Genomic DNA, 70434 nt, shown 5'->3' on the forward strand with positions numbered 1-70434 from the left:
TATTTTTTTTATTTTTTAAAAATTATTTTTAATATTAACATATCAAAACGATCCAAAACATATTAAATTTTAGTAAAAAAAATTTTAATTTTTTATAAATACAGACTACACCTTGATTTAAATCCAATCCTGACATATATCTTCTATGCTAAGTAAGTAATACAAGCAACAGAGCATATTTTTTATTTTTTTATGCTACAAATAAAAGTTGAGTGAGTTAATATTTTTGAATCAAAAAAAAATATTAAAAATAAAAAAAAATTATTTTGAAAAGAAAACAATCAACAAGAGTATTACAGGTTTTTTCAAAAATGAAGGACTAAATTATAATTGTATTGCAAATACAGGGAGCAAATAATATTTTACTAACTAGAATCAACCAACTCAGCTTTCCCTCAACTTGTTAGACACAAGTTAATCTAATTTGAACGAACAATTAAGCACCTGCTGTTACGTAAAATCATAATAATCACCATCTCTCTCTCTCCCCCCCCTTTTCTAAATGCGCAGAAGCAAGAACCATCACAACCAGGAACAGGGCCTCTTCGATCTCTTTCTTTAACACTCTCCAAGAAACAAGAGAACCCACCAAAAATGCGGGGTTTATGGCCCCCTTTCCTCGTCATTATAATAGTATCATTCATGTTTGTGTCGGCGGTTTACTGTGCTAGTCTTCTCCATCTGGAGAGGGCTTTTCCTTTAAACAACCACGGTCTTGAACTCCATCAACTCAGAGCTCGAGACCGACTCAGACACGCCCGTCTTTTACAAGGCTTTGTTGGCGGCGTTGTCGACTTCTCTGTTCAAGGTTCCTCCGATCCTTACCTCGTCGGGTAATTTTTTCGCCACCCCTCTTTCCTAGTTCTAAGGTTCCTTTCTATGATTGAATTGCATTCTTGGAGGTAAAAACTCTCATTTCAGTACTATTTAATGAACTCACAGTGATGAGTTTTGTTTAGAGTGGTAAATTTGTATTTATGCATTTCTCGCTCACAGGCACACACTTAAAATGAGATTGTGGTGGATATTGCTTGTGATTCTTTCTAAAAGTGGAAGAAAAGGAAACGAAATGGGATTTCTGTGCATGTTGGTTTAATTATATTTAGTAAAGATTGATTCTTTGCTTTTGTTTGTATACGAAAAGATTGATTTTTGTTGTTATTTATATTGTGTGCTTAAATTATTATACTATTGGCTAATTTTGCTGTTCTTTCCTTTTGGGTTTCCATTGCAATCAGGGTCACGGGAACTTCAGAGACCTTGTAATATATCCGTCTTGGTTCTCTTCATTTTTGTGTGCTGTTCCACATTCTCTTTAGGATAGAATTTGATAACTAGTAATTTTTTAGTACTTGATGATTATAAGCCTTGATATTCTTTGATTCTTGTCTTTTTTCTTTTGCTTAGACTTTATTTTACAAAAGTGAAATTGGGCTCTCCTCCTAGAGAATTCAATGTGCAGATTGATACTGGAAGTGATGTCTTGTGGGTCTGCTGCAATTCCTGCAACAACTGCCCGCGTACTAGTGGCCTTGGAGTAAACTCTCTTTCCTTGCCTTGTCATTAGTCTTTCTATACATTTGCAGAATTGGAAAACTTAAAACGAAGGTTCAACTTCCTGTGGTATGATGTTTGTGTTTTGCAGATTCAGCTCACTTTCTTTGATTCCAGCAGCTCATCAACTGCTGGGCAGGTCCGCTGTTCAGACCCGATCTGCACTTCAGCAGTTCAAACCACAGCAACCCAATGCTCTTCTCAGACTGATCAGTGCAGTTATACATTCCAATACGGAGATGGAAGTGGGACATCAGGCTATTATGTCTCCGATACACTTTATTTTGATGCTATTTTGGGGCAGTCACTGATCGATAACTCCTCAGCTCTCATTGTCTTTGGGTAGGTTTTCTAATGCTGTTGAACAAGAATGGGGCGTGTTCAGTTTTTTGATTGACAATGATTATTTGTTTAGAGAGAAGGGATAGGTGGAAGACTAAAAAATGAAGCTTAATATTTCCATTTATTGTTCCTGTCAAATTTATAATATGCAGTCAGTGGATCCACATAAGAGTATGGTAGTTTGCTGCAACGATGACTACATGATCATAACCAGATCACCCTAACGGCATGACCTTCTTATGGTAACCATTCCAATGCTTAAAGCAAGGGGCATGTTCTCCCAAAACACTCAACTAATACTGTAAAATAGTTTTGTTGTTGCTGAACTGTTTAAATGAGTTATCACCATTTGATTATGCTGTAGTTAACCAACAAACTTAATTGATACCAAGGAATAAAAGACTGCAAGTCCCCCTTCTGACAAAATATGAATTGTGTGCATCCTTTACTCTTCATCTATCTCTTACTCTCCTATTTGAATTAGTTTCTTTTGTTCCAGGATTGATCTTTGTTTTTGTATGCTACTTATTTCTCTAGATGGTGGTGTTCAAAACAGGTGCAGTGCCTACCAGTCCGGGGACCTGACTAAGACTGATAAAGCAGTTGATGGGATTTTTGGATTTGGCCAGGGAGAACTCTCTGTTATATCACAATTATCGACCCGAGGGATAACACCCAGAGTATTCTCGCATTGCTTGAAAGGAGATGGCAGTGGAGGTGGTATACTGGTTCTTGGTGAGATTCTGGAGCCAGGCATCGTTTATAGTCCACTTGTCCCGTCACAGTATGTCATTTTTCCTTGGATCTTTCCTAAACAACCCAACTTCTTTAGCCTGTCATCCTTGCTTTGTATAAACTGCAACAACTGAAATCTTATTGCCTGAGAAATGTCAAGGCAATGGGCCAGACTTATATATTGCACACATATCCTTAAGAAAAAAGAAAATTTGTTTACTCGCATCTTATTGGTCAGTGATAAGACATTTTCTTCTTCAGCAGTCACTTGTACATTTCTTTTACTTTTGGTTAGGATACAGTGTATCACTGGTGTTTAGGAGTAGACAAGCACTTCACAGGCATATTCTGTTTGTTGCATATTTTGGAGAGTGGTACCAAGCCAGATTTGCTTTTACGATTTCTCATGTTGGTAGGAATCTTTCTTGGTATTTAAAGCGGTTACAGAAATTGGATATTCTCAATACAAACAAGTCCTGTGGAAGATTTCTAAGCAGATCTGGAGAAGATTTGGATTTTGAATATTGTAAATAATGGAAACCAATTCCATTACATTACTTATCTTTTCCTATTTTATGAAACTTTAACTGCTGAAGAACCTTTCAAACACTTGCAAGTTATTACATCTTATCGCCAAATCTGCTTACCATCATGAACCCTCCTCTTGTGAAATGTTGTTGCTCTGTTGCACAACCATTTGTTTTTTTATTTATTTTTAGCATTCACCATGCAGGCCTGTTGCTACCTGACATATCCTTTGTTTGATTTTGAGCAACACTAATTTTCTGTGAGTTTGCTTTTCAAAAATTGCAGGCCTCATTATAATTTAAATCTACAAAGCATTGCTGTTAATGGGCAATTGTTACCAATTGATCCGGCAGCATTTGCAACATCGAATAGCCAAGGAACAATTGTTGACTCTGGAACAACTTTGGCGTACCTAGTGGCGGAAGCTTATGATCCTTTTGTTAGTGCTGTGAGTAATTTTCCACTTGCTATGCATGTTTCTTTTGAAGCAAAAGTTCCTGTTATAATAAATGATATTTGCAGCTGAGAGAAATGAGCTTTGATTTATTGTTTCTTAACAATCTTGAGCAAATCTGCCTCTGATCATTTCGTATTTTTCATTTAAAATGAATTGGTTAACTAGGAATCCTTACATATAATTGACATATAGATAGCTACTTTATATAGAAGACCCTTGTTGCATAAGTTCATCATGAGACGTTTTATGAGAAGGCTTTGGGTGTGTCAGCCAAACATGTCTCTAAAGTAACTATATCTTCTATGTCATTCATTTTTCCGGGTCCCTTATCTTACAAATACAGAGTGGACAAAATCATCTAGTGTAAACTGCTTTTTTTTTACCCACATGCAATCTCTCGTAACTAGTAAGCTTTTTCTAAAAGAATTATTTTGAGTTCTCCCAATTATGGGATTTTCAAGAGCTGGTTTCGAGCTGTTTAATAGTGATATTGTAAATGGAAGTGAAGTTATTGAATTGGAATGTAGCAAAGTGTTGAATTATAATGATTAAAATATCAAATTGACCTTCAGCATGCTTAAGTTTATTCATTTGATGAATGTCCAGGTGAATGCCATTGTCTCGCCATCTGTTACTCCTATGACATCTAAAGGAAACCAGTGTTATCTTGTCTCCACCAGGTTCTTTCTTCTATTTATTTTCCAATGATGTTTTTGCAGTTATGTTACACCACATAAAGGTTTTCTTTCCAGATTTTTTCCCCTTTCTTCTTCCACAAGAACTTAATTGGAATTTTTGTTTTTCTACTATGCAGTGTATCTCAGATGTTCCCCCTGGCCAGTTTTAACTTTGCTGGGGGTGCATCCATGGTGTTAAAACCAGAAGACTATCTTATACCTTTTGGTTCCAGTGTAAGTTGCTGCTCTTCAGTTTGGCTAAGTTATTCATTTTCCCATCAGTATTGAACTGGACATGTTTCTTCAGAATATGCCATTGTCACTGAATGAGTTGTAACAGGCACCGCCTCTCTCTCTTTTTTCTGTAGGAGGGTGGTTCTGCGATGTGGTGCATTGGTTTTCAGAAAGTTCAAGGAGTAACTATCCTAGGAGGTTAGACCATGGACTTCAGCTTCTTTAATAGAACACCCACAACATAACAGGGGCCAACATAAGATTTTATTGCATGGCATATTGTCTCAAGTGCAGTATTGGTGACATTTCTTACTTTTGCTTTTGGTGGTTCATTGCATCATTATTTTTTCTTAATGCATTTTACGTTGACATAGACTGGCTGACCACTTACTGGGTTGGGGTTGGGCCAAATTGGGCACTTTCTAATGAAATTATAGTTCTATAACAAGCCCCATCAACTTACAAATCTCGTGTCTCAATGCCTTTATCCATGTCTCTTACCTTTCAAAACGTGTGAGTTTAATTATCTTGTTGATTGCTTTGGCATGCAGATCTTGTTCTGAAAGATAAGATTTTTGTATATGATTTAGTAAGACAGCGGATTGGTTGGGCTAACTATGACTGTAAGTTCAATAAACTATGACTGTTCAGTGAACAACTATTATAACCCTCCCCCCACCTCTGATGCTTTTCAATTCTCTCTGCCAGGCTCCTTATCTGTAAATGTTTCGGTTACTTCTAGCAAGGACTTCATCAATGCAGGACAGCTGAGTGTGAGCAGCTCGTCAAGGGACATCATGCTCTTTGAGCTGCTACCTCTGACCGTTATGGTTTTCTTAATGCACATATTATTGTTGGAGTTCCAATTTTTGTAATCTAAGCCTCAAATTAAGTTTCATTCTTTGTTCAGTCTTCATTGTGCGTTGGCTTGGCTGGTTTTTATTTATGATGACCGGCAAGGCAGCATTGTGATGTTTATTTGGACTGCAGAGGGTAGCGGTCCCTTACCTTGTTACATAATTCTTCTCGAGTTCTGGTGATTGGAGCATCTTCTATACTTCTGGCGGGGAACTCTTTTTCTTGTAAAGAATCCTCCATATTAAGCAGTGCAAGAATTGTAAACTATCTCCACATTGGAAGTGTTGTATCAGTGTAATTGTTACCATTGGAACTAGAATATACAACCTTTTTTTTCCTTTTTCCCAAATTAACTGTAGTTGCCGTTTTTGAGATGTTGAAATTTTCATTTTCTTTAATAGCAATTGCTAGTAGTAGTAATGCTCGCATTTGTGAATTTTTTCCCCTCCGTGCACGGAGTTTCCTCCCAATGCCTGTGTTCCATACAGTCCATTCACATTCGTCATCATTCAGATCAAATATTCCCACACTTCAATCAATACCCAAACAATAGTCATGATCCCCCTTGTATAAAACAGGACTAGAAAAAGACATTTCGAAACGTGACTCAGACTCACCCTCAACTTCTCAAATTTTCTCCACGTTTATATCAAAAGATGACATTGCAACAACTATCAATTTGAGGTGGGGTTCCCATTGTCTAAAACATTATAATAAAAATTAAATCTGGTCCCCAATTTTTTAAAAAAACTCAATTTGATCCCAAAGTTTACAATTTTCACATTTTATAAACTAAAATAGATGGACATTTCATTGTACTGCGCACATTGTTTATCGAGACACGAAACATTATGAATTGCATTATTTAAAAGTTCATTTTAATAGCTAAAGTATTCACAAAAGTTCAATTTAATTCTTAAAGTTTTTTTTATCCTTATAATTTTAGTTGTTTACCTTTTAATACAAAAACTTTATTTTCTTCACTTTTCAGTTTTTAGATGTTGAGAGAGGAGAAAGAAGTAGCTAAAAAAACAGAGAGGAGAGAAAGATTCTGATTGGTCACAAAAAATTACTAATTTTGGTGTTAATGGTTTTATCTTGGAGAAAAAATTCAATAAAAATAGTTTTACTTCTTAACGATGTTAAAAAAAAATTAGGTTAATAAAGTATACATGCACACTAATTAGAAGGTGTTTTCTTATTGAAAATTGAGTTAGTGAGATTAGTTTAATAGTGGTTGTGGGTTGATAAAGTGCATTCAAACATCTTTTAATTCAAGTATTAAAAGCAAAATAAAAGGTATGGGTGTCAGTCAAAGTTAAAAAATCTATAAATATAATATTGTACTTTATCTTTGTTTTTAAGAAGTTTTATAAATAGATAAATAAATAAATTCATCTTTTGGGATATGGTGGTACTTGAGCTGAATTAAGCTGAGTTGCATGATGTTAAAAAATGCTTTGACTAGATAAATTTATGGTTGAGTTTCCTCCTAGTTCTAAAAATTCATTTAAATACAAAAACAAATAAATCATAAATATTTTTAATTAATAATCAATTCTTTTCATTCAATATATCATTTTATGTGTATTTTATAATTAATTTACATACATGATATAATTAAATATTTTTCAAATATCCTTTGCAAATATATTTTATGTTAATGAACATTTCATTACATTACTCAAACTTTTCATAAAAAATGAGCTTTAAAATCCAACTTAAACAAATATTTTATTGGCACAAACTTGAGTCGAAGTCAAATAGTTTGACTGGTTTTAAATATTTATTACCTTATTTTTCTTATTATAATTTTCTATCCCTAAAATTTCACACATTTTATTTTAATACATGTACAGTTCAAGTGAAATGACATGATCCTCTTGTCTAAAATGTTAAACCTAAACTTATTCAAAGTCCACAAACTTAGAAAAACAAACTAAGAAATATCTCAATGAAAAAAGTTAAACCTAAACTTTAGAATGGTTGAAGAAACATGGAATATAAAATACTAGAAAAATAGAGGAAAAGAAGGCAAAAAAGAAAAAAATTGTTTGGTATACAAAACAACTCCTCTTCAACCTCTTTTTATATTGATTTTTAGAACAAAAAATAATACAAAAATAATTTTATAATTAATCACTACCATTTTTTTCTTAATTATCTACCATGAGAAAAATAAAATCTAACAAGTTTTTGTCTTAAAAACAAGTTGTTTTCTATTTAAAAATAAAATTGTTCGTATATAAGAAAGTCACTGTTAAGACTTTTTAATTATGAGTTGATAAATAAAATTTCTTTATAGATCTAAAATGCAAAATATAAAGTTTAGTTTAACTAGATGGATTTACATAAAATTTTAATTGCAATTATTTAGGTTAAAATTAATTAATTAATTGCAATAGATAGTTTAATATGATCATTAACAACTTGATAACATATAAATAGCCTTAAGGTTTTAAACTTACATATAAAAAAACAATGTAAAATTAATTACAGTAATTACTATAATTAATTTATGTTGTTTTTCCTTAATTATCTTGCATAAAAAATAATTAAAACTTGCAATTTCTTTGCCTTTAAAACTAGATTTTTTTCTTTTTAAAAATAAATGATCCAGATAGAGAAATGTTACTATTCAAGATGTTCAATCATAAGATAAAACATAATAATTCTTTATAGGTCTAAAAATCATTTTACTGTAAATCCAAACCCAAATTTAACTCAACCCAACCTAAGCTTAGGTCCATGCCATGTCAAGCACTCACGTGTAGTTTATGCCAAAAACATATTCAATATAAGGTATTTTTTTTTAAAAAGCTTTGGTGTTACACGAGCTTAATTTCAACTCTTTAACTTCTTATTATTTAAGCTCTCTAAAATCTTTAGTAATTAATTGAAATATAATAATAATATTGTAAATAAGTTGATATTTTTTTATTAATTTTTTTTACATAAGTTAATGAAGATATAAAGTATCAACTCATAAACTCCTAAAAGTAAACTGTATTTTTTTAAAAAATAAAGATAAAGATAAAAAGTAGGTAAACTACAAGAGTTTATTTTAATTATCACTATTTTTTTTTTATTTTTAGAGTTCTTAACCTAATAAAAATCATAAGCAATTAGTATTAAAACAATCTAAATGATTTGAAATAAAGATAAAAAAAGGTTTCCTTTCAGTTAAAACTCCATTATCCAATTAATAATATCTCAAATATAATTTTATTTATTTAATCGTAATTAATTTTTTAAAATGTAAGAATTGTTTTTGAAAAAACAATCATAAAGAGCTCTAATATCACAATCTTATTTGAAAACAAATTCAAAACTAAATAATATTTAATATTATAATTGAATTTTTTTATCTTTAAAATCGAGCTAACAGAAAAGTTTCTCTTTTTTTTCTGTTTTTTAATAATTTTTTTCTCATATCTTAAACTTAAAAAGTAAAACATGAATAAGATAAAATTTTGGATAAAAAAACTAAAATCTTAAAAACTAAAAGGATTATAAAGAAATTTAAAGGAAAATAGGTGGATAAAAGTGAAAACTGTTCACTTGGTTTCTTTCTCTGTGTTTGATGCTTTCATCCACTGTTTTATAATTGTATTTTCCTATAACAAAGTGTAAAATACTTGTCATAAAAATTGCCATAAAAAAAGATGCAATAAAAAAAATTAAGATTTGACACTGCTCAAACACGCAAATTATAAAAAAAAACCAATAAGTACCGCAACCAAGACGGTCATGAACACAATTTAAAACGACATCGAATTCGTAAATCCCCAACACAAAAAGCTCAAATCAACACGCCCTCCCTCCTATCGTCGCACCATGGACAGCAAGAGGAGGAAAACGTTGTCGTCGTCTCGAAGAAGTAGAAAATCCTACGACTCTGAGTCCGGCTCGGAGTCCTTCTCTGACGACTCACGCGACTCATCACGGAGGAGGAGCTCCGGCAAGCGTCGGGAACGTAGTCGTAGCCGCAGTCAAGGAAGAACTAATCGCCGGCACCGGACTTCGGATGATTCCAGCGACAGTGGTCGCGACCGGAAGAGGAAGAATAGCTCTTCGCGGAAGATTACTGAAGAAGAAATTGCAGAATATCTGGCCAAAAAAGCTCAGAGAAAGGTATTTATCTTGTTTCCTTGATTTCTAGGTTTTTTTTTTTTTAGTTTTGATATTTAAGTCGTGCCTTTTCATAATTAATATATTATTTTATTTAGGCTATGAAAGCAGCAAAGAAATTGAAGGCGCAGTCCGTGTCTGGTTATTCTAATGATTCTAATCCGTTTGGTGATTCTAATCTCAACGAAAAGTAAGGTTTTTTTTTTTAGCTTCCAACTGTATTGGTTTGTTATGATTTACTTGTTTGGGAAATCTGTATTCTTTTTTTTTTGGAAAATGCACGAGTTAGGGTATGATTAGTTTTGATAGCTTTTGATTTTATAGGCAATTCAATTACAACAGTGAAATTGACAGAGGTTAATTTAAAATAACTAATTGTTTAAACTAAAGAGCACATTTCCTTGTAATTTTGGCTGCTGTTGTAATTCTGATTCATGATCATGTATCTGCGATGCTGGAAATTGATTTATATCCGTAACCTTTTGTACACGAAATGACTCCTTTAAGCATATGAAGGCTTAAGTGGCAGGGGGTGGAATGCTATTTTTCTCTCTGTACTGGTCTAGTTGATATGAGAGTGTTTGAAAGTAGATGTGCTGGATTGAGAAATGTATGATGAGATACTTGGTGGGTGTTTGAGTCAATTTGCAGAAATAAAGAAGCACAAAGGAGAGAACTAGACACCCTTAGATTTACAGGATGTGTATCACTCGCCACAGTTTGCTGCTAGAGGGCTGTGATACTGTCATCTCACTTTGGGGATTTTAACCTAGTAAAATAATGAACTTCAGTTAATTTTCAAGGGTTCCAAGCGGTTTGTTTTGATTACCTTCATATTTCTCCAATGCTTTGTAATAACCAATAAAATGCTTCGTCGAATGAATCTAATCACACCAGCTATTGCATCTTGTCTTAAATAGACATAGGCTTTCTATTTATTACTTGGGAAAAATCACAATTCTCCTTTATGCATGTTTGCCGCCCTGACTTATGAGCCAAAACAACTTATGGAGTTAACTCAGTTGCAGAATAGAGGCTTAAATCATACCAGTTTGATTTTTATGTAATCGGGTTATGGTGGATGAGTTGCAGATTTGTGTGGCGGAAGAAAATCGAACGCGATGTTTCCCAAGGTGTGCCACTTGACATGTTTTCAGTTAAAGCTGAGAAAAAGAAACAGAGAGAAAGGATGGTATGCATTTATAGGTTATTTTACTTGTCAATTTGATTTTTTCCAAATTGATTTCTTCTCTTTTTGCTCTGCACTTTGAAGTTTCTTGGCTTTTATTCTTGTAAGGGTAGCAGTACCATCCTGTTGTTTCTTAAACAAATTTGATAAATGTGTTCTAGTATGGGTTTTAATGTTAGTAGTTGGGATTATCTAAATTCTACCACTTATATGGTAGAGATCAGAAGAAACTGGATCCGGTGACCTTATTATGCTCATACAGTTAAAACACCATAAGGAAAAACTAAATGGTAGTCGCTGATGCATGTGGGTCTTTAAGTTTTTTACCACAAGAGGGGGGTCTGAACATTTTTAGCATTATTTGAAGAAGTGAAATACCTAGATAAGAGGAGATGATAGCAGAATGAATAAGGAGTTGGGGAATGGAGGTATGAAGTCTATATCCCAATAGACTGCTGATAAGTGAACCTCATAGCTTTATTGTATATTGGCCCAGTTGGAGCTTAGGTTACTAACCTTTTGTCCTTGCTGCTATGTCATGAAAAATAACTCTTCCTTGAAGCTTTGTTGAAGATGTTTGTCAGAGTTCACACATCATGTGGCACACTTTTATTTAAGCCAGTGTGCCTTTTTTTTTTTGGAACAAGAACTGAAGACTTTATTTGAAAAGAATAAAATCCAGAATGGTAGCAGTGAAGATGAAAGTTTCCTACAGTGAAGTATAACCAACAATGAAGAAAAATAATGACAAAACAGGTTTCCAATGCTGATGATAAGTATCTGTTAAAGAATCCCCTGTAAATGCCCTTTAAGCAGTATGCCATAAAGATGTCAAAACTGTTATCCTAATCCCCCTACAGTTACTTGGAAGGGGAATGATCTCTGAAAATTTTCAGTCATTCAATCAACAACCTTGTATGGAGAAATCCACTATTCACAACACATATAGAAAACCTTTTTCTTGATCTCCTAATTTCATGATAATGCAACAAAGGTAGGTGTGTGTCTTTCCACATTTCTATGCATGAAAGTTGGGGGAGATGGTCTTATAAGGCCTCTTAACGTACAAATCCATAGTGTTAACCTTCCTGAGTACTGTTACCTGAATAAAACTTTTGCCTTGGATAGCACCTAGGCTTATGCAGATATAGTTGGTTAAGCGGGGTTTGAGTGGAGTGAGGGGTCTGAGTTAGATGGGAATGGAAATATACACAAGGAAAGGCCTTGACCCTTCTAGAATCCTCACCTTATGTCCGATTTTGGAGAGAAACTTCAGGACTTAAGATTAGAAGAATTTGTGGGTCATGCAAGCGTCTTAGGATAAGCCAAGCAGATGCTTCCAGAAATCTATGTATTAAAACCTATTGTTGAAAAAAAAAGAAGCTATTGTTTCCATGAACATTATGATATTTACTTTCCAGACAGGCCATTGATTAGGAATACAAATGTGTTTCCATTGAACACAATCCATCAACAGAATCAGGAGAAACCTGTTAATTTGACAAATTGTGAATGATTTCTTTTGGTGGTTTAAGTGATGAAAATCCAATCAAATTACAATTTAATGTAATGTAACATGCAATTTTCACTGTTAGGTGAGGTTTCCATCTACCTGTTGATACCCTGTTATCGAATAAATGTTTTGTGTGACAACTTAATTGATCTTTCTAGAGGAAGTTTAACATAGTGCTTAGCAGAGCAATCAGTTGTTTTGGCAATTTCAAACTTTATGATGGCTGCTTTGGCCTGGAGTGTATTTTGGCTCTGCATCTTATGCCTCTCCAGTGAATGCCAGGATTTTAAATCATCTTTTAGTTAGTTGTTTTAAAGAAGCACCTATATTTTTGTTTTCTTTTACAATATAAATTTTAGTTTCTTTTCTTTTTCAAGAAAGCAGAGGTAACTCTTTTGCTAGTTTAACTGATGGAATAGTTGAAGTCACTGTTGATGTGATCAATCATTTGATATCAACCTATATTTATTCACTTGTATGTTGCAGGCGGAGATTGAAAAGGTGAAAAAGAGAAGAGAGGAAAGGGCACTTGAAAAAGCACAGCATGAGGAAGAAATGGTAAAAGCTTGATTTCATGATAAAGATGCAAATTATTCTTAAAATCTGTGCCAGAAAGAGCAATAGATTGTTAACTTAATGTCAGCAAAGATGAAATTTGACTATTTTCTGATTTCTTTATTTGGTAAAATTTAGATGTAGCTTGGTTTGTAACTACATATCACTTTCTGCAGGCAATCTTAGCCAGAGAACGTGCCAGGGCTGAATTCCAAGACTGGGAGAAAAAAGAAGAGGAGGTAAATTGTTAAGAGCATTTCATTTTTCGGTGCTCTTTTTATTTTCATTAGTGCTTCATATTTTCTATTTGGGGAGTTAATTGATGTGATACATCTTCAATGTGCAGTTTCATTTTGACCAAAGCAAAGTCAGGTCAGAGATTAGATTGCGTGAAGGGAGAGTGAAACCTATTGATGTCCTTTCCAAACACCTCAATGTCTCAGATGATTTGGATATAGAAATAGATGAACCATATATGGTTTTCAAGGTAAACGTTTAATATGTGGTTACTTTTCTTTTCTGCCTTGGTGCCATTTTTATTTTCTTTCATTAGTATCGAACATCATAGGTGCAACAGTTTCGGTTTAAAATGATAGCTTGTGTTCTTCAGTGTTTTTCAATCAGAGAATATTTTAGATAAGAGAAATGAATGAATGTTATTATATCTGACTACAGTTTTTATTTTTTTATGAGTTTTTATGTGATTAATTCACCCTAGATACTCAAATGTGTGACATCTTGATGTAAACATTTCCACTGCATTTGTCTGTTCCACTTGTAAATCCCTCTATATTCTGTGATTTGCAGTGAACAAGTGTTGAATATTTTCTTTTGAGTGTTCACACTGTCATTTGCCTATACAATGCAGGGGTTGACTGTCAAAGAGATGGAAGAGCTTCACGATGACATCAAAATGCATTTGGATATGGATAGAAAAACTCAGACACATATTGATTATTGGGAGGTACTGTTTTTTTCCTTTCTATATTGCTGCTGTGGTTGTGAAAGAGAACCATATTTGTGGTAGATGCCTTTCCAGCAGTTGCTAAAACACCTTCATGAATTTTCCACTTTGCATACCTATGATGGCTCTATAATAGAATAGGAAATTTAGCTGTTGATGGATGGAAGCAGTCAAACAGGCTTCATGTTGCTGCCCCTTTGGGATCACTCTCTCTCTCTCTCTCATTATTGGTTTGTACAAATTCATGCATAGAAGCTTGGTGTGCTTATTATTGCTTGTACTGATTTCTCATGGTCATTGATCATGAAGAGATATTATTTGAATATTTAGTTTCAGAAAAGGATGGAAACCTAGAAGACACTCTTTTGATATCTACAATTTAACAGGCTCTTTTGGTGGTTTGTAATTGGGAGCTGGCTGAAGCTCGGAAAAAGGATGCACTGGATCGGGCTAGGGTCCGTGGGGAGCAACCACCTTCCGAGTTTCTTGCAGAAGAAAGAGGTCTGCATTCCAGTATTGAAGCAGATGTCAGGAATCTCTTGGAAGGGAAGACTTCAAATGAGCTTGAAGCATTAAGGTCCCAAATTGAGTCACAAATGAGCTCAGGCACAGCAAAAGTGGTTGAATATTGGGAGGCTGTTCTTAAACGACTTCAGATATACAAGGCAAAGGTATTTATCTCCCAAAGCTCTTTAATTTCTTATAAGTTATTTGCAACACAGGCATTGGGTCACACCAGTGAATTGCTGTGGTCACAGGCTTGTTTGAAGGAAATTCATGCTAAGATGTTACGCAAGCATTTGCAACGCCTTGAGCCTCCGTTGAAGGGTGATGATATGTTAGAAAATGATATCAGTTTAAGGTTTAGTGAGGAGGATATCGAGGATGATGATACCCAAGGTTTCTGCCCTTTACCATTTCTGATAGAGTAGTGATCTCTTTTTTCTTCTTTTCTTTTTTTTAATCATTGGATGAAATTCACTAATATTTCTTTTTTGTTAGCAGAAGCTGAAACTTTCTCTCCAGAACTTGTAGTGGAGGAGGAGGCTCACGAGGCAGAGGAGGCTGGATCATTTTCACCCGAATTATTGCATGGTGATGAAAATGAAGAAGCAATTGATCCTGAAGAGGATAGGGCTATACTGGTAATTTTTATAACAGATTTATATGCTTATTAATGAGAATGCCAATTATAAACTTGTTTCTTGGTTTAACTGTGAGGTTTTATATTTTTACAAATTAACAGGAAAGGAAACGAATGGCTGTTGTAGAGGAACAACAAAGACGAATTCAAGAAGCCATGGCATCAAAGCCCCCTCCTTCAGAAGATAACTTGGAGCTGAAGGCCATGAAAGCTATGGGAGCCATGGAGGAAGGTGATGCAGTATTTGGCTCTGGTGCTGAAGTGAATCTAGATTCACAGGTGTGTTACTTTGGCTATTTCAGCTCCCTTTAGATCGAGGAAACAAAAAAGAATGGCAACTTGCCTTGCTAACTCCTTTTCAAAGTCATTTTAAGCTTTTTCTAAGAAATTGATGTGGATACCAGGTATATTGGTGGCATGACAAGTACCGACCAAGAAAGCCCAAGTATTTCAATCGTGTTCACACCGGATATGAGTGGAACAAATACAACCAGACTCACTATGATCATGACAACCCTCCTCCTAAGATTGTGCAAGGATACAAATTCAATATCTTTTACCCAGACCTTGTAGACAAGATAAAGGCTCCAACTTTTACCATCGAGAAGGACGGGGACAATGGTGAGACTTGCATTATCAGGTTCCATGCAGGGCCACCTTATGAAGATATAGTAAGTTGTCTTTATCCGACCGAAAGTTTCCCCTTGATATTGATGTGGATATGTAGCTCACCAGCCATTTGATTGTATGACAGGCATTCAAGATCGTAAATAAAGAATGGGAATATTCTCATAAGAAGGGGTTCAAGTGCACATTCGAACGTGGAATTTTGCATGTTTACTTCAACTTCAAACGCTACCGCTACCGTCGATGATATGTTGCTAATTTTGCAATTTGGTCGCTTGCTTCAACTTCAGAAGCCACCGCTACCATCGATGATACCTATTTGAAAGAGCTGGTTGTAGTTTTTAATCTTCTTTATTTTTGTATAGTTAATTCAAATGAAATAGCTAAATTTTATATTTTGGTTATCTTCATCGAGGACAAGATCCAGCTTCCTTCCATGCCATGCCTTTCAAAAACTTGTCATTCTCTGCTCTCCCAACTTTCGCTCGGTGTTTGATCAAGGGGCTGCTCATCATAATCATGACTGCCAAGGTGGAGATCAAGATGGACAATTCATGAATTTGCTAGGGAGACTTGATTCACGGTAATTGATTGTTGTCCTGTAATTTTGACTCTTTCGTTGTTAGCATTGATATTTTAATCTTAACCTTGGCTCGCAACCAGCTCCAATGTTTTTTATTTTCTTCTTTTCAAGTTAGTTACTTTTAAAGAAACTTAGCCTTAGTACTTGCACCATATGTAGTAGAGGCGAAATTAGGGGGGCTGGCAGGGGTGGGGTCCGTTGTAAGGAAAATCTTTTTTCAGCATTCCTCTTTCAATAAATTAGACATTAAGCTTTAAAAATAAAAATAAAAAAATTTTAAATTTTATCTCTTCATAAATGTTTTTCTTTAATTTGGCCCTACTAAACTAAAATTTATAGCTCCGCGGCCTCCGCCCCTGACCATAGAGATGGATATAAATATATTAGTGCATGTTAATTAAGTACTCTTATGATTTATTTTTTTTCCTTTGAACCTTGGGGATTTCCATTCAATTAGGTAGATAGGGTATCCTTATAGGTAATTTATATTTCTTTGTATTAATATAATCAACATTTATGGTACCATTGTTTATATATGATCTCACAGTATTATGCTTTCTTTTAATGTATCTGGATTTACCATTTTAATATTTATTATGCATTGTTCCAATAGTGGAAATGGCATCACATTGAATTAAGACGAGGTATTAGTTTAAAAAACTTTTGAGGAATAAAATGAATTATAGTGTATTCTATAATAATCTCTCTCTTATTGAGCTCGTATCAACACGTCTAGTAATAAAAGTGCAGTTGGCTGGCTAGTTAGAGAAGGACCGCCATATCAAGTTTCAGCGTTTAATTAAAACTAGTATCATAGAAGCTTTCACAATATGAGGGAATGTTCTCAGAAACACAAAATTGCCCCTTAAAATGCATATCCCAATGGTAGCTATAGCTTTAGTTCAAAAGTTGATACACTTCTGTAATCAAAAGGTCTGAAAAAACCGAGGACTCAACAGTAAAACATAACATTCTTCACGTTGGGGCTGATGGCTGGAAGTGGGCGGACAGGGGCAGCTTCCCTCCTCACAAGAGGTCCTGTGCTGCCGCCACCGCCACCACTATCAGATGCAATGTCCCCCTCTATGTAGTATCTTGCCCTGAATGCAGCCAAGTGTGCATAGTATGCAGGAGGAACTGCACATTCAGCATAACATGACATACTTTCAGAAACTAACGGATATGTTAGACAAAAGACATCATGCTTGAATGTAGAGGGAAAAAAAGAGATGAGGTCCAGAGATAGAAAGTGAACAAGTTTAGGGGTTAGATACGAACCCACAGAAACAGAGCGGGTGCACCTTGCATACCTATGACAGGTGAAAACTAAAAATAAATTAAACTTCTGCTTTAATATGAAAAGAAAATGCACAGAACTTTATTCAACAGAGGTTCCAAGTGTTTAAGACTATTGTTCTTATAACAATGTGGAAAGGATAGAAAATCGTACGTGTAGCACAGGTTGTTAGTCAACATCTGCAGGCAATCAGCAGTGAATTTGTTCATGTCACACAACACATGATAGTGCACCGGCCTGCTAGTCCCCTGAGTCAAGTGAAATCATGGTTGCATTCAATCTTTTAGTAAAAGCTAATGATAATTTACATTTAAAGCTACCTGAATTCCTGGATGACTGCAGAGATAAAAGTCGTGCTCTGAAGGATGGCATATCTTTGTATCAACAACCGTTCCTAACAATAGAAAAGATTTTAGAGAAAACTTGAGAAGGTTCAAATCACATCAGTGCAAAACTCATTTTAGTGGACCTTGTTTCATTCCCCAAATTATGTAGTAACATTTAGTCTTGTCCTCTAGGACTTAGGTTCTCCAGTCAATCAAAAAGAATTTCCAATCCCACAAACAAAACAGAGCAATCATCATACGCACCAGGAAGGATGTTTCCACTCTTGTCTGTTTGGTTAGGATTTGTAGCAAAGAGCCGAGTATGGTGTCTCTTCTGCACTACAATAAAAGTAACTGGTGGCAAATAGTTTGGTTCCAGAGATGCACAAGCCTGATGAGAGCAGAGGCAGAAAATTAGAAACATCTTTGCAAGAATTGTCGCTTACATTAAAAAAATAAAATAAAATGAACCTGGAACAAATCCTTCTCACCTTTCTGATAGCATCCATCTCGTACAGGAGAACTTGGCTGAACTGGCCCTCACTAACACCATCCCTTTCATATGTTGAAAACTAGATAAGCAACTTGAAAAACAGATCTATTCTTTATCTCCTAAAATTTGGACAGCCATATACCTATAGAAAATTATTCTGCTAGGTTTCTGATTAGTTGTTCTTCTGAAAGCAACCATAAGTTCCCTGGAAACATCAATAAAAAGGAGAAATTATAAAACAGATGCCTCGGATAGAAGAACTTCTCAATATAACATGTTCATTTCTTACCTGATCATTCCAGCACAATCTTGAATAATCTCTTGACGATGTTTCTGAGCAGATACCAGGCCCCTGTAGGTGGTTACTTCAGGCCAGTCCATTGATGCCACAATCTATAAGTTGATGAATTTATAAGTGAAAATAAAAAAACCTTCATTGCATGCAAGAAGTGAAACAAACAAGAGGAAGAAACATGTTTTTGCTTACCGCAGCTATTGAAGGGCTAGAATCCTCCCCTGGTTGTGGATGGGTTACATCAGCACCAAAGATTATAGTTGGGGTGTCACTTAGAAGAGGTATTCTCCTATTCAGGGCATCCTCTAATACTGTGTTTCGCCCTCCAGCCTATTGACGCAATTGATTGATAAGTAGAGAGTTGGACTTGCCACAGTGATTCAGAATATTAAACTGAGATTGTGATGGGACAAACCTTCACATTAATTTTCAGTGCAACATTTTCCAAGTATTGAGGACTACACTTTCTTGCTTGCTTGGGTTGACAGCATTGAGAAACTATCCCAAGTTCAGTTTCGCATACTCTTTTTATTGTGCCTTTGAAGCATGGAAGTAAGAGTGCATGGTCAGTAGAGAACGAATTATCTTCACCATTTCAGATGAGTGTTAAGTTTATTACCATAACTTCCACTGACATCAGGGAGAATGATAATTAAGATTTGAAGCTGTTTTCTTTCATTATTACACATGCTGTGAGCTTCGGTCAATGTTTTCTCCAGCTGGTTAGGATGGCCAGACCGTATTGGGAATACAGGTGCAGGATTTATGACCTGAAAAGTACAACCACCCGTTTAGTGACTTTTCAAAGTAACCGGTAAGTGCATTAAGGAACGATGCTCACCATCCCCTTGTTGTTGCACATGCCTACCAGGGCTCGACAAAAGCTAGCAGCCATTTGCTCACCAAGACTTGAGAAGTTGACACACATCCAAAAGTTCACTGTGGCCCCATTGAACAATTTCTGCATGGAAATAATAAAAGATGATCACGAGATAATCCACTCTAAAACGACGGAAATGCAAACTAGAAAACGTAAATAAAAGTAAGACAACTGAAATGTTATTATACTATTAATTATATTTCATCATGTCCCGAAAGTGGGAATATAAATTCATTACTTACAGCATTAATCATGTTCCACTGCCCCACTCGGGGTCTTACAGTTCTAGCTTTTCCCAAATCATGGTACTTGAGCTGAGGAATCAAATCCAGAATGTGAAATGTTAAGGCCAGTTTGAGGGATCATAAAGCGTATTGGAAAGAGAGGTAAGACGTATAATTACCACCGGAGGTGGCAAGACTCTGGCATCGATGTAAGTCAGCTCCTTTTTGACACTGACTCCAAATTCTTTGGCTAGATCATCTTGTGCAGCGTCATTAAAATGAACAATCTATTGCCAACATATGACTTGGATCATCATACCGTACAAGGAAAGTTTTTGAAACTTCCACAGCTCTAGAACTAAGATTAAATCAGCTAGAAGAAACAGAAACTGGAAGTGGGAGTGAAAATCACAATCACCTGCTCAATACTATGTTCTCTCTCAACAGGGCGCCTGCAGGCCTCTCTCAATAAGGCTGTCACCTGCTTCTCATTCAACTTCTTTGAGTACCTTTGTCCTTCGATAATCTTGCAACACTGTATTGAAACAAGTAAACGGTGAGTATAGAGATAATAAATAGTAAGGCTTATCCTAGAGTGTGAAGGCGTAGACAGAGAAAGAGATGTTGTAATAATAAGTCAAACATAAGTGGTAATGATAACCAAGGTAATATATAATAAACCTCCATAGGCAGGAATATTGGTCTTGAATCATTTCCTGATTGAAGAGCAGGCCAGGATGCAAAACGAAGCCTTATATTGTATTTTTCCAGGAAGTATTGGACAACTGATTTTTGTTTTCCATCTTCAGCAGCAAACCTGGAATGAATAAAGAATCCAGTCAATATTCAAGGCTCTTTAGCCAAACAAAACATTCATGAGCAGAAAAAGGGAATGAAAGACGGTAGAATGAAGATGACTGCTAGACGAAATAGTGTGGAAATAATGTTGCAGTACAAACTGAGAAAAACTTCGCTAAAGACAACCTTACCTTAGTTGGTTTGTTGCTGAAGGAGATATTCCAGTGATTTTGTAACGCTTCTCCTCTCCATGGGTAACTTTTACTCTGACTCCTCTCAAAGCTTTTTTCAACTGAAAGAAGTGAATGAAGAAAGGTTTTTGTGCCACGTCAAAAGAAATTCAAGTACAAATGCAGCACATCTAGGAAAGGGATATGCAGAGATTAAGCAGAAAAACTGTATTGGAGCGGTCTGAACTTTTATTCGGTCCATGTGTTTTAGAATACTCATTTACCACATGGTCAATTTACCACCTTAAATGAATGCCGCTAACTATGCAACACCGGGCGAGGGGGGGATACCTTTACTCGATCACTATCTGACAAAGGCCTGGTTGCTGCTCTAATTGGATCTCCTAAATTTAATAGTTTTGCAACGAAGTCAACAGCAAGAATCGGCTCGTAGAAGGCAGCGACTGACACATCTGCAAGCAAAGAATTAGATGTGCTTAGAAATGTTTCAGCTAGAAGTTCAAAGTTGCATACAAGCCACAGAAAATGTACCTATGTTAAGAGACATTCCCATCTGCGTTGGGCGTAGAGACTGGTAGAATCCCTTCCAGCATTCTATACCATAACCAATCTCATTTTGGCCACCCAGATCTGCTGTGAAAAAAGACCTCCCAACGATGGTGCAACTTCATTATGGCAGAAGATTGACATGGCAAAAGAAACCAATCATAGAATTCCACATTCAGCATTCAGCAATGAAACATCAATAAATAGACAGATTTATCTTTACTGATACTGAGACACTTGCTTGTTGGATGGTGATTCCCTTAGGACTACATCGAGTACTTGTATGGTATCATGCGGCGCACCCCTTTGTCTTCCCTGCAGGAACTCCTTGAGATGATAAAGGTCTGTTTTGGATGCCAACCTGATAGTGACTTTGAATTTCCTCTCTTTTCTGTTGTGCAGATATAAGGGTTATAATGCTGATTTGAATCACGTACAAGTAGGTGAACTGCTGGAAAACATAGAACCATGAAATATACATAAAAGTAGGTGAAGGAAGGGAAATCACCTCACAGATCCTTGATCATCTTTGTCTACAAGGGTAACCACAAAATCCTTTGAGGTGAATGTTAAAGGTCCAGCAGTGTAGAATCCCTTTCTTCCATCATAAGCAGGTTTTCTACTCTGGAAGTGTGTGCTATTCGAAGCAAGCAGCTCTCTCATTATTGCTCTGTTGACCCCTCGAGATGCAACCTCAGGAGTTATAGAAACCTACACCATATACAATGTCCATGCTGTAAGATACAAACAGTAAAACTGAAACACCAAGAATTACAGGATCAACATTAGAAGAATCGGGAAAAAACTCATACAACACAACAAAAGAAAATTAAAACAGGGATGAACATAAATGAGCCATATTCAAATCACAGCAAGCTTATCAAGCAATGAACAGAGCATGACAAAAGCAAACAGTCCAAGTCTAAAAACCGAAAGAACACTCAACTCTTTCAGTTATATTAGGGGAAAAAAATAAGAATCAGGTGCCATTAAGCATTTTTTGAAATCCCACGTTTAAGGTTACTTCGAAGCAATGAAATGCTCTAATACCCAACCAAACAACAGAAATGGTAATTGGTTAATTATTTAGCAATACCTTATCTATTCCCAACTTTTTCTTGGGAACCAAACAACAGAACAAAGTGTTTACTCGCTAAGATTTGATAAGCATATATATTTGTGCAACCTATGAATTCAGGTTTGGCGAACATCTTAAAAACTTTTAGGCTGACAAAAAAGAAAAAAGAAAAAAAAAGGGTTAAACCCAAAATTGAAACGTCAAGTGCTCAACCTAACTAAGCACACCCAGAGACAGATATTTGCATCGATGCTAGCTAGGTTAGCCACTGCTACTAAAACTTTAAACCTGGAAAAATAAATCTTCCTTGCTCCACAAACAAAAGCAAAGAGGATATAGTTAAATGAGAGATGATAATCATATTTACCCGTTGAAATAAATAAATAAATTAATAAACAAACCAAAAAATAAATAAATAAAACAGAGAATTAATGGGTCTGAAATTAAGTTTGACGAGATTTAAAAAAAAACAATTAGAAACTTCTTGAGTAAGATTTCTCGCATTTTGCTTTGTTTCTCTCCAAAACACGCACACCCTTTTTTAAAAAACAATTTAAAACAAAAACAGATTCACAGGCCTTTTGTACAGCAAAATAAAAAACATAACAAAACATTCTAGTTGATGAAAACACCGAAATTAAAAAAAAAATGAAAAGAAAATAAATAATAGCGTTATTTTGTAACCCGCGTTTATTTCAAAGTCCGTAAAAAAAAAAGGAGTGACAAATAAAAAGCCAAACAAAGCACGTCTTCTCATAATAACTTTAAACACAAAAACTTCCTTCGATATTTTCCTTCATTTTCTCGAGAACCAAACAGAAACTGAAATAATTAACAAAAAAAAAAAAAAAAAGTAGAGAAGAAAAAAAGTTAACATTACATCGTAGTGATGCAAGTCTCGGTCAGCGAGCTCAACAAGAAAGTGGTTAGCTCTAATGAGACACCGGGATCCCACCGTACCGTGATCAGGTCTTTGAGCGAACTTCACAGAGGAAGCCGGTACGAGTTGCTGCTGCTGCTGCTTCTGTTGTTGCAGTGCAGGAATAGCCGCTGGCGCCTGAGTAGGAGCAGGTGGTTCAGTTTGAACACTAAGCCGCTCCATCTCACCACCGAGCTGGCTCACGGATGAGATAGAGTCGGCCTCGGACGAAGCCATAGGAGAAGGAAGTGGAGCTCCGCGTCCTCTGCCACGCCCTCCTCCTTTTGTCGGAGCAGGCGAGCCACCGCGTCGACCTCTCCCGTACATTGTTTTCGGTCAGAGTGCAAGTAAAGGACGTTTCCTATAATATGGGGAGGTAGATGCTGGGTTTACGAGGGGAAAAATAATAAGTAATAAATCTTCAAGCAAGAAGGACTAATTTATAATTACCTTCGAGATTAAGGGGAGAAAAGAGATTTACTCGTGGAGATGGCACTGGATTTGTAGAGTATAAAGCTAGGCCTTGGTTAATATGAGAGGCAACGTAGAGGTGCCTGGCTGCTATGCGGTGACACAAGCGTAAAATGAGGAAGAGGGCGGGAAGATGCAAGGGCGTGCATTGCTAATTGAAAAAAAGTAGTGGCATTTGGGTAATTATAAGAAAGACGAATAAGCATTCCATTTTGCTACACGAACGAAAAGAAAGGAAAATAAATAAATAAATCAGTTTAGCAGTACAGCAAGCATGCTACCACCATTATTATACGGTACATAACCATATTGGGATTACAGTAAGGGTCGGATACAAAAAACAAAATAACCATTCTTGTTAAAGGTCTGATTTTTTTGTTCCTTTTAAGCCAGAGAAATTCAAAAATCAAGATAATATCCTAGTATTTATTGTGCTAGCGGTTGTTTTTTAAGATGATTTTTTACTTGAAAATATATTAAAAAATAAAAAATCAAAACAATAAAAATCAAATTAAAAAATATAATATTATAAATTTGGATTGGAAGATGAAATTAAAATCCAGAGATTTTTTAAGAAAAGAGCTAAGAAAAGTTAGAAATCACAAAAACAAGGATCAAATTGAAAAATATAATTTTTGTTAAATTAAGATTGAATGATGAAATTAAAAATAAATAAAACTCCTATAAAAAAACTAACAACAAAAATTAAAAATTAAAATAATAAAGATTAAAATTGAAATACCAACAATAAAGAGAGCTAAACTGTAATATTAGGAGAGAAGAGAAAAAAGAAAAGAAAACTTAACAGTGACAAACCAAACCACTAACACCAACACGAGCCATTCCACATGGAAAAAGACAAAGGATATTTTTAAATGTCGAGAGACGTTGCATACCCTGCTTGAAGTGCACAAGTTCCTCCCAATACAAAACACGTGCATGTTCATATATATATGTATAGTCAAATACTAAATTTTCCTTGTGAAAATACAAAAACAAATTGCTTTGAAAAGACAAAAAAAACCCCATTGACTTCAGTTTTGAAACTTTTGCTTTTAAATGTATTTTAATTGTTTCACTATAATTTCTAATTATTTATTAGTTTTTATATTTGTTAAAATATTAAATTGTCCCTTAGATGACGTTATAATAACAAAAATATAATTGTGAAAATACAAAAAATACCCCGTAAGGTTAGTTAAAATATTAAATTCAATTAGAGGTATGAACTTTTTTTTATTTATAAGATGTTTATTTGTTATATATATAAAAAAATTAACATTTGTTCTATTTTGTTTCTTCATTTAACATCTGTTATATTTGTTTGTTCATTTTGTTATCACTCAAATGTTTACTTTTGTTTTTCTATTTGCATCTCTATTTTTTTAATAAAAAAGTTAATATTTTCAAATTATTGATGAAAAATCTATTAAATAAACACGTATTATTTTTACTGTGGAATCTATTCTATTGTTACGAGAACAAATTTTAAAGATATGAGGTTAGTTTTTTCAATATATTTGGCATATTAATAAATTGAATAACGAACTGTTAGAGGAGAGACAGAGAATAGTTAAATTGTATTGCAGGTGTTAATTTCCTCAAAAATATTTTTTATATATATTTTTTAAATTTTGTTCTTCTTTCTTCCTTGAATTACAGATGATATTAAATTTTATTAATCCTCTCCACCACCCATTACTAATAGTTAATTAATGTTATTTCCTTCCACTAACAATTTATCATTTAATTTATTAACATATATACTAAACATATCAAATTAACACCATCTCAGGTTGTGCTTGATTTGGGATGGAAATTCTGGGAGGTGAAAGTTACCCTTATAATTAACAGGTTAATTATATTTAGGAAGGTTAATGACGATCAAAAATTGCATGAATTATTAAAGGATAATAATTATCTCAAATGAATGTTTTTCTTCACATTTTACTCTCAGAATCTTCACCGTATAAACTATAATTATAGAAGAAACTAAAATATTTGTGTTTTTAACTGTTCATTTACGGTAATAGCCATTTTTTTTTGCTTTATAGGTCCTTCAAATCTTTTTCATTTGGTCATAGAGATCTTTATTTCTTTGAAATAAGATTCTTTCAGGTTATATCGACAAATTTATTTTCTATCATCTTCTTTGATTTTCATGTTCTTGTGTGTCGGTAAATATTTTGACATATTGAAAATTTAGTCTGTATGCGGGAGTAGTGGTTGAGAGTTGCTGGATATCATGTCACAATTTCTCCATCACAGCTACAGAGCCCTCGATCGGGTGGCAAATAAGGAATCCATGCCGAGGCTTCTTCTTCTTGTTTTTTTTTTTTTTGGTGAAAATGAGAACGCACTGAGGTCTAAAGGTGGTAGAGGCACAAGAAGAGAAGAAAAATTAAAAACTCAAAGGCCCTCCCCATTAAGGGAACAGACATCCTTCGTTCTCAATATCCTGCTGCTAAACACTCGAGAAAGAATTCACTTATTGCAACGATGATCCATTATCAAAGAAAGAAAGTGTGCTTAGCTATTAATTACATGATCTATACCTGCATCATGCTTAAGTAATTATGGATGTAACCATTGTTGCACTGTCTCTCTTTTCATTGTTTGGCTTTGGCAATACTTGTTCATCCTCCCTTCTATCTGCCATTTTTTACCATATTTTTGCAACTTTCCAAGGGCACTGCTTCCTTTTTTCTAATAATTCACAGTTATTCTTTTAACTTCATACCTATTATATATTATTTTAAAACCCTGCTAGGTTTGATAGATCAATCCAGAACTGGAACTCAACCAAGTTAATTTAAAAAAATAAAAAAAATAAAAACTTAGATTATCCTGCCATCTTTTTTAAAAAACCCGTTTGTTAATAATCACCCAAATTAGTTTTTTTTTTCAGTGAGAACTTCTTTATATATTTATGTTTTGTTCTATTATTATCAATATATCCACTAATCCCTCTCTGCACTTGAGAAACGATGGTAATTTAGAAAATGACAGGATGTATAATTATTTGCACCAAGTATGCATGTAAAAAACAAGTTTTTTTATTTGGATTCGAGGAAACCTCACCCTCCGGAAAGCGTACTTTGTGGGCCCAGGTGAGTAAGTAAAACCCCGGCTGTCCAAGGCTCTTACAAGAGATGCACGCCCTGACTCGAACTCGAGACCTGCTGTGCAGATTTCAAGCCATTTGTCACCACGCTACGCTCTTTGGAGACATATAAAAAAAAAAAAAACAAGTTTGCTTTTGACTAACACCCAATTCCTTTTCCTTTTCTCCTTTTTTGAGGATGACTGATCATATACCACCTACTGTCTTTTACTCTTTAACCATGATGTGGTCCTTATGCCAATTGGAATACATGAGTGTGGATGTTAATTAATGGGAGCACACGTATAATTAACCAGTTTAACCTAAAAAAAGTAAAAAAAAATAAAATCAATTCTTGAGTTTTGAGAACCAAAATCTATGGACATCAAGCAATTACCAGTCTGCCTAGTCATTAAATTATATGCCATAATCTAATTAGTTAATTAGGTTTTTTTTCAAAAAAAAAATAATAATCAAATCCCCTCTTCATTATTAACTGCTTTATAAGAGATCTCAAGAACTTTACTCCACATAAAATCAAAAGGGTAAACTGAAGAAAAAGGAAAAAAAAAAAAAGTTCCCCATTCAGAAGTTATTAACTAGTAAAGTTTTATTACAAGTAATAATTTCTCATTTGAAAAGGAGATGGCTGCTTTTTTCTCCTGCTAAATTCCAACAGATTCCAATTAGCTAGCACATATCTAAAAGACCTTGTCTTCTGGATCATTTCATGCTTTTTATATAAAGCAAGCATCCGATCCCTCTGCGTATTTTACTTTCCTTCATGTCTTTCCACCCGCTCAGATGCATCCTTGGAATCAATTTGATTGGTGTCATTCTCTTGCCATCATTTCGACCACCTCCTGATCATATCCACACCTTTTTCTTTACTATATATGAATATTCAAAGACCAATATATGCAACAATAGCAACATATTCTCATAGTCAATTACCCTGAAAAGCATGCATCAATCCCAATTCAATCCTCATAATTCAGAACCTTGACTCATTTCCTCTAGCTCCATTCTGACCATGCGTTCAAGTTGTTGAACAACCTCTCTCATGCTAGGCCTGTCTGCTTTCTTCTCCCTTAGACAGGCAAAGGCGAGCTCTGAGAAGAGTTGTACACTGTTTAGTACATTACTTGATGGCTTCGTGCCGGTTAGCCGTTGATCGACAACCTCCATGATTGCACCATTTTTGGCTGCCTGGCTCACATAGATAGCTAGGTTTACATCATCTTGATCTCGTGAGAAGTCGATGGCCTTTTGAGAAGTGAGAAGCTCTAACAGCACAACCCCATAACTATAAACATCACTTTTGTCAGTTAACTGGTAGTTTCGATAGTACTCAGGATCCAAGTAACCTAATGTTCCTTGAGCACAAGTCGAAACATGGCTCAGCCCTGGACGAGCCAGTCTAGAGAGCCCAAAATCTGAGACTTTAGCGTTGAATTCGTCATCTAGTAGTATATTTGTTGACTTGACATCTCTGTGATAGATGGGAGTGTAGGTCCCGGAATGCAAATAGGCCAACGCTTCAGCAGTTTGCCACGCAATTCTCAACCTCTCTCTCCAACCCAGAAAGGTACTGGAGCAATTTCCATGTAAATGATCATAGAGAGTCCCATTAGAAATGTATTCATAGATCATCAAAGGTTGCTCACCTTCCACACAGCAACCCAAGAGTCTAACCAAGTTCTTGTGATTGACTTGTGAAAGTATTCCAACTTCATTGAGTACTTGTTGGGTGCTTTTGAGGTTTCCGACTTTAGCTGACTTAACAGCCACCACAGTTCCATCTTGAAGCTCACCTTTATAGACTTGTCCAAATCCACCACTCCCCAAAATCCTATCTTGCGAGAAACCATTTGTTGCTTTCTTCACCTCTTTCAACTGGAACATCCTAGCATTTTTCCCACTATCACTTGATTTTAACATGTCTTCTCTTGCCTTGTCTAACTTTGCTCGATTAAAACGTTTTGAGGACTTGCGTACAGTAATTAAAACCATTATTGCTCCAAAAGAGATAAAGGAGATTACCCCTATTGAAACCTCTAAACCCAGGAGGCCTGCAGCTTTCGATTTATGCTTGTTTCTAAAGCAAGTTCCACGAACATGGTCCCAGTAATAGCCCCTGTTACAAAGGCAGCGAGAGAGGCCACTCCTTCCAGCAGGTAAACACTTTGAGGGTCCAGAACAATCAAGCTTGGAGTTACAGATAGGTTCTGGCGGAGAAGCCCATTGAATTTCTACTCCCTCTTCCCATTGACTAGCAGGCTTTTCAGGATCCAAACTTAGGATGCTTCTAAAGGCTTTACAACCTGAATTGTGAAGCCGAATCCTGTATGCTGAGGGCATTCCTCCTGCAACAAAGGTGCAGCAGGGGCTGAGATCAGGACTGCCGGCACACTTAAGCGCTCGGTTTTTGTCAACGTGTCCTGAGCTCTCCAAGTAGCGATGACAGAGACTAGAAGGAGTGCAATTGAGAGGAGTGAGTAAGAGCCGAGGTGAACAGTTGTAAAGAAAGATAGTGTTAGAGAAAGTGAGATTAAAAGGGAGTGTCTGGTTTAATCGCAGGCCCTCGCTCACTACCATGTCTTGAGTAACACATGCACTAGACGCCGACACCCATGGTGATGGTTGCACCACCATACGCTGGAATGAGGCCATGATCCTCAGTACAAGGTAAGAACTTCCATTCATGGCATCAAAATAAAGTTTCTGAGAATGGGAATCGCAGCGAAGATGATAGTTTGGATCTCCACAGGTTGAATATGTGCTCAAAGGATATGGAACTTGTATTGAACCACAGTTGGGACAAGCCTTCTGAGAAGAACAAAAACAACAAAGGAGAAGCAGGAAACAGAAACAGCTAACAATGAAATTAGGAGGGGTTGCAATATGTTGATCAGCTGTGATCATCTTTTTTGAGCGTGGAGATGAATTGAAGAGCTGGAATCAGAGAAGTTGTGGTACAAGGAGGAAGGTAGGATTGAGGCTAAATAAATAGAAGGCAAAGAAAACAAACAGAATAAAGTGGTTGAAACGACAATTTGGAGAGAGGCTGCAAGAGAAGAATCTATGTGCAAACACATCAACTTTACAAATTTATTGGACTGTTTGATTCCTCCTATGATGTGTTGCGTAGTAGGTTTGGAATTTTCTAGCCTTTTATGCTTCTATATAATGGAAGCTTTCGCTAGAAAAAGGTTCCATATTATAGTCTTGTTGCCCTTCACATTTTTTTTCTTCTTCTCATCCTTTCAATTTCAAATGGTCCAGCACTATAATATTTAATTAAACTAGAAATTCCACTACATTTTTATTGCCTTAATTAGCCATATGCGAACACAAGTACTAACTGTCCCGCACAACATGGAAAAACTATAGAAGGGATACATACTTCAACACAATTTTAGGAGTTTCCCATGTCATTGACCTTGCTAAAATTAAGGAACTGGTCATTTTGGTTTCATAGGAGTTTTCCCTAAAGAAAATGTTAGACTGCTAGAAATGTTGTTTGCCATAAGTTAGCTATATTGCTTCTTCATCTTTTTTCGCATTTCAATATAATTAAATTAGAGAACTAATTTTCTATAGGGAGAATCTCAATTTAAACTCAAACCTTTATATTCGTTCTCGATTATGATCCCAAACTTATGAATCTTATCAATTAGGTCCCAAATGTTTCCTATATTTCTCAATCATGTCCTTTTGTCAATTTCTTTTAAGAGTTTATGTCCAATGTACATATTTTATTCACCAAAATCGTACTGATTTAAAGAAAATTTGACATAAAAGTTAATGAAGATTAGTATTTTCAATCTAATTTGTATATTTATGCACTAAAACAATATTAATTTGATAAAAAAAAGTTATTGAACCTAATGATTTTTAAACACGTGGAGCCTAACTGATAAAATTCATAAATATGAAACTTAGTTGAGAATGAGTGTATAGGTTTTGGTCTATTGTGATAAATATTGGTATGGTGTTTACACATATATAGTATAATCCCTAGATAATTGTCTGTGTTATGTTGCGGGTTGAATTAATTTTTTTATATAAAAAACCTCTGTTTTTAATGTATTTTTAGTTGAATAAATAATTTAAACTATATGGGAATTGACCTGATATAACCTAGTCAACTTGGTAGATGCACAAACAAACTGGCTACCAATAAAAATATATTTTAACTAAAAAAATCAAGACATCTTTTTTAAATATTGAAACAACATTTTAGATCAATTCAGATTAACTCGGGTTAACTTGTCAAATTCGCTTCTCAAGTCCTAAGACCTTGATAACTCTATAGAAAAGAAATATTTTTTTAATTAAATTCAATTCTCAATCAACCCAATATTGAAGGATGAAATTAAAAATAAAATTCAACTAAAAAAAGCTGAGTGAACCCGGGTTAACCTGCCAAACTTGGATCATGAGACTAGAAAAATCTTATAGAAAAAAATCAAAAGAAATTATGAAACTCAATTACTATTCAACCTAATATTGAAGGATGAAATTAAAAAAAAAACTGATTAAAAAAAGGACACAAGAAACCACCCAAGTCAACATATGAAACATGTGACTTGGATCATGAGACCGAGATAACCTCATAGAACGTAATCCAAAACAAATTATGAAGCCTAATTTACAATCAACTTAACATTAAAAGATAAAATTAAAAAAAATCAGCTAAAAAAAAACCTAAGTTAGCCGACTTAACCCATGTAGGTCATAAGACCGTGGTAACTCCATAGAAATCAAATAAAAAGAATTATGAAGCATAATTTTTAATCAATTCAATATTGAAGGACTGAATTGAAAAAAATTGAAAAAAATAAACAAAAAAATTGACCCAAATGAACTTGAGTTAACTTGTCTAGCCTAGGTCAAGAGGCTAAGATAAATTTATGGAAAGAAAATAAAAATAAAAATTATAAAATTTAATTTTCAATCAACTAATATTGAATGACAAAATTGAGAAAACCTGACTAACTAATAAAATTCACGACGCGGGTCATGAGACTGTGATAACCCTATAGAAAATAAATTAAAAATAATAATAATAAAACTCAATTCTCAACTAATTAACCCAATGATGAAGCATGAAGTTGAGAAAAAAAATTAACTAAAAAAATACAAAAAAAGATCTAAGTCAACACAGTTAACTTGTAAAACTGACGATCCAAGTTATAAAACTATGATAACTTTATAAAAACTCAATATTGAAGAATGAAATTGAAAAAAAATATATGAAATTATATACTTTATCTTTTCTTTTAAATTCATAGTTTGTTTTGGATATAGACTTAAACTCTTGCATTTATATTAGTCTCTATTTTTATTTTTTATTTTTATTTTGAGTTTTTGTTTGGAATATGGAATCAAAAACTAGTTACAACGATGGCTCTACTGAAACTTAGCATCGTAAACTTGGACATCCCTATTCACTTTTTAAGTTGTTAATAAAAATTAAAGGAGAAAGAAAGCATCGTGTAAGATAACCATCTTTCATGTCATATTACTCCTGAGAGGAAGCCACATGGACTTAAATTACAATACTTTCATAACATAAATTTATTTTATTCCATGAAAAATTCTAAATATTGGATAATCACACTATTAATATTCTACATATAAGCATCTAGAATAATTAAAAGGAAACTTTGTATGTAGAATTCAAAATTAATTCCTACACTTGCCTTTAATTTTGAAAATCATCCTTGAGTTTTGAAAATATATTAGAGGATCATCTTGCAAGATGTTAGAGTATCATTTTGTCATGCATGGTTGATGAACCTTTCTCATCTCTTTTAAATTATGATAATTATTTTGCTTATTTGTAAAACTAATATTTTATTTTTATTTTACCTAATGAAAATAATTTTAGCATTTGAGATTTCTCTTCAATATTGTAAATTTTTTTTATATAAATAATACAGTAAGTTATTCGCAAGATCAAAATAAAAAAGTTAATAAATAATCTCGCTAGAAGAGTTCTCAAGCTTTGCCATTAGCAATTAGAGGTGTTAAAAAAATCAATCAATCTATAATATTTGTATTATTTGACCCGACTCAACTCATTAAAGTCAAATAACATGGATATTAAATTAAAATGATGGGGGATAAAAAAACTAAAGAATTAGATATCATGAGTGGCAAGTCAGGATTTTTAAAACTCGGTCAACTTAACCCAACCCATAGATTTTATACAGCTCATTGTTTGTTACAATTAAATTGATTCTTTTATTTTAGTCAATTGATTTAATTGATGTTTTAAACCTAAATTGTATATTACAATTTAATTATAACAGGTTTTGGGATAATTATTTGAATCAAAATCTTAGCTCTAATTAAGCTCAACCCATTAAAATTAGTAAAATAAAGTCAACACATAGGTTTATGTAATATCCATAAAATATTTAGCCTAATATGATATATCAAACCCACTCAAGTCTAAAAAATAATTAAATGGATAAAGCTTATTGTTAGAAATTAGGTTGGATATAATTAGAAGCTTAAACCCGATACAATTATATCTAGAAACACTTTACTAGAAATATCTCAATTTTATGCTTCTTGACGTATATAATTACAATTTAAATTTTTATTTTATAAAAGCTAAAATAATATATTTTTCATTTCATGTAGACTGACTTTTCATTTACTTTGCATGCAAAAATTTAATCCACAATAATTTTAACTAAACCTATATATATTTTTTAAACCTATTTTTTAAAAAAACAACAACTAAAATCGTTTTCCACAATTGCGAACATATATATACACGTGGATGGTAAACCATAAGTTAGAATAATAATCGGCAACAGGTGTGCACATAGATTATAAACGAACCAACCGCAGCCAATTCATCTACTTTTGTCAGCAGAAAATAAATAACACGAGCAAGGACTTGGAAAGCTAAGACGTGTGAAGATCTCTTGTGACAAACAGATCAAAGGGTGCATTGGTGATCGGTTATTTAAAAAGTTGAGTATTTTAATAATTATGCACAATTTTGCATTTACCTTTTTTATTTTTTTTATCTAATTATATTTTTTTTACCTTTATTTAAAATAGAATATTTAAATATGTGGTAGTTACTTTTCAAAGTGCTTTTCATTTCAAAACATATTAAAATAATATTTTTTTATTTTTTAAAAATTATTTTTAACATCAACACATTAAAATAATTTAAAAATAAAAAAAATATATTAATTTAAAATAAAAAAATAAAAAAATTTAAATTTTTTTAAAAATATTTTCTAACCACAGTGTAAAATGCTTGTTGAAACTCACGACCACTGGATAATGGTCTTATAAATTTCCAAGTTCGAACACGCTTTAACCGTTTTCTTTAGGGTACCCATTTGTGATTTTCGGCCTTCCCACTGCAAAAATCAAGTATTTCTGCCGACGCAGATTCTGCTGTGATAAACCCAAAACCCGTCGCTAGATCCTTTAGCTACGAAGGAAAGCAATTTCGTGGCCAATATCACCATCAGCGGGCCGTCACCACAGCTTCTCGAGATAAGGACCTTTTAAATTGTATAATGTTTGTTAAAATCCCATTAAATGAATATTTTTTTTTTAGAAAAATAATGTTATATATATATGTGTGTGTGTTCATTTCTAGAAGGTGAATGACCTCCACGTTCAATCTCCCAAATTTTTTTTCATGCTGCCTAATAAATCCCTAGTACTGTATTATACTTTCTATAATAAGTTTTTGGAAAATTCTTGCAACAAATTTAGCATGTAATAAGCTCTTTTCACTTATAAAAAGCAATTCATCTGGGGTTATAACGACACTTGGATTACGGGATTTTTTCGCTTTTATATATATTGGTGTCACTACGAATATTGTAGCAGAGTTCTGAAGCATGCGTGTGGTCATGCTCAATTAAACATCTCTTTTGCGAGACTAACATTGACTTCATTTAAATAGGTAAAATTTAAAAATAAATAAATTTTTTTATATTTTTAGATTATTTTAATATATTGATATTAAAAACAATTTTTTTAAAATAAAAAAATATATATTATTTTAAAATATTTTTAAATAAAAAACGTTTTAAACCCTGTTACTACCACAGTCTCAAACTACTCTTTACATGGAGTTTGTAAGTATACATGCATAGCAGTTTTCTAAAATCCAATTGTTTTCTTATAGCAATCAAGATTTTAAATTGGATTATATAATAATTAATGTGTTAAATACGCTACTACATTTGATTCTTTTTTATGCTCATTTTCTGTTTACTCTTACAAAGCATGATTCTTTTTTTTTTTTAAGGCACAATTAACGCAACTTGAGGGGATAAAAAGGGAAATTACAATATTGAATAATGCCTTGTTTTTTGTTTTTTTTGAAATTGGAATAATGCCTTGCTGATTATGGAAGTTAAGACTTTCCATGTTTAATTTAATGCGCGTGCATGCATTATAAATTGACACCTTTTGAGTGGAACTTTTCCATGTAATAATAATTGATCGTGTACCTTGGTGACTTGTAACTTTTCACTATGTTATTAAGATAGTGTTCGTTAATGCTGTAATGACTTTTTAAAAAAATATTTTGTATTTAAAAATATATGAAAATAATATATTTTTTATTTTTTAAAATTTATATTTTAGCATATGAAAAAATTTAAAACATAAAAAAAATTTTAATTTTTTTGGACTGTATTTCTAAATGGTTAAAAATCCAAAAAAACTTGAAATTGAAAGGTTAGAAATCTTTAGACATGCATTCTTCTGTATTCTTTTGTTTTGTTTTGAAAAGTTGAAGAATGTTTAATCTCGAGATTTACAATTAAAAATGGACGATAGAATTGTTAACAAGAACAACCCATAATTAAGTATTCCAATCTAATAATTAAAAGAACAGCACATAAGAAATTATATTCTCATTGAAATCATATTCTTTTTTGGTCCAGCTAAATGCTATTACTCTGTGGTTATGTTTAGTATTGCGGCCAAAACACCACCGGGAATTTGAATTTTTTTATTTTAAGTTAATTATTTTAATATGTTCATGTTAAAAATAAATTTTAAAATATAAAAAGATATATTTCTTAAAAAAAACATTTTAAAACATAATTTTTTCCAAACTGAAAGAATCTCCATGTGGTCAATGAGAGACAGAATTAAAAGGAATAGGATCTTCAACATGCTCAAGGAAAGGACAACATATTATTTATATATATAAATATGTCATGATTAAATACTGCACTGGTTAGAAAAGAGCATCCAACATTAGTGGATGGCTATATTCCTAATTATTATATTAATCATGCAGATATAAATTTCCAAATAAATGAAAAAGAAAACACGTGGATTCAAATTTTTAATTAAGAAGGCTGGATAGAAATAGTTTGTCCCGATAACCCAAATGGTTAGGAAAATTATTTAGATTTAATTTGACTTTCTTGGCAATTAAGGATGAAATTAAGGGAGAAAAAAGAAAAACAAGCATCAAGGAAATTAATGACATCTAAATAATCTTGAGTATCAATGCCTCCTTTAAAAAGAAAGATTTATTTTGAAACAAAACAATCTTCAACTTTCCAGAATAAATGTATATATATAGATTATTAAATCCGTTAGTGACCCATATATGTTTATTGAATTATTTGATTCTTTTTTAGATTCTTGAATTTTTTATATAAAAAACAATGATTAGAGATTTGGAATTTCATACCGATTTGACTTTATAATTTTTAAAATATATATATGAATTTGCCGAGTTAATAATGTACTTAAATTGAAAGGCTGAAGTTGTTATAAACAAACTCTTCTCCTTTAGTATTGAAGCACGTTTGAATCATGCAAATCTAGTATTTTGTTAGGAAAAAAAAATCAAAGACGTATAACAGAGGAAAGATTGTGAATTCTACACATTAAAACAAAAGCTAATGGTGATTTTGTCATTCCCAATCAAAATCATTTAGGTAGTTATTCGGGTAAAATAGCCTTTTCCATATAGTTTATTTATTATTATCATATTGATTGGAGATAAATTAGTCATTTAATAGTTTAAATGCAAAGTGAAATAACTTGAATACACTTAAAAGCAAAAAAATATTAAAATTGTGGTCCAGAGGCTTTTTAGTCTTCTAAAGCTTTGATTGCACGGTGAAATGATTATATTGCCGTTAAAAAAACTGATGCCCAAAAGGTTTTTTGTATTTTCATCATAGTTTTTTAGTTATAGTCAATTTAAATGAGGATCAATTCTGTCTTTTAACAAATATAAATAGAATTAAAAAAAAAGTGATTGACATATGTGGAAAGCGCTTGCGCTCTTTGGGCATCGTGTGCGCATCTTCCTTCCGCGATGGCTTTGGAAGTGTGGCATCATCCTCTTTCTAGTGGCCAGACACGTGTACGGCGAACTAGCGGTTGGGCTATAATGGACTCTTTTTTTTCTTTTTCTATATTTTTTCTCTTTCCTCACCTTAGATTTCACACCAGCTCTTCCAAAATTTAATTATGTTTAATTTTGGTTCTCATTCATTTGATTGATACTTATTTTGCTTTTAATGTTTTTTTAAGTTTGTAAATTTTTTCAATTTTATCCCTTAATATTTTATTTCTTTTAAATTTTTTATTCAATTTGGTTTTCATTCTTTTGATTGCTATATAACTTTTTCCATAAAGCTTTTTCCTTTACTCCATTTATGAGGGCTTAATAATCCACAAATTCATTCTTCAACCTTAAGCATTTTCTCATTAAGCCTTTTAAGGTATCCTCTCGCAGACTCATTATCTACTTGAGTGATCCTAAAAAACTATATAAAACTCCTTTTTGTTGGGATATTTGCAATGAATCTTACCACTAGCTTGGTACAATGGTCATCAAAGCTTGAGATGGAGCTTGGCTCTAAATTATTGTACCATGCACACATCGACCCCTTGAAGGTTGTGAGGAGGATCTTGCACATGACATAGCTATCCTGGATTACCAGTTCCAGGTTGCTCCTCACACTTTGCATATGTTCCCTTAGGTCTACAAGACCATCATAATTATTCAAGGTCATCTTAGATGTAAACATCCTCATTCATATATTCCTATGTAGGTTGCTTTTCATTTTTATATTTGTAAAGTTCTAAGGAGCTCGGGGTTTTTTGCATGGAACGGCAAGATCAGTGGATAGCCTCTTTCTCATGATGACCAGATGGACATCTAGAATACTCTTTGTGTGCACAAGCATCATGATGACACGAGCGCAACATCATGGCGACATGAGCGCTCTTTGGAAGGGCTGGATAACCTTTGAAGGTGAAACCCCTCCTATCATTTTATTTTGCCCATATTTTTATAGGTAGTGTAACTATTTGCGGACACTAAGTGCGACCTGTTGTGGTAAAGATGTATATGAGAGTGCAATTGCTTATTAAGGTGATGTCAAGACTTGTTTTAGTGGCAAAGGGTTTTTTGGCCTATAGGTTGCTAATACTGCTTGGGTGAGGAGTTACTCCTAGTTGATGAGCTATTGAAGGGTTGACTAGGCATAAGTGTTTTTATGGCAGGAAGATCTATTATACATCCTATTTTTAGGAGTGTCTTGATTGTTTGCCATTAATGATGAATAAAGATATCAATAAACCAGTTCTGAAAGAAATAATTAATGGCTTTTGTATGTGAGTTTCCCAATGATGGCGTCAATTGATGATATCCTGAAAATTGATAGGTTGAGGAACAAGGTTCTTTGGTGTTTGGATAATGGTTAATAAAGTGTTCATCTTAATATTCCCCACTATATAGCCAAGGAAGTACATAATTAACGGTAGAAGTCCTTTTCGGTGGCATTTTGAGATCCTCTAATGATAAAGTCAGTAATTTTAAATAGGGATTATAATAAATGAAAGAAAAAACTTTAAATTCAAAGAACTAGAGTACTTGTTCTTGTTTTCGTATGATAAATGCTCTAAAGATTAAGGTATAAATGCTTGGAGAGTAGAAAAAATGAATCATTTACCTGAATAATTCAAGGGGTATTTATAATATCTAAACTTGTTGTTTTAATTGAGTGGAGGACTTGAGAGTCATCTGGTCCTGATGACATTAATGAGGGATGAAAATCTCTAACACATCGATAAGGAGGGAAAAATATCCGTTACAAAGTATTAATAAGGTGAAAATATGATAGGCCCTTGAAAGATATTTTATATACTTACATATAAGATCACAAGCTAATTTTTAACGTAATAGAAGAATTGAATAATTTTGTAATTGCTATGGTAAAACATAATTTTTTTAGTCTTTGTATAATAATTTTTTTTAAAAAAAAGTGTAAAGAAAAAAATTATAAAAACAAATTACAAAAAAAAAGATAAGAACAAAAATAATAGTATAAATAGGTCAAGTGAAGAGTGATAAATATTCAAAGTGTAAAAATAAAAAATAATAGTTTTTCCCTAAAAAAAAATGTAAAGAAAAAAAAAGAAAAACTAAAAACATATTACAAAAAAATGAAAATAAATAAATAATAATAAATAAACCAACTATAAAATAACCTAGTGTAAATATTACCATAAAACCCTACCATATTCAATCACTAACTAACTTAACTCGGTATACCACAGGCTGATGGGTGTAAATACTGAATACTTAAGAATAATGATCATCCTTTTTTGGTCCATGTTTACACTCTATGCAGCAGGCTTCATTTGGGCCCAAAAACCATAGATATGGGCCCCATCGAAGTAGTAGTTCGTTGGGATCAAGATTCGGCCCTAATCTTCTCATTGCATATGAAGCTGTTCCGAAACTTCAGTAAAGAAATAGGATGTGAACGCTATTTGTACAAAAAATTTAGAATCTTCCACTGATTACCTCAATGATATACTTTAAAGAAAAATATACGAAAATAAAATAAAAACCCTAACTATAAAAATATATTTTTTAATTCTCTCTCTATCTTGTAACTAATGCTCTAATTATTATTTTTTTATATTTATCAAAGGAAAAAATACTAATGGTAATTTTGCATATGATCCTCTTTCCAAGATATTTCATTGGAGTTAATGCTACACTATATATTTGTACTATATGGACCAATTTATATTTATATTATTTACTTTAGTGGATTTGTACATTGCAGACTTGGTGTTGTATTTGCATCGGAATTTTAATAAAATTTAAATATTTATTTTTATTTAAAATTAATTTTTTTAATAGTTTTGATATGATGATATAAAAAATATATATTTTAAAATAAAAAATATTTTAAAAAAATATAGGTCCCTTGTTTAAGAGCTCTTGTCTAAATGAAGATGGATTAAAATTTAATTTTTTTTAAAAAACTACTTTTTTATATTTTCGGATCGTTTTGATGTGTTTATATTAAAAATATATTTTAAAAAATAAAAAAAATATTATTTTAATATATTTCTAAAAAACACTTAAAAAAAATTACTATTATAATCTTAAATATCCTCATGATACATGAGATCTTTAACCCTTTGCTTAAAAAATCTCTTTGTTTTTTTTCCCTCTCTCTCGTTAAGAAGGTGGTTCCTGCAATACTCATGAAGGGACCCATAATAAAAATAAAATGTAAAATGACCACATTTTTTTTAAAAAAAAATGTCACGAGTATAAAGCGACAAGATATATAATTAACCAATAAACTTTACTATATGACCATGTTGTTCACTTAATAAAACCTTTCCAAACTATAAGCCGACAAAAACTGTGCAAAAGGTTTCCTTCCCTTCCCTGTTAAGTGCTAACAAAATAACATTCTGGCATTTACTCAACTTTTTTCCAGTGGCTATAGTCGTCGTGGTGGGGGCATGGCGCCCCATTTATATCTAGTTTTTTTGCCCTTTTCTTGTCTGGACATTCTTGCTGCCATGCCAATGAACTCAGTACTCTATAATTTAATATGGTGTTCTTGGCAAAGAAACTGTGCTAAGTGCTGGTGTGCTATAAATTATTTCCATAAACATATATTGAAAGAAGCTAGAAAGCTAAATTAGTGGTCGCCAAGTCACCAGCCGATTGCATTTAGCTGCACTGGTGAGCATACAATGTTGCTATTGTTTTTTTTTTTCAGTTTAACGTGGTGTCCGGGTCAATTTACGTGTACTTCGACTAATCCCACTAGTTCTAAAATTAACGACCATGTAAGCCTTTAGTGGTCATCATGTAAGCAACCACATGGCTCGAACCTGAAACTATAGAGGAAGCAAACCTTTTAATCCCAAATTTTTACCATTAAACCACTATCTAGATGGTTAATGTTGCTATTGGTTTCTTTTGTTCAGTGGTGGGTTGGTATTTTCTTCTGCTTTTGTCTCTTTTATTATTATTATTATTTTGCTGGCGGGAGGAGGGGTGAGGTATCGATCATTGATGTCAAATTTAACATTTTTGAGAAGAAAATTCCTCGTTTGGGAGATATTTATTGGAATTGACCACCGTTTACAATATAGTTGTTATGATTTATGAACAAAATAACTTGCCTTCTTTAAAAAAGAAAAAAAAAGAATTGAATTGCTGAAAATCTTGAAAAATAATCCTTTTTTTTCTCGGTCATGTGGCATGCACTGTCTAAAATGGCTTGGGTTTTGTTATGGGGTTTCGACGGCGGCATCCTTGCTATAAGCCCCTTCTTTCCTCTGGGTCGATACTACGGTGGTGTTTGTTTGTTTTTTTTTTTTTTTTAACTTAATATTTTTTATATAATATTAAGTTAAATGTGGGTATGTTATAATTAGATAAAAATTTATTTTATATATGTTGATAGTCAAATAGATATATTTATGAATTAATAGAATAAATATAGGTTCAAAAAAAAATTAGTTAAACCATCCCAGAATAACAACTCAAAAAATTAATATCTTTTGATTCGATCGTTAGACACGAAGTTAAAAAATTTATAGCATTTTTCAGAAAATTGCTTTTCTTATAATGATTATGAAATTGCTACCCTGACATTTAGATCTTTAAATTTTCAAAATTTCACCTCATGCCCCGGTTTTAACCGTTGTTATAATTTTTCTTATTATTTTTAGTTTTCATGTTTTTTTTTATAATTTTATATTTTTATTTTGTTTCTCAGGTAGAGTTTCTAACCTATTTTAAACTTTATAAACATTCTCTATGATTATTATTTCATAGAAAAATAAAACATGTTAACTTAAAATTAACCTTTTTTATTCATTAAAATTCATGTGTTTTTTTAATTATTATTTAGAAATTCTAAAAAGACTTGGCGGGTTTCTAGACTCGAATTTTGTGTTTTTCTTGTTACTTGGCATTGGACTGGGGTTTGTGAGAGAGTGTATAAGAGCTTTTCCTGGGACCTTCTCTCTAGGCTTTCATTTTATTTATTTAACAACTACAGGACTTGAACTTGAGATCATAAGAAAAATAAATTTTTTAATCCCAAAATCACAAATTTTTTTTTTCTTTTTAGGTTTTCTTGGCTCATGTTGTTGATAGCTTTTCATTCTAGTTTGGGCCTTCGTGTGCTTTCATGTTCATCATCTTGGATTTCTCTTGGCATTATTTTGTAGTTTTTTTCAGTTGATATTCTCTCTTTTTTAAAAAAAAGAAATTAAAAAAAGAAAAGGTAAAATTTAGTTCAAAATCAAGATTTTAAAAACTAAAGGGATCGAAACTATAACTATTTGAAAAGCATGACAACCAAAACAGACATTCTTTCTCCCCTCTCAAAGGGACTGGAAAACAAGAAAGATAAAATTTAGACCAAAATCAAGATTTATGAAAATTAAAGAAACCAAAACTAATCATTTGAAAAGTACGAGAACTAAGGTGTATTTTTCACGTTGATTTTGAAAATGCCATTTATTTTCTAATCTTGCCCTTTAATTTTACAATTAGTATTAGATTTGGCCACTAACTGTAATTTATCCCCAATCCTTGCACATGCCTTAATTAAAATTAGCACAAGATACAATATACTTTTCATCTCCAGAATACAAAAAAAAAAAAAAAAAACTTGCGCCAGTGATGAAACAAAAGCATTCCATCAAAGAGTGTTCTTCCCCCTTTCAATTGAACTTGCCCTAATAGTTTTAATTTCAGGATTTCATTGTAATTCTTTTGCCTTTTATCACCATAAAATTTATTTCTTTTTAACTTTTGTATAGTTCTTTTCCAGCCACTTCTACGTTTCAATACTGCAGTTCATAGAGCTCCCAGCAACGAATACATATGGCTATCGGCATCGTCGAAAGAAAATGCACCGTCACATCTCACAACTCTCTTTGGCCCTCGATTTCATCTTTAGCTTATTTTCTTTTTCTTTTTTCTTTTTTCTTTTTTTTATTGCAGTTCTTATCACCTTGGTTGATTTTAAGTGTGCCGATAGGAAAACATTTTATTTAAAAGCACACTTTCCAGATTTTTTTTTCTTTTTGTTGTTTTTTTCCTTTTCTTTACAGTTTTGTTATTTTTTCGGGGTGTTTGGAATAGTAATAGGTATTATTTTTCAAGTATTTTTTGTTAGGAATATCTCAACATAATATATTTTATTTTTAAAAATTAATTTTTAATATTAGCATATTAAAACGATTAGAAAACACCTCAAAAAATTAATTTAAAGCAAAAAAAATTAATTTTTTTAAAATATTTTTAAAACATAAAAACAAACAAGTTGTTCTTCTTTTAACTTACATGTTTGTTTTTACATTTGAAAATGAATTTTGAAAACATTTAAATTTTTTTATTTTTGTATTTTATTTTTTTCTTTTCAATTTCTTGGCTATTAATTTTTAAATTCCACAGTTCGTACTTTCTTAATGATTCATTTATTATTCTTTTTTAATTTTTTTTTCCATTGTTTCTCACACTGTTGTCTTTCTTTGGGAATATGTTTTTCTTCTGAAAATGATAAGCTAACAATGTCACTGAGCAAGTCCTAGTCTCGATCGGAGCTATTCTTCTTTTTTTCCTCGTGCATGAAAATTATGTTTGCCCAACTTTTTTTGACCTTTTTCTATGAAATCATAAAAAATAAAAAAAAAACGTGTTGTGCTAACCCTTTGTTTTTTTTTCTCTTGCATGCATGAAAATTATCCCATGAGCTTTTTCTATCACATCATAAAAAATAAAAAAAACGTGTTGTGCTAACCCTTTGCTTTTTTCCCTCTTGCATACATGAAAAGTATCACATGAGCTTTTTCTATCAAATCACAAAAAAAAAACATGTTGTTAGAGGCGGAGTCATGAATTTTTTCTGTCCCTGTACTATGATAAAAATGCACAAATTATATTTTAAGATTAATTATTCACTCGAATATATAAATTTATCAAGTTAACAATAAAATTTTAATTCAAATACATAACACAAAATAAAAAAAATTTCAAGTTCATAAAATTCAAAATAAAAATAAATTATACTATTAAAGTTGTACCCTTTGATGTTTTGTAGAATAGAATTCATCTATAATTGAATTCTAATCAATATCTTCAACAAGCTCTCGTTTAATGTAAATCATCATAGAATCTGCTAAGAACTCCTTTTTTATTTTATTGCGAAGCACAGTTTTAATATATTTCATAGCTGAAAATGTCCACTCTGTAGTGGCAGTCGAAACGAGCAAAGTCAAAACAAGACGAATCAACCTGTCAATCAAATGATAGTGCTACGACTAATTTGTTTAAGCTAATCCTCGACATAATTCAGAAATTAAAGATATATTATGAAAGCTCTCATGATGAATCACATCAATATGATAATGCTCTAACTAAGATTTCAAATAATACATCTCTTGTTCATTGAAATCTTCAAGATAAAATTTTTCATCAAGCTTGTAAATAGCATCAGCTTTAAATGGTTCAAAGTTGTATTTGGTTTCTAAAGCAGAGCTAAGTATAAGGAGTTCCACTATCCCATCACTGAATTTTGAATTTAATTCTTCCACCTGGAAATCTATTATTGAGTTAAATATATCATAATGATAATGCTAGTAAACTGTCACTGAACATTGTTGTTGACATGAATGACCTATAGCCTTTTTATATGAAGCATTCATATGAGGTATGTCAATCTTATATTTTGTGTAAACAGATTGCACATTTACAAGGAGAAGATCAAATCCAACATCTCTCAAAGTTTGAAGCAATGTTTTAATAGTTGATACAAGATCCATTGCATTTAAGATGTCAAGAGATTTTTGCTGCAAAGCTCGACAAAGTAAATCAGTAATCCCCATTATTTTATGCATAAAATATAAGATGAATATAAATTCAAAAGATTTCATCACAATCAAACAATCATCAGCTTCTCCATGTATCGAATTAGAAGATCATTCTTAAACCATACTTTCAAGCACAGTAATAGTTGCACCATACGTATCTATTAAGCTACAAATAAAATCAAAATGAGAGCTCCAGCGAGTAGTTCCACTTCGATGTAAATTACCAATTTGATTAACCCCTTTATTAGTCTCACGTTCTCCAGTAGCTACCATATGTGCAATTTCTATATCCCGAGCATAATGTAACTCGGTATGATGTTTAGGAGAAGGACAAATAAGGTTGATAATGGTTGTTAATTTTGAGAAAAATAACCAAATAGAAATCTCATTTCCAGTTGCTCCAACTAATGTTAGTTGTAGTCGGTGAGCAAAGCAATATACATAAGGACAATCTTTGAGAAATAGAGTTTGTAGTCCGTTCCATACGCCAAAGTAGTATCTAAAACATGCAAATATATGCAAGTTATATCGAGCGAGCACATCACAAATTTCTTTTTTAAGTGTTCAAGAAGTAGTATCTAAAACATGCACAATACCAAAAAAAACGCTCTCGTACAAAACCCTTAATGTCAACAAATCTCAAAACAATAGCCATTTGTTCTTTATTTGATGCATCTTTGGCTTCGTCAACCAAAATACAAAACTTTGCATCTCTAACTTCTTCACAAATCTTTTTCCTCACTTTGTTCGTGAGAATATACAAAATCTCTTTTTAAATAGTCGACGAGGTATACTTTGCATTTTTTAGAGTTTTTTCTAAGACAACATCATCAATATCAACATTCAGTCTCCCCATATATGGATCCATTTTGATATAAGCTCTTCTAATTTCATCTTATTGATTAATAGGATGTTTCCACACTGGAATTCGTAACCCAGGATCTCGTTCGAGAGTATTAACATCAATTTCAACCTTTGAGATTTGAAAGGGGGTTGTTCACTACGATTTGAGACATCAATATTGGATGGAAAATGTCCTTTACTAGTTGATGGTTGTTTGTTTGGTTTAAAAAAATGCAAACATAGTTTTTCCTATCTTGCTTCCTTGATTTTCCATTATAATTTATAACCTATTCAAGTAAAAGGAATTAGGAAGTCAGGTGCAAGATTAAAAAAATACTATTGCCACAATAAAATATTCATGAAATGCAGAATATACAAGGATAAACTAGTGATGCAGACTATTGAGAGATTTGGAGAACTTAACTTTGAAATAACCAATAAATTATAAGTACTAGTGTGTTAGCATCCGTCCATTTCTAAGGTACAGTCTACTGTTTACTCCACTAACAATTTACTGTAATGAATGTGAAACATTGAATTCAAAATGAAAAGTCAGGACTTGCAAATTCTTACCTGATGATTTTACACTCTTGCGGCTCTCTGTATAAATTTTTCTTCAAAATCCAAGCTAAAGTTGTATACTGTTGAGAAGAAAATGCTAAAACCTCAAGTTACTTAGAAGATATGTGAACCAATTAATTATTTATATTTAGATAGGTTTGCTATAAAATATAAATAATTAATTAGTGTTGCAAGGGAAATTAAGTGTGCGGCTAATTGCTGCTAATTAATTAGTAGACGCAAGGAAAATTAAGTATGCGGCTAATGACAACTAATTAATTAGTAGGCAGCTAATGGCTGCTAATTAATTAATGTTGCAAGGGAAAGTGGGCAGTGTTTAGGCTGCTAATTAATTAATGTTGCAAGGGAAAGTGGGTAGTGTTTAGGTTTGCTATGTAAAAGATAAAAGGAAAGTAGATTGTTAAATTTTTTTGTTACCTGGGCTACAGCCCTCCTTAACCTTATAAAAGGCTCCGCTCCTGCGTGTTGTGCTAACCTTATAATATTAAAAAAAATCCTGAAAATACAGTAGTTATTTTTTAAAATATTTTTTTAAAATTATTTTTAACATTAGCATATGAAAACGACATGAAAACATCAAAATTTTTTAAAAAGATCAATTTTTTTATAAATATTTTTAAAATTCAAAAAGCTGGAAGCCTACGACATAATTTTCATGTCAAATTATTAAAAAAAAAACAAAAAACAAAAATGTTGATAAAGAGACGTCTAGCTAGATAGGTGGCCTTTTCTTCTATTTTTTTTCCAGATCAGAACAAGCTCTATACAGCCGCCATGTTTTAGTGTTTTCATTGTTAGAATATGCTCCTGCCACCTATTTCGTTTTGTTTTTTCTCTTATTTTTTGGCCAGGCATTCTATGCTTATTTGTTGCACTGTTGCTGTTAAACAAGCTCAGAGCTACGTTTTCACGCTATTTTTTGTGTTTGGCTTCTGTTTTTTTCAATCAAACATCACCTAAAGCAAAAGCAAAATCGTACTGAAAAAAGAAGAAGAAATAAATGGCATAGCGTGGTGCTGTTAAATGAATAAATTATTAATTAAATATATTGTTAAATGAATGACTTTTGTTTTGATAATGGAAATGAATTAATATTTATAAATAAATAAATTAGTTATTTTTAACTACTATAGTTCAATAATGTATTAGAAAAAAAAACAATTATCTTATTTATAAACAAATTAGAACCAAATAGCACAATATAAAGATATTTATTTCTAACATAAATTAATTAGTCTTATCTATATATTCACATTATACTAGTAAATTAGTCATTTCTCCTGCTTGAACATAGTTAAGAGATGGTTAGATTGTTATTTTTATTTTTATATATTTGATAAAGTGTAAGGATATTATTGTCCTCTCTCTCTCTCTCTCTCTCTCTCTCTCTCTCTCTCTCTCTCTCTCTCACACACACACACACACACACACACACACAAAGTTACATACTTGTCAAACACAAAACACAAAGGTACAGAAGCTAAGGCCCCGTTTGTTTGCAGGAAAGTAGTTTCCTTTTGGAAAGTGAATTCCGGGGAAAATGAATTCCGGGAAAGTGAATTCCGAGAAAGTATTTTCCGATGTTTGGTAGTGTAATGGAAAATAAGTTGGAAAACACTTTCCAGTGTTTGGTTATGTTATGGAAAATAAGCTGGAAAATAACTTATTAATATTTTATTTTTTCAAGTTTATTAAAATAATGAGGAACAAATCTTACAAATTAAAAAGTTGAATGAGAATGAAATTGAAAAAAAAATATAATTTCATAAATTATCTCAAATAAAATAAATAATAATCTAAAAAATTAAAAAAAATGAAAGGTGAAGAAATTAAAATAATAATAATTAACATTTTATAAATTATTTCAAATAAAATAAGTAAAAATCAAAAGAATGAGGACCAAATTTGATAGATAAAAAATTTCAATAAAAAAATGATAAGAAAAAAGCAAATAGCAATTATAAAAATAAGGACCAAAATTAATATAAAAATTAAATTTTAAGAGATGAAATTAAAAAATAAATATTCAAAACAAATTATATATAACAATCAAAAGTTTGAGGATTAAATTTGATATAATTAGCAAATAATGACATTTCTAAATTTTTCACAACTTCCGGAAAGTGTTTTCCGCCCAAATTTTTCAGGAAAACACTTTCCTGAAAACCAAGCCAAATTTTCCTTTGACTGGAAAGTGTTTTCTGTTGACCAACTTTTCCAATAGCAAACAAACACAAGAAAGTTTGGAAAGTGGTTTCCCGGAAACCACTTTCCGGAAAACAAACACAGCCAAAAGGGAAAACACTTTCCTAGAAATCAAACCAAATTTTTCTTTGACCGGAAAGTGTTTTTCGTTGACCGAAAAGTGTTTCCGTTGACCAGAAAGTGTTTTCCGTTGACCGGAAAGTGTTTTCCGTTGACCAACTTTCCTAATGGCAAACAAATACAGGAAAGTTTGGAAAGTGGTTTCCCGGAAAATGAATTCCGGGAAACAAACATGGCCTAAAAACACATGTTTTTTTTTTACCTTGTAATTAGATAACAAGTTAATTGAACAAGCCTGCATCAAATTCTCCTGCAACAGGATCTGTGTCTGCAATTGAAAGTTGCAGCCACGACCAGTTCTGAAAGATGATGAAAAATTGCAAGCACCACTCTCTAATTTGCCTCTTTGGGTCTGCTGCCTTGCAATTTGATTTTTGATCCTTACCTTCATTGCTTGAAACACTGCCTTGTGTGTTTTGCGGTTGCTTTTGCTTTAAATGAAAATTGACTCCATAGTAGGATTAATAAATTAAGGATTTTAATGTCGAGTTAGAGTGTGTGGTCTGGTTTTAATTCCAACAATTTAAATGTGATGGCCATGGTGACAAGGAGAAGAGAGAAGAGAGAAGAGAGAAGATGAATGAAGCTTTATTTACCTGATCTGGTCATTTCAAGTGAAGAGAGAATGAAGAGAGAGAAGCAATGTTGTCGAAATTGCAAGTATATTTTACAAGTTAATATGTATTTAACATGTAAAATTAGATTAAAAACTAGAAAGCTAGCAAAATCAAACTCAATCTTTGCAAAATCAGTAAAATAAATCAAAGTCATGCAAAATCACGAGTTTACCATTGACTTTACGAGTTTAATGAAATTATAAATACTCTCCCATTAGGTTTTCATTTGATTTGGTCGAGATGAAATGTGAGACTAAGTTAATGAGCTATTATAAAATCAAAGACTATAATTAATATTAAATGAGGGCTGAAACAAATAAATAGGGGGAAGAAAAAGGGCTAGTGCGTTGTATACACACTAGCATGTGAGTGGGGGCATCGTGATTTGGAGCTGCATGCGGTAACCTTCTATCTCCAAAAGTACCCATTTTTAACTCTATCGGGTTCATCTTGTCAAGTCGGTCATCCCAAGGTGGCATGTGGCTGAGAAGAAGTCGCGACGTAGCTCCAATGACCATTTCTTTCTCTTTATCTTTTTTTCTTTTTTTCTTTTCTTCTCTCTTCTTTATAAAGAGAAGGGCCTTTGTTTCTCCTAATTTTCAATTTTAGTCCCTTTAATTTCAACTTGTTTGAAAACAAAAAATTCAAATTGTTTTGTGCAAAATCAAATGTCAACAAAAAACCAAAAAAAAATATGCTGCCATGAGAACCTCATATGAAGGCAATCAAACTAAAACACCAAACCCAAATCTTAGTCTAACCGATTGCTAAAGAACCTAATTGGAAAAAAAATATTGTTGTTAAATATAAAAATAATAAAGGGATTGAAAAAGACTTAGATAAAAAAAGCCAAACAATATAGTGAATAAAACAGTTAGGCAATGTTTGGTTACTGTCCTGAGATAAAAAAAACAGGGATAATAAGAACAAAAGAGACAAGAAATAACAGAAGACGAAGATATAATTGTGTGTGGTAGTGATGTAAAAGATAAAGTGATTGTTTTAACATCTTGTTTGGTTGATGACGGACAAGATATAATAAAATGTAAAATGTCTATTTTATCCATAATAAGTATTATTGTCAAAATTACATATTTAAAATAATAATAAGATATTATTTTTTTATTTGGTTTACATTAATTTTTAAAAATAATAATATTATAATACTTCTAGTTATAAAACTTGAATTGGCTTAGCGGATTGACCTAAAACCTGGTTAACTTGAGATCTAGACTTGCTTGAGTTAAAAAAAAATATAGAAAAAATTGACCCAACCCAACCTAATAAAAACTCCGGTCTACCCATGACTTGGTTACCCCAAGGTAAAACTTGATCAAAACTCTCTCGGCATGTGACTAAAGCTTTGTTTCGGCCAACTACCGAGTTAGGTTTTAAAACTATAATTTTATTATTATATGTTTTAGTTAGACAAATATAGAATTAAATGCTTTTTATATAGATATTTTATGGATAAAAATAAAAAATATTATTTTGAGAGACATATACATCTTGATTTTAAAGTATAAAAATTTACTTTTTTAAATTATAGTAGATACATATTTATTTTACATCTTTAGCTAAATATACTTTATTTTATTATTTTTATCTTTCCTATTTTGAAATAATAATGGAAAAGAAGTAAGGCGAATGAGTTTATTTCTTGTAATGTAATGGTTTGCTCAAATAATGAAACGTGTTTATCATTATCACTATTATTAGATGGTATTTGACGGAGACTTGAGGTCTGGTTTGGACAGTCAAATGCGCTGCAACTTTACGACCAGTCGACCTTCTTCCTCTTCTTCGTGCTTAAAATAATCTCACTCCTAACATCACAAATAATTCATTCACCTAGCTACCAAGTCCACGTCACTTTCTACAAATATTATAAATTTTATTTTCTAATACTTAATTTTAAGATTTTAACCTGAAAAAAAAACCCAGATTAAAGGGGATCTTGTTAATACTTGATGGATCATCGTTGTCCAACTATCAATAAAATCATTCAAATCTCTGAGAAAAAAGAAAAATAAAATAAAATTCTTACATCCCTCGGCAGCAGCGTGGAAAATCCATTTTTAAGAGAGTAGGATCTTGTTAATCCAAAAATACCCCTCCCTACCTGGGTGTCGCTCTTTGATTGGCTTTCATACAATTCCTAATCAGCGGCAAGTAACGGAGACCAAAATTCACAATAAAACCCCCCTACGGCTTCTCCCTTCCAATCCCCCCCCGCCCTTCTCTCAAACAAAAACACCAAAAGAAATGGAGGCTCTCCGTCTACAGCCACCACAGGGACCACCACTCCTCCGCCCAAGCCGCTCCAGATTGGCCTCACAAATCCTCAGTAGACCCCACTACAACCCCAACAAGTCAATCAAGCCGTTCATCAATGCCACCCTATCAAAACCCACCGCGGAGATCCCTCCATTGTCAACTTCATCATCTACCTCCCACGACAATCCCTTACGCTCCTCCATGCTTTCTTCACCTCCATATCCCGCAAAGAAAGTCTCTGCAAATTCTCTGCAATACCCGTCCGGTTACTTGGGTGCCGTACCGGAACGTACTGTTAATGATGGCGATAATGAGAGTATAATAAATGCAATGGAGTATTTGACGAATATACTGTCGTCAAAGGTGTATGACGTTGCGATTGAATCTCCATTGCAGCTGGCGCCTAAGCTCTCTGAGAGATTAGGAGTCAAGGTTTGGCTCAAGAGAGAGGATTTGCAGCCGGTAAGAGTATTTCAAATATTTCCATCTTTTTACTGCTTGCTTTTGGAAGATTATTATACTTCTTGGGTAGTTTGAATTTGAGCTCATAGTGAATTTGATCTTGTATTTAGACTGGAAACTTGATTGTAATTTTGAGCTGTTTCAATCAAAATGTGTGTATTTAGCAGCCATAAATGTGGTTACTTTTCAGTTGTTTTGTTTTTGTTTTTTGTCAACTTTGAATAGAAACTGGATGCGGGTTTTCATGCTTGAATGCAAAAAATGGCTTCTTTTTACGTCAATTTGATACTGATGGGTTTGATCGATCTTTTTTTAGGTCTTTTCATTTAAGCTGCGTGGAGCTTACAATATGATGGCAAAACTTCCAAAGGAACAGCTGCAAAGAGGAGTTATCTGCTCATCAGCTGGAAATCATGCCCAAGGTGTTGCATTAGCCGCCAAAAGACTAGGTTGCGATGCTGTGATTGCAATGCCTGTTACTACTCCTGAAATTAAGGTACACTATGCGAGACATTATTTTTTATGATTGAGCTGTGAAAGTACGTTTTTTTAATTGATTTTTGAATTTGTTCTATTACAGTGGCAATCTGTTGAGAGGTTGGGTGCGACAGTTGTTCTAGTTGGGGATTCTTATGATGAAGCACAGACATATGCTAAAAAGAGGGCCAAAGAAGAGGATCGGACATTCATACCTCCTTTTGATCACCCAGATGTTATCATGGGACAGGGAACTGTTGGGATGGAAATTGTACGTCAAATGCAAGGTCCGTTGCACGCAATCTTTGTGCCTGTGGGTGGCGGTGGCTTAATAGCTGGTATTGCTGCATATGTAAAGAGGGTAAATCCTGAGGTCAGTCGGTTTTTTTGTTTTATTTTTTTAACTTTAAAAGATATGTACTGAAAAATTAGTTCAATTTTATTGATACTGGTGCTATTTTTGCATTTGATTTCTGGACAAACTGCCATGGGTTCTAAGGGCTCCAAATTGCTGTGTAAATTTAATTGATTTCTTTGTCATCTCTTCAGTTTGCATTTGCTTGATGTTTTCTATGCAATGTCACAGAACTCTTGAAGAACACTTATTCAATATTTAATGCAGGTTAAGATCATTGGTGTGGAACCCTCTGATGCAAATGCTATGGCATTGTCTCTACATCATGGTCAGAGAGTGATGCTGGATCAGGTTGGAGGTTTTGCAGATGGTGTGGCTGTTAAAGAGGTTGGAGAAGAAACTTTCCGCTTATGCAAGGAATTGGTAGATGGTGTAGTTCTCGTGAGCCGTGACGCTATTTGTGCGTCAATAAAGGTAGGGTATATTTCATATTTTCCAAATTTCGTTAATCCTTATCTTTAGCTCGTTATGCATTCCTAGTGTGATAAGTTGGTCAGATGGGTGATTAGTTGTATCTTCCCCTCACACCTGTTAAGATCATAAATGAGGGTTCTGAGTAATTGCACAGTATTACTTAGCACCTCATAATCATCTTCATCATTAAAAATGCCTCGTGTGGTCAGAATGTTGACTTAAGCATGGATATGTAAAAGGTAACTGCATTGATCATGCACACACAGAGTGAAGGGGACTCTGATTCTCATCCCACAGTCCTTGATTCCCATTGATTCAGTAACTTGCTAAAATAAAATATTTGGTGAATTGTACTTCCCTAGAAATGATGGCTAACCCTGCAAACTGGGCAATAGCAGTCAGATCGAATTAACGTTGAGTTTTTGTTGCAGGACATGTTTGAGGAGAAAAGGAGCATTCTAGAGCCAGCAGGTGCGCTTGCCCTTGCTGGGGCTGAAGCATATTGCAAGTATTATGGCATCAAGGGTGCAAATGTTGTGGCGATAACAAGTGGGGCAAATATGAACTTTGATAAACTGAGGGTTGTGACTGAACTTGCCAATGTTGGTAGGCAACAAGAAGCTTTGCTTGCAACTGTTATGCCAGAGGTGCCAGGGAGTTTTAAACATTTTTGTGAACTGGTATGGCGATAAATTTTTCTAAAAGAACAACAATTTTTATTAATTTAATTTGCTCTGATGTAAATCATTTGGGTGGCAGGTAGGGCCTATGAATATCTCTGAGTTCAAATATAGATCGAATTCTGAAAAGGATGCTGTTGTTCTATACAGGTTAGTATTGCTGAGATTCTAACTGCTATTATAATATTTAAATCAGCTTGCTGATTTCAGTGTGAAATAGTTTCCTGTATAATTTTTCTACTGGTAGTTTAGAATAATCTTATGGATTTTTATCCCTTTTGAACAGTGCTTTGTTAGCAGCAATATCTACATGCAATTTAGCTTTACTCTTTTTTCTTTGAATTAGTTAGAATGTAATTACTCATTTGCAATTCAAAAATAAAATGTAGTGAAACGAGCACTTTATTATCCTTTGAATTATGTGCAGTGTTGGCCTTCACACAGCTTTTGAACTTGAAGCAATGAAGAAGCGGATGGAATCTTCTCAACTAAGAACTTACAATTTGACCGCAAGTGACTTGGTCAAAGATCACTTGCGTTATTTGGTAATATTGCGTTCTCATAAATAATTTCTCAAGTTGATTCCTTGAAGGGTATTTTTTTTGATGTTTCATAGCTACAAAGTCACTCTTAGGATGTATGTAAATTGTTGAAGAATAAAAGATGTCCCTTGGTGTAAAAGAGAACTCGTTACTCAAATTTCATGAATGTCACCCCATTCTGTGCTTAATCAAGTAGAAATAACACACTGTTAGCAAACAATAATGAATGAACAATCTTTCTATATCTCCTTTTCTAGGACATTTGCTTTTTTGAATTTTTTTTCTATTCCTCACCCCCCCTCATTCTCCAATTTTTTTTTAAGGATTTAATTTAATTTTCTTTTCCCCTTTCATTTTATTACATGTGTTGGCTTGACAGAAGGGATTTTTGTATTTTCTTCTAGTAATGTCCAGGACTCCATGTCTCCATTCCATATCGTTCTACTTCTGAAAATGTATAAATTGGGAAAGGGGTCACATTCTCGCATATTTCTTTCAATATCTATCACGTGTTACATAAGCTTTTTCCTCGTTTGTCTTTTGCAATGCTTCATTTCTTACCTATCCTTTACAGATTGGTGGCAAATTAAATGTTCCGGATGAGGTTCTTTGTCGTTTTGTTTTCCCGGAAAGGCCTGGTGCGTTGATGAAGTTTTTGGATTCTTTCAGTCCACGCTGGAACATTAGCTTGTTCCATTACAGAGGGCAGGTTGGCATGCAAATGCTTCTCTTCCATAATTGATATTTTTTCTGCTAGGTAAAATTGTAGGGATCTTTCCTCTTACCACTCCTGATATTGTATTCTTAAATTTCCCTTCCAACAGGGTGAAACTGGTGCCAATGTCCTGGTTGGCATCCAGGTTCCACAGGGTGAGATGGACGAATTCTGTAGTCGTGCCAACAGCCTTGGATATGATTATGTTGTCGTAACCGATGACAATGACTTCCACCTTTTGATGCATTGATTAGAATCACGAATTATATAATCTCAGCTGGGTTTAGCAAGGCTTGGTACTTGAGCAACAAACCTTTAATAGGAGTATGGACTATGGAGGGAAAACAGACACCTCCCGGGCATTATCACAAGAGAAGAGGGAGAACTTGTACCATTTGTGTTCTGTTTCGTGGTTATTTCCCCATAATGTAATTTATGATTAGGTTTTCCTTGTTTCTTTCTTCTCTTTGGAAAGGAAACCGTATGCTATGCAATGTGGAACTTGCAACATGGTTCAATAATGGTCAGTAACCGAGTTACAAGGATGCTAGAAGGGGGAACTGAGAAGTCTATCACTCCAAATGAGCATGACATTTTTGGATGGCCCATTATCACCTGTAATAATTAAAAAAATAAAATGAAAGTGAATTAATTAAATTCGCCCTTGTCTTATGCCGCCCATAAGATGAACAGAATACGTGAAAGAAACAAGCAACGGCAAGCCGATCTCTTTCAGCACAGGAGGGAGGAGGCGTTTTAAAGAAGTGATGATGGATTTATCTAATCTGGGCTGTCTTTGTACTCGAGCCTCTTTTTATCAGGTGGCTAAATAGAGCGACCCGATCCACGAAGAGGTCCATTATTTCCAGTTGCTGGAAAACTGCATTGATTGTCAGCAGCCGCATTTAAATTTAAACATCCCCAGATTGGTATTCTCATTTAATATCCCCCAACTATAAAAGATTTACCACTACAACTATAATTAATCGCGAGCAATGTTGCTTAAACTGATTCATGTCAGTCTATAATGAATGAGCTGCTGCTGCTGCTTCAGCTGGGCCCTAATAACTCCTTGGTCCTTGAAGGCTTGAACAGGTCAGGTATTTGCTTAGATAAACAGCTAATTAATGTTTGAAGAGCGCTTAAATTTCGTCTTCTCTAAAGTGTTGAATAATGAATAATACATTAAGCACAGTATTAGACGAAATGCTTCTAACATCTAAATATAACGATGATGTTGTTATTGGTGGTGGGTAAATTTTGTTTATGCTCAAACCTAAACAAAAAAGAAAAGGAAGGAAAAGGGTAATGCAGGAAGCAATATTGAGCACTTATAATATACTCTACTCTTCATATGACGAGTAAAGCCACTAGCCATCTCAAGGAACATGCAGGGCACTTCTCTTCCTCACCCAAGCCGTGGCATTTTTTTTTTGTGATGCTGCTTATTAAATGCATGCTTGCAGAAGCAGTATTAAAGTTGGCTAGTTTTAAGAATTTCTTGGACGGCTAGACGTTACATTGGTTGAGATAAGGAAGGAAGACCAGGCTGCTTGTGGAGCATCATGTAAAATGTGATCTGTGATCGATAAACGTTTAAAAACTTTTTCCTTAATTAGTTTTCCTAGGGTGTTTGAAGCATTAACTAAGTTGTTCTGTCCTCTCCTTAAAACATTTGTATAGACATGGCAAAAGGATGGTTACGTTTTTGTTAGCCTAATAAATACAGATCTACAAAGAGGACATAAATCATGGGCTTTATAGGGTGCGAAACATGCCTCCTACCCAGAAAATAAACTTATAAACAGCTTCCTTGGAATTACACTCTTTAAGACAGTTATAATGCTTTGACCATAATTCACTGGATTTCCCTTCTTAAATTCTCCACCACCCCCCCTCCTCTCCTCCCCATTCACTCCAATCTCTCTCTCTCTCTCTCTCTCTCATTTGCGCACTCACACACACAAACACGTACTGGGCGGAGAGTTCAGTTGTGAGAACTAAGGAAAAGAAATGGGGAATGCAAGTAGTTTTTGGGCTACTTTCTTTCTTCTTGTTTTAGTTGCCTCTGTAGCTCGTGGGGATCCTCTTGTTCCGGCACTTATCATCTTTGGAGACTCAGTTGTTGACGTGGGTAACAACAATAACCTCACTACACTCATCAAGGCAAACTTCCTTCCTTATGGAAGAGATTATGTTACTCACAGACCAACTGGAAGATTCTGTAATGGGAAGCTAGCAACAGACTTCACAGGTAACTGTACTTGTCAAGAATCCGCTCTTGTTTTTCTCCTCATTGGTCCATCTCATAAGCTTGCCATGCTTTGTCTGATTCTTTCATGCAATATGTTCAGCTGAATACCTAGGCTTCACCACATACCCACCAGCCTACCTTAGCCCAGATGCCAGCGGAAGAAACATCCTAACTGGAGCCAACTTTGCCTCGGCTGCTTCTGGCCTTTATGACGGGACAGCCCAGTCATATGTAAGAGCAATGCCTTTTCCTCTCCCTCCTTCCCTCTCTCTCTCTCTATATATATAAATGTTATGTGCTTACATGGCCCTGTCTTTCTTATGGTTTGTAGAGTGCCATTTCTTTGACCAGGCAATTGAGCTACTACAGGGATTACCAAATGAAAGTTGTGAACATGGCTGGACAAGCCAGGGCCAATGACATATTCTCCGGTGCTATCCATCTCTTGAGTGCAGGGAGCAGTGATTTTATTCAGAATTATTATATCAACCCAGTCCTTAGAGGACTATACTCAGTTGATCGGTTCTCAGACCTTCTCATGAGTTCCTACTCTAGTTTTATTCAGGTATCAATCCCACCACAGAACAGATTCTTTGTTCCAAACAGGTGTTTGAGAAAGGTAAAGAAAAAGGAAAAAAAAAACAGAGAGAAGAAAGCACATAGATTTTGGCCAGAATCTTATGTCTACATCACTTAAATTTATCAAGTCCATCAATAAATCTCTGTACAAAATAAACCTGTCTATATCTAAGGGAAAACACAGAAAGTAAAATAGAAACATTAGTAGCTAGCACACATCTGCACATACTAATACATTAATTCCATGGATAAATAAACAAGAAACAATCCTCTTCTTTAGCTTCTTCATAGCACAGAATTGTTTTCTAACAAGGAGGTATTGAGACAGAATCTCTATGGACTTGGAGCAAGAAGGATTGGAGTGACATCCCTACCTCCAACAGGGTGTTTGCCCGCCGCTATCACCCTCTTTGGCGCAGGAAGCAACCAGTGTGTCGAGAGGCTAAACCAAGATGCTATTTTGTTCAACAACAAACTAAACAGCACTTCCCAAGGCCTGGTGCAAAAGCTTCCTGGCCTCAAACTTGTGGTCTTTGATATTTACCAGCCTCTCTTGGATATGATCACGAAGCCCAGTGACAACGGTAAGAAAATGCTTACTCTCTGAAAAACAAAAGCACAAAATCCGAACAACTGATTATCAATTTTCATCTGGGTACTTAATCATGTTAACGTGACAGGTTTCTTTGAGTCGAGAAGGGCTTGCTGTGGTACAGGTACATTAGAGACCGCAGTGCTCTGCAATGATCGGTCTGTGGGAACATGCTCCAATGCCACAGAGTATGTGTTCTGGGATGGATTCCATCCCTCTGAAGCTGCTAACCAGGTCTTGGCTGGTGATCTCCTTCAACAGGGATTCGACCTCATCTCTTAGAGCTACCTGCACCTACTCCCTCCCACCACAGCTAAAACAATTTAATTACTGCTATTGCACTCCTTAATTGAAAATATTAGTATCAGAGACTTGTAATTAATATAATAGGTACTTTGCAAGTCATCTGGTAGTCCCATCGCACGGGATGGCCATGTAAAACCTCGTTAGCAAATATCTGCAAGAGATATTTATCATCACTTCAATAAGATGATTATGCTTGTCATGGCTCCTTTTATTTCAGAAAACTTGTTTTTGATTTTTTAAAGTTTGCTGCATTTGGCCCGCAGGCTTTCAACTTCAATAATTTACATAACATGATTCCTCCCCCACAAAGAAGAGTGTTTGGTTGCCCAACTAAGTAGAAAAAAATGTTTGGTTAAATAAATACTTCTTGCCTTTCACACCATATCTATCAATTGTGTTTTAAACTTTAAATTTGTTAAGGCTAAAATAATTTATTTTTTATTTATGAAAATTTATTTTATATAAAAAAATATATCTCAAACTGTTTTAACTAAATATATATTTTTTTTAATAAAAAAATACCCTTGCTATCCATGTTCTTAGGTCAATTTTTTCACTTCAACTCTGTTCTTTTAAAAATTACATCTTAGAGTTTGCAACGTCGTAATACTTTATAAGGAAAAAAACATGAGATTATTTATATAATTATTATTATATTTCAATTAATAACTAAAAAACTCTTATATTAAATATTATATTTTTACCATAAATTAAAAAAAAAAACTAAAACTTTCATGATTGAAATTCTATCAAACACTTTGTGTGGATACAAAGTAAAAACCAATTCCTATATTTGGTGGAGTAAGTTTCTGGACCCAAGAAAGGAAAAAACATGGGACATGCTCCGAGCCTGTTCTTGACCAACATGGATACTTCATGCAAACGCAGGTTAAACTCCTTCAGGCTCTAACAAGCACAGGTAAATTTTCATTTTCACATTCACCCCTTTTAGATTTGTTCCTTAACTATTGTTTTCCTCTTTACTACTATGGTAGCTAATGGTTGAAGGATAAAAATGTTACAGGAATAAACCCAGATAGAGGATGCTACACCAGAGGCAATAAGATTCACTCCGTGGATAGAGTGTAATACTGATACATCAGGGAATAATCAACTTAATCAAATTTACTTGTGCGTAGATACTACTGGGAAAAATCTCATTGAATTTCCAGTGTTTCCCAAAGGCAAATGTGGTTCAGAGATTGAGTTTATGGAAACAGACGACGAAGAATGTGGTATGTGAGGGGAGTCACTAAGGATTCCGATAGTGGTTTTGTTTTTTGATCATTTAATTTTATTGTCTTTTAATTTGATCCTTTTAATTGGGTTGATTTGAAATTGATCTTAGTAATTTATTTCTTATACCTACATATAGAATCTTGCAAAGTCGAGGAAATATCTTGTTACTCTCAGTTAATTCTTGATTTTATAAAATAAAATTTAATTTTATTGATTTAAAATAATTAGAATTTCAAGAATTGAATTTGAAGCTTACATAAATATTCAATTTTTTTTTTTTTGGCTAACATCAAAGACTAATTTGCATGGTTAGGGGCAAGGTTCATGTTCTTTTTTATTTTTCAACCACTCAATTTGTTTTTTCAATTTGATCCTTTCACATTGCGTTTTATTTGGGGCTTGACATAATAGTTTATTTTGGTTGTCTAAATACCAGGATTCCATAATATTAAAAGAAAATTATAGTAACAAAATAAAATACAATTATGTTGAAATAAAATAATTAAAGATTAAGGGATCAAAATTAAAACTAAAAAACAATATGGTGGGATGAAGTTAATAAATAAGACACGCTAGCATCTGGAAGAAGTTTATCATGTTTTAGCAACGTGTATAATTTCCTTAGACAGTGAAAAATAGATTTCTTTCGTGTTGTTGGAAGCATCGCGATGAGGTTATGCTCGTCTAGTTGAAATTGAAAGGTGTCCTATCATTTTGTTCTTATATCAAATTTGATTTTTATTTTTTTTAATTGTTATTTTTTTATTTGGGTTCTTTTAAAACCTTGTTTTTTTTAAAGTTTTTTTTTTTAATTTGATATTGGATTGATTAAAAATTAAATTTTATAATTTTTTTTAATGAGAGAATCCTGATCATATGGCCTGAGGTATACAAATACATGGAATTTGAGAGTTGATTAGAGAGGTCTTTCTCCTCCATTGATGTAACTTTCTTTAAAAAAAAATCATTGGCATGATAATTATTTGATAAAGAGATAAAGGCATGCCAAAGTTTTCACAAACAAAATATGTTAAAAAGGTCCTTAGTAGATTTAATATAGATAATGTTAAATCCGTGAGTACACTTTTAGAAAGTCATTTTGAACTCAATAAAAATCACAATCAGCTACTAAAAATTGAGCAAAACCATGACAGCATGGCTAAGGTTCCCTCTGTCTCAACTATTAGTTCTATAATATAAGTTATAGTTTGTACTAAACCAAATATCACTTATGTAGTAGGAGTTGAGTCAATTAATGAGTAATCTAGCAAAACCATATTGGGAGGTAGTGAACTGGGTTATGAGATACTTAAAAGAATCCTCGAATACTTGTATTAGTTTCACAACTGCTAGTTTAAAACTAGAAGGATTTGTAGATATTGATCCAGTAGGTGATGTTGATAGTAGAAATAGTTCTACAAGGTTTGTATACATTCTAAGTGGTATTAATTCTTTATAGGGTTTTACTTTTTAGAAGACTTTTGTTATTTCGATCATAGAAGTTGAATATATTACAGTATCAAAATCTGTAAATGAAATGCTATGGTTGTGAAGTTTCTTACAAAAACTAGGCAAGAAAACGAGGAGATACTCTCTATAGTGATTATTATAGAGCAATCTTGTTTTGCTAAAAATCTATAATTTCATTCTAAAACTAAGCATGTTCAAATGAGATATCAGTTTATTTGACATCTGCTTAATGATAAACAATTAAAGCTAGAGAAGATCCTTGAGACCAAGAATCCAATAATCATGTTAACTGAGGGGTGTTACACTTAATGAACTAAAGTTGTGCAAATATTCGGTAGGTCTTTGAGGATAGAAGACAATTCTGGCGTCGTTTATCTCCAGGTGGGAGATTTTTATGAATTGAGACAAATAACCCACAATCAAACCAAAGAAGGCTGCAAATTAGTCTAGAAAGGAGGGGAGATTTTATAAGTGAAGTAAATTAGGCTAAAAAAAGGAAAAACTCTAGTGGTTTGTCTGTCAATTTTTAGCAGAAATCATGGTTGAAAATGGAGATGTTTGTTCTGCCATTTCAACTAGAAATACAACTTGTGAAAGAAGAAAAAAATACGCAACAAAAGAGCAAGAGATAAGTGAGACAAATACATAGAATTTGAGAGTTCATTGGAGAGGTCTTTCTCCTCCTTCATAGTTGTAACTTTCTTTTTATCCTGGGTGAGTAAAATAAGCAGCTCTATTAATTAGTGAGACAAATGCATAGAATTTGAGGGTGATGGTTTTGCCACTCAACAAGCTTATTGAACACTCATCCAACAAATTTAGCACTCCTCAAGCTTGCGAAGTGGAGAGCTGTTATCACTTGCCAAATGCCAACACCATTACCCTCTGCTAGCCTCTTAAATGCTTCAACTCACTACCTTTCCTTCTATGTAAAAACAGAGAAACCAAACTTTTTTCTTAGATACTTTAGGAAATGAAGCATGATAATTGAAGGAGCGAGCTTGATCAAAATGATATCTTGACTTTGGCCATGCTGTTTAAATGCAGTCAAACAAACAACACAACTATTTTCTTAGTAACATAAAAGGACAACTATATGTGTTTGATGCAAACTAGAACAGAAAAAAACATGTTTGTAGGGCTGACATTATGGTTATGTAGTTTTCTGTGCCTTCTCATCAGTAGTGGGATCTGATATTCTCCTGCAAGCTGATTATGGGCAGGAGTACACAACTAATTTCAATACAAACTATATAAAATGAGCAGAGGATAATGGTTTGGTAAGAACATTCACTTACAGATTATTAATGATAATAAACTGAACATGTAATTATTTTTTCGCAACCATATCATAAACAAAATGAAAATTAATTTCAACATATGATTCATGCATGAATAAAAGATCAGGTTAGTCGTTACATAATTAAATAAGATATTAAATATTAATTGATATTTATAAGGCAAGATATGTTTAATAATTATATTCAGTAGGTTTTGGTGGAAAATTTCCCTCATATTTACTTATTAACATGTTATCTCATCAATGATGTCAATCTAAATATTATCTTTAAGTGTTGTGTTCATGTCATTATTTCACAAATACATTAAAATTTGACCACCGTACATTCTTGAAGACACTTTATTATACAAAAATATAAAATTAAACATCTATTTAAATAAAATTAAAAATCAAACATTCAATTATAAAAATCATACAAGTTTAGGCATTTAAAATCGTGCTATACCAATCAGGATTTGTTTCGAGGCAAAAGGAACAAAAGCTTTTATATAGCTTTCATGGATAACTTGAGAGGAAGAGTTGGGCCACAGAATCTGTTTCATTCTGGAATGTATTCTTCTTATTTGTAATGAAAACATGCGTTCATGATCTAAGTTTTTTTTTGAAGAAGAAAAGAAAACTAGAGAACTATACAAACTCGCTGAGTCGAGGCATGAATCATGCCTAATGCTAACTATGCAAATCTTTTTAGCAAGGACATGTAGCAACAGATAAAACTGACAAGCTTGTCTATCAGAGCTGATAACAGTAAATGGTACTGATGTTTTTTTTTTCCCGAGGATTATCGGCCTTGGTGAGTGCTGCTAGGCTGTATTGCCCACAGCCAGAGCAATGTGCGGTGGTTTTATGGCTGAGTAAGAGCACCCAACTGGTGTGACACCGATCCAGAAGAAAGACAGAAAAAATTCAAGCCCCATAATACAACGAGTGCAAATATTTTTTGATTCAAATTGCTATTTACCAGACAAAAATGCACAACTGATACTGATCAACTATTAATCGATATTCCAAACATCAAATTTGATTGATTGACACATTACGTGTCTACCACTTGGCTCCTTCTTCATACATTGCTAACAATTCAGCCATTATTTAACTTAGTCTATTTATGCTTCTGAACGCATGTTTGATAAATTTCAAGCATCAGCGAAAGCTATGATCCATGGTCAAAATGCTCCAAGCAGTTTTGAGTCTTCAAGTAACCTGGAGACTTGCTGTTTGGAGCTTCAGCCTTACAATTTAATGGATGAAACTGGCAATTTTGGAACAGCTCATCAGTAGAGAGAAGGCATGAAATTGGTAGGGATGAATGTTAATGGATTAATTGGTAAATTTTCTTTGCCTTCTATAAAACAAAAGCACACAGTTAAGTAGAGTGTTTTTTTTTTTAAACCGAAGTGCTGAATTGAAAATGTTAGTTACAAGTCATAATTGCATGGCACACAGGACCTGGTGATAATTTCAGCGTAATAGTTTCCTAACAATGGAAATAAAGCTGTAAGCATAAAGGAATTCCTATTTAACCTGATCTTGGATAGTAGCCCTGTGTGTAACCTCCCATGTTGTAAGAATTAGGTTGTAGCTTTGCAAATGCGGCCTGTCCTTGCATTCCATCCTTCGCATATTGCTGCCAAAGTAGCTGCTCTTCCACTAACAGCTTCTGTTTCTTTTCCATCTCGGACATTTGCACGTAAGGTGGTGGTGCAACCGCAAGTGAGGCAGCAAATGGATCTGGGTTTGCTGATGTTGTAGCACTACTATTTGGGACTGGAGGTGCTGGCAAAGCCAACATTGCAGGCCTTCCAGCTGAACCGAGGGCAACACTACTAGCACTTCCATGAACTCCATAACCTGTCGCAGACATTTCTGCTGTTTTCACCCCATGTTGGTACATGCCATCAAGCAACATCATATCAAGACCACCAGCAAGAGTTACTTTCTGGCTTGTTAAATCGCTTGCTGATTGAACCAAAGTTGTCTCCCAATCTGCTGTATCATCATTGAAGGCTTCCCATGCAAGAGCTTGAGCAGGACCAGCTGGTGCACCACCATCAAACAAAGCTAAGGCCATATTATTTGCGTGTTCTTCTGTTGACAATGCATCATCATGCAAGTTCAACAAATCAGCCTCCTGTTGTGTATTTATTTCCTTTTTCTCCTCTTCCTTTGCTGCATCTTCCTGCACTTCTACGACAGGGGTCTCCGTGTAACTTTCAGGTGGTGGTAGTGCCTTTATTGCATTCATATCATCTTCACATTTTTTCCTCTCGTCAGTTTCATTCACTGGCTCTTCAAATGTAGCTCTCTTGGTTTGTGCCATTGTGGACTTGTCTTGAATAAATTCGTCCATTAGGTCAAGCTTCTTCTGTGTAATCTTCTCAATGTCCGGGTACTCTGAAGTGCGTGCAATGCCAACAGTCTTGCACCAGCTATAGAAGTTGTCGAGTTCGTCCAACTGCTTTGAGACTCGGCAGAAGATCTCATAAACCTTCACGGCCTCAGGAATCTCTAGTTCCATAAAACGATCAATCAAGATGCCCAATATTTCTGTTATGTCATAATATAACTGGATGCTTTCCTTCACCGTTGAATAGAGAGCCACAATTACAACCCTGTTGTGCCTCGCCCCCCCTGGTTTAAGACAGACAATGACAGAAATTGCAGATTGAGAGTATATATACTCATTGATAAAGTCTAATTTATTTGATAACGGATTCAGATGCAAGAAGCCAACATATGATTGGGAATGATTTTTTTTTAAAAAAAAATTATATTATGTTTACTTATCATTCCAGGACAATTACCAAGCTTAATTTTTACAATCGCTGAGACCTGAAATACTTCATTAATTGTTTAGAACCGCGGCAGAATTCTTCACACCATATTTTTAAGGTCTTGTCAGGACAAGGGCCATAAATTTATGTTGCTCCAGAACCTTGAGTTGAGTCTTTTTTTTTTCCAGATTCCTTAAACATCAAACAGAGTGCCATCTATACGTGCATTGTATTTCCTGGGTTCTCCTCTCTCCATGGTACAATATTAATATTATTTGCTTGCAAGTTGATTAACATACACGTAGGAAGGAATGTAAACCAACCTGTGGGGCGGCAGGCTAGAAAGCGCTCAAGGAGCTGTTGCAAATGTTGTATCCTGGAAAAGATATGGTCGATCTTCATGTCACGGACAGGCGTTGATTTCACAGATGCCTGGCCAGCTTCCTCTTCATCTTCTTCTATTCCAAATGCACTACGCTTCCCGCGACGCCCTTGCATCCTAAACTCAAGCCTTTCATCAAGATAAAGAGCAAGCGTGCGCACAAATGCAGAGTAGTCCCATGAATTGGATCGTGAATCACGGAAATCTGACATGTTAAGAAGGCGAGTCCCACGCCTGGTTGCAAAGAAGATCTCCTGCTCATAAGCTGGATCACCCTCGGCCAACAGCCTCTGAATTAAAATAAGCGTCTTCAATGCCACAGTCCAATTCCTGGTCTTGTTGAGACGCCTGGAGAGGCTGTTTACACATGCGCTGATGTAGGCACGAGAATACGAAGTTAAGCTCAATATTTCCCGAATGTGCCTCTCGTCTGCGGGGTATTCTTCATGCCTGGTTGCCTTAACAATGGCCACATCAAGGTCTGATAATGAGTGGCTGTTGCCAACTTTGGCTAGGCCTATGCTAGTCTGGTCCTTCACTGCCCCAAGAGCTCTTCTGATCTTGCTCGTAGCCATTACAGACAGCACAAAATTCCCAAGGCTGATAAAATCGGCTTCTGATTTTTAGCAAGTACTTATTCCGAGACTCAATTTTGTTGGCGATTAGTCCCAGGAAAGTTGAAAAAATTGATCAGGGGTTCTCACACAGGCTACCTACTGGATATGTTGGTGAAGAATGGCAAACAATGCAAGCGAATCACCACTACTTGAACACTAGATTTTAATGGTGCGACAGAAAATTAATAAGAATGCAATGCTCTCTCCTCCAAAAGGTTAACAGGAATTAATTTCTCTGTTTGGTTTGGTTGAAGAGAGAGCATGCATGGTCGTGACATGGAAATTAGCTTTTATGGTTAATGGAGAAAATGTCTCCAACTTGAGGTTGTAATCAAAAGCATGCCCCGAAACAAGAGGGGTTGAGAAATTGTCGGGCTGTTGAATGATTTCCCCTACTTTATTTACTTTTTCATACAAAAATAGATTTTGACCTCAATTAAATTTAACTATACCACAGAATTACTCGTCACCGATTGTGCTATATATTTGTTATTTGTTATAGTGAAACAATTATAAAAACTCAAATTAATTAGTATGTATAGAAATATAAAAGATCAAGTATAAACAATCACGCAAGAAATTTACATAATTTAGTAATTTAGGTATATTTCATATGAGATAATCAGATAAATTCATTATTAAAAAAATATAAGATTACAAGATATCATATAAAATTGCTCTCTTAACCAAAATAATAAAAAAACCCACCTTTTTCTTTCTAGCTACCAAAGTGTAGAGAATAAAAACATTCACAAGCAAACTTTATCCTAAAATAGAATAACTACAGGTTTTTATATGGACTAAGTACAAGGGTATTTTTTTTTTAAATCGAGTATAATTTAAGATAAACTCAACAAATTTCCACCTCAACTTAAATTGAGTCAACTTACAAAACCTAAACTCCTCTCTAATCATTTTCACCAAATACCTCTAAAGTACTACACAAACCACTCAAGTTCAAGCAATGCTTGAACATGACTGTAAGGATAGGCTTCATCAATATATCTGTAGGGTTCTTAACTATAACAATCTTCTTTATTGATACAACACCATGTGATATGATAACTAGAATGAAGTGATGTCTGACATCAATATGTTTGGTCCTTTCATTGTACATTTGGTTTTTTACCAAATAAATAGTACTCTGGCTATCAAGATGCACAATAATAAACTCATGCAATAAAACAAGATTAACAACCAAATCTCTTAGCCATAAAACTTCTTTCACTGCCTTTATCAATTCCATATACCCAGCTTTTATTGTAGACAAGGCAACAATAAATTGTAAAATTGCTTTTCAACTAATGGCACACCCCGAGAAAGTGAAAACATAAACTGTTAGCGACCTTATCCTTTCTAAATCACTAGTATAATCTAAATCTGCAAAGCCCTCGGTGCTACTTCTAGTGATACTACCCATGTCATATACCAAACCAACATTTGAAGAACCTCTAAGATAAGATAGTATCCATTTTATGGCCTACTAGTGATTTTTACTAGAACTTCCTATAAATTTGTTGATTACACTAATAACATGTGAAATGTTTGGATGAGTGCAAACCATAGTATATATAATGCTTCCAATTGCACTAACATATTGAACACCTAACATGTGTGTCTTTTCCTTCTCGGTTTTTAGTAACAAAGATGAAGATAACCTGAAATGGGTTGCAAGTGGAGTACTAATTGACTTACAGCCTTGCATACCAAAACATTAAATTACCTTCTCAATATACTTCTTTTGTGACAAGTATAACTTACCAACACTTCAATCTCTACGTATCTTCATATCTAAAATCTTATTGATTGCATTTAAATAATTCATCTCAAACTCACCATTCAACTGATACTTCAAACTATTGATTTAATATATGTTCTTAGAGGTAATTAACATGTCATCAATATACAACAATAATTACATAAATGAACCATCTAAGAACTTCTTGAAATACACACCACTATCATAATCATTCCTAAAGTAACCATGTCAAACTATAAAAGTATCAAACCTTTTATGCCATATAATGACTTCTTTAATAAGCACGCATGAACTTCCTTACCTTGAGCAATGAAACCCTTTGACTTATGTACATAGATCATCTCTTTCAACTCACCATATAGAAAAACTGTTTTGACATTTAATTGCTCAAGCTCTAAGTTAAACAAAGCAATCATAGCAAACAATATCTAGATGGAACAATGCTTCATAATTAAAAAGAACACTTCATTGAAGTCAACATCATCTCTTTATGTAAAGCCCTTAGCAATTAGACGTGCTTTAAGTCTTACATCCTCAACCTCTGGGACTCCATCTTTCTTTCTTTTTTAAACCCATGACACCTAACAATCTTTTGGTCTTGTAATGGTTTAACAAGTTCCAATATCCAATTCTTATAAAGAGACTCAATTTCCTCATTCATAACAAGTATCCACTAAGAATTTACTAAATCAGCATAACCATACTTAATTGGTGCTTTTATCTGTCTTTTATGTCTTTCCATAGCAATATTATAGGGTTGTTCTTTAGGTATATTCTTAACTATAATATCCTACACCATTTCCTCTACAAGCTCAATTGAAGCATGTTCGTGTACTATCTCTAAAGCTTTAACCTCAAGCTTTACATGCTTACTAGTACCCTAGTTCATCTCAACATTCATACTAGTTGACTTATTTTCCTTGCAAATATAGAAACTGTTTGCACCACGTTCTAAAAAAATTCAAATTTTTTTTGTTAAAATTTAATATGATTTGTATGTTTTGAATCGTTTTGATGTGCTGATTTCAAAAATAATTTTTAAAAAATGAAAAAAACATCATTGGCATGCATTTCGGCACGAAAGTTATTTGAAAAACAACTGCTACCACACTGCCAAACATACTCATAGTAGACTCATCAATGGTCACATCATTTCTAGTAATAAACTTAGGTGACTTAGGATGAACACACCATAATTAATATCCCTTTACCCCAGATGTATGGCTTAGGCATATGTATTTTCTCTCTCACACCCTAAGTTTATCTTTCTTAAGATGAACATAAGCAAGATAACCAAATACTCTCATACTAGAATAATCGATAGGAGAACCATAACATACCTCATATGGAGTCTTCAACTCTAGAACTATCAATGAAGATCTATTTACCAGATAACAAGTCATGTTAACTATTTTAGCCTAAATTTCTTATTCAAAACTAGAGGGTATGAGCGCTTGAACCCACACATAAGAAAGAACAAACATGAGAAATTTAAAAATCAGATTTAGTTGATAAAAACTCGACACACCGATTACCTGAATTGAAGCACTAAAACTATTAGGATGAAACCCTCACCCGATGATTATAGAGAATTACAAACAAGAAGTATAAGGAAGATGTCACAGAGATAATTATTCTTAGATAAGTCAAGATAGTTCAATAAAGAATAATAAAGTATGAGTTTTGCTCACAAACATATAAATATTATTCTTAAGTCAAAGTTTGTAGAAAGAACCTACATCTGTCATTTTTCTCCCCTCTTAGCTCCTTTCTCTCCTCTCTCTAAACTCACGGTCTTATTTGTACTTTCACTCCTCTCAGCCTTGCTTTCTCTTTTTAACTTTAATTGGTCTTTATAGACTTGTTTCGGTGATGATGGCATGAGTTTGTTGGGTTTTTCATCTTTTGCAAGAGT

General features: G+C 33.6%; 8 protein-coding genes and 1 long non-coding RNA gene across 10 annotated transcripts; 6 read left to right on the forward strand and 3 right to left on the reverse strand.

Moving 5' to 3' along the window:
- Positions 1-422: 422 nt before the first annotated feature.
- Positions 423-5734, forward strand: LOC133687879 (aspartic proteinase 36-like). 2 transcript variants are annotated; one of them, XM_062107216.1, is made up of 11 exons: positions 423-833; positions 1239-1262; positions 1408-1537; positions 1646-1896; positions 2453-2680; positions 3445-3607; positions 4223-4296; positions 4431-4527; positions 4662-4725; positions 5079-5150; positions 5236-5734. In XM_062107216.1, the coding sequence occupies exons 1-11, from the start codon at positions 595-597 to the stop codon at positions 5400-5402; spliced, it is 1509 nt and encodes a 502-aa protein (XP_061963200.1). In that variant the 5' UTR covers positions 423-594; the 3' UTR covers positions 5403-5734. The 2 variants fall into 2 exon arrangements, with proteins under 2 accessions (XP_061963200.1, XP_061963201.1); XM_062107217.1 differs by lacking the exon at positions 1239-1262.
- A 3395-nt stretch (positions 5735-9129) lies between these two features.
- Positions 9130-16186, forward strand: LOC133689952 (splicing factor Cactin). The gene is made up of 13 exons (XM_062110072.1): positions 9130-9519; positions 9615-9706; positions 10609-10708; positions 12705-12776; positions 12950-13012; positions 13120-13260; positions 13642-13737; positions 14124-14408; positions 14496-14637; positions 14743-14882; positions 14984-15160; positions 15286-15552; positions 15636-16186. The coding sequence occupies exons 1-13, from the start codon at positions 9223-9225 to the stop codon at positions 15753-15755; spliced, it is 1992 nt and encodes a 663-aa protein (XP_061966056.1). The 5' UTR covers positions 9130-9222; the 3' UTR covers positions 15756-16186.
- A 667-nt stretch (positions 16187-16853) lies between these two features.
- On the reverse strand, positions 16854-23465 carry LOC133689430 (protein argonaute MEL1-like). Its single transcript, XM_062109287.1, has 22 exons — positions 23100-23465; positions 21650-21852; positions 21383-21532; positions 21127-21260; positions 20926-21047; positions 20596-20696; positions 20288-20423; positions 20025-20141; positions 19786-19893; positions 19625-19696; positions 19344-19463; positions 19122-19272; positions 18918-19039; positions 18695-18832; positions 18497-18600; positions 18350-18412; positions 18206-18269; positions 17979-18105; positions 17709-17782; positions 17542-17636; positions 17370-17401; positions 16854-17228 (listed from the first exon to the last, which is right to left on the reverse strand). The coding sequence occupies exons 1-22, from the start codon at positions 23463-23465 to the stop codon at positions 17044-17046; spliced, it is 2784 nt and encodes a 927-aa protein (XP_061965271.1). The 3' UTR covers positions 16854-17043.
- A 3810-nt stretch (positions 23466-27275) lies between these two features.
- Positions 27276-29637, reverse strand: LOC133688816 (wall-associated receptor kinase-like 20). Its single transcript, XM_062108432.1, has 2 exons — positions 27667-29637; positions 27276-27575 (listed from the first exon to the last, which is right to left on the reverse strand). The coding sequence occupies exon 1, from the start codon at positions 29635-29637 to the stop codon at positions 27700-27702; it is 1938 nt and encodes a 645-aa protein (XP_061964416.1). The 3' UTR covers positions 27276-27575; positions 27667-27699.
- Positions 29295-29962, forward strand: LOC133688817 (uncharacterized). Its single transcript, XR_009841207.1, has 2 exons — positions 29295-29400; positions 29483-29962. It is a non-coding gene; the product is annotated as an uncharacterized LOC133688817 (long non-coding RNA).
- Positions 29963-51473: 21511 nt separating this feature from the next.
- LOC133689844 (threonine dehydratase biosynthetic, chloroplastic) lies at positions 51474-55792 on the forward strand. Its single transcript, XM_062109912.1, has 9 exons — positions 51474-52004; positions 52321-52500; positions 52585-52854; positions 53104-53310; positions 53742-53990; positions 54070-54140; positions 54418-54535; positions 55107-55241; positions 55357-55792. Exons 1-9 carry the CDS (start codon positions 51531-51533, stop codon positions 55495-55497), a joined length of 1845 nt encoding a protein of 614 aa, XP_061965896.1. The 5' UTR covers positions 51474-51530; the 3' UTR covers positions 55498-55792.
- A 1408-nt stretch (positions 55793-57200) lies between these two features.
- On the forward strand, positions 57201-58954 carry LOC133688328 (GDSL esterase/lipase At5g03820-like). The gene is made up of 5 exons (XM_062107776.1): positions 57201-57501; positions 57602-57732; positions 57833-58066; positions 58409-58664; positions 58761-58954. The coding sequence occupies exons 1-5, from the start codon at positions 57261-57263 to the stop codon at positions 58952-58954; spliced, it is 1056 nt and encodes a 351-aa protein (XP_061963760.1). The 5' UTR covers positions 57201-57260.
- Positions 58955-59099: 145 nt separating this feature from the next.
- Positions 59100-60221, forward strand: LOC133689431 (ribonuclease 1-like). Its single transcript, XM_062109288.1, has 3 exons — positions 59100-59107; positions 59785-59866; positions 60015-60221. The coding sequence occupies exons 1-3, from the start codon at positions 59100-59102 to the stop codon at positions 60219-60221; spliced, it is 297 nt and encodes a 98-aa protein (XP_061965272.1).
- A 4285-nt stretch (positions 60222-64506) lies between these two features.
- Positions 64507-66718, reverse strand: LOC133688936 (putative clathrin assembly protein At1g03050). Its single transcript, XM_062108592.1, has 2 exons — positions 66085-66718; positions 64507-65618 (listed from the first exon to the last, which is right to left on the reverse strand). Exons 1-2 carry the CDS (start codon positions 66716-66718, stop codon positions 64507-64509), a joined length of 1746 nt encoding a protein of 581 aa, XP_061964576.1.
- Between the last annotated feature and the right edge of the window lie 3716 nt (positions 66719-70434).

The sequence above is a fragment of the Populus nigra genome, chromosome 3 (genome assembly GCF_951802175.1).
Source record: "Populus nigra chromosome 3, ddPopNigr1.1, whole genome shotgun sequence".
Lineage (NCBI taxonomy): Eukaryota > Viridiplantae > Streptophyta > Magnoliopsida > Malpighiales > Salicaceae > Populus > Populus nigra.

Coding starts and splice junctions, on each gene's coding strand:
- LOC133687879 (XM_062107216.1), top strand. CDS start 595: ATGCGGGGTTTATGGCCCCCTTTCCTCGTCATTATAATAGTATCATTC. Junction 4,528..4,661: donor TTATACCTTTTGGTTCCAGT/GTAAGTTGCTGC, acceptor TTTTTTCTGTAG/GAGGGTGGTTCTGCGATGTG. Junction 5,151..5,235: donor TGGTTGGGCTAACTATGACT/GTAAGTTCAATA, acceptor TCTCTCTGCCAG/GCTCCTTATCTGTAAATGTT.
- LOC133689952 (XM_062110072.1), top strand. CDS start 9,223: ATGGACAGCAAGAGGAGGAAAACGTTGTCGTCGTCTCGAAGAAGTAGA. Junction 9,707..10,608: donor GATTCTAATCTCAACGAAAA/GTAAGGTTTTTT, acceptor GATGAGTTGCAG/ATTTGTGTGGCGGAAGAAAA. Junction 13,013..13,119: donor GGGAGAAAAAAGAAGAGGAG/GTAAATTGTTAA, acceptor TTCAATGTGCAG/TTTCATTTTGACCAAAGCAA.
- LOC133689430 (XM_062109287.1), bottom strand. CDS start 23,465: ATGTACGGGAGAGGTCGACGCGGTGGCTCGCCTGCTCCGACAAAAGGA. Junction 20,142..20,287: donor CAATATTCCTGCCTATGGAG/GTTTATTATATA, acceptor GTTTCAATACAG/TGTTGCAAGATTATCGAAGG. Junction 19,894..20,024: donor GAGAACATAGTATTGAGCAG/GTGATTGTGATT, acceptor TGTTGGCAATAG/ATTGTTCATTTTAATGACGC.
- LOC133688816 (XM_062108432.1), bottom strand. CDS start 29,637: ATGATCACAGCTGATCAACATATTGCAACCCCTCCTAATTTCATTGTT.
- LOC133689844 (XM_062109912.1), top strand. CDS start 51,531: ATGGAGGCTCTCCGTCTACAGCCACCACAGGGACCACCACTCCTCCGC. Junction 52,855..53,103: donor TAAAGAGGGTAAATCCTGAG/GTCAGTCGGTTT, acceptor TATTTAATGCAG/GTTAAGATCATTGGTGTGGA. Junction 55,242..55,356: donor TGTTCCATTACAGAGGGCAG/GTTGGCATGCAA, acceptor CCCTTCCAACAG/GGTGAAACTGGTGCCAATGT.
- LOC133688328 (XM_062107776.1), top strand. CDS start 57,261: ATGGGGAATGCAAGTAGTTTTTGGGCTACTTTCTTTCTTCTTGTTTTA. Junction 57,733..57,832: donor ACGGGACAGCCCAGTCATAT/GTAAGAGCAATG, acceptor TATGGTTTGTAG/AGTGCCATTTCTTTGACCAG. Junction 58,067..58,408: donor CCTACTCTAGTTTTATTCAG/GTATCAATCCCA, acceptor GTATTGAGACAG/AATCTCTATGGACTTGGAGC.
- LOC133689431 (XM_062109288.1), top strand. Junction 59,867..60,014: donor GATACTTCATGCAAACGCAG/GTTAAACTCCTT, acceptor GAATAAACCCAG/ATAGAGGATGCTACACCAGA.
- LOC133688936 (XM_062108592.1), bottom strand. CDS start 66,718: ATGGCTACGAGCAAGATCAGAAGAGCTCTTGGGGCAGTGAAGGACCAG. Junction 65,619..66,084: donor TCTAGCCTGCCGCCCCACAG/GTTGGTTTACAT, acceptor GTCTTAAACCAG/GGGGGGCGAGGCACAACAGG.